Below are 51581 nucleotides of genomic sequence, written 5' to 3' on the forward strand. Positions count from 1 at the left end.
ATAAATAATCAAGAACAGTCGAATCCAAAGTGAAGCCTCAAATGGGCCTGATTTACTATAGAACATAGAAATTTGACTGGACCGAGTCGTATATATTACCCAGTTCGTTTATTTTGTCATTTTCGTTCCGTTCTTTGTAAGTAAACTGGAATATGAAACCGACATAATGTGTGTGCTTTATATGATCAACTCGTGTACCAATTCGTTTGGGTATTATTTGGTTGACGTCATTTACATTCTCGGTTGTTCTTAAATTCCATCAGTTTAGGTATTAAGTCACAGCGACACGTTATGGTCACATGGTGACTTTTCATCTTTCCTAATGGAAAATAACTTCTTGTAGCCATATGTGCATCATAAATCAGAAACGAATATGTCATGCCACCAACACAAATGACCACAAAAGAAATGAGTCCTCTCTCTTTGTGTTACCCTTGGTGCTGGTGTGATGTCATGGCTTATTTATTCTCTAGTATGTTAAATATTTGAACCGTAAATGTTGTTTTAAATGTCCATGTAACTATATGATTTCTATATCGAAATAATTCTAGCCATCTGATACTTTGGTATTTGTTCCACCAACTAAGCATGCAAATGTTTCACAGAGCACGATATTGGTTAAGGCCAATAGAAATAATGTTTCTATAACCTGTCTTAAGATACAGACTCTCAAAAGACTGAAGGATAAGGATTAATTTGTAATATCCAGGTATAACGACGTCATATTTTTATTCAGTGATGATCACTTAACATTTTTATGACCGACGAAGCTACGCGCTAGGTAGGGTTGTTGTGCCCGAAGCACAGGAGTTGTAGGCTTTATAACAATATTGCCTCGTATTACTCAGGCTGAGAAATTTATGACTTTTGTATTCATATTCAGAGAGTTATCTTGCCCGGCCATGTGTCATTAAGTTCGTTGATATAGTGTTAATCAATGTATATATATTCACAAATTATCAATCTTTAATGAGCTACAAGCTGCTCGCTTTAGAAATTTGAAGTGCGCAACGGAAATGGCTGAGTGAAGTGAATACATCAATAAGACATTAACAATAAACACACATATTTTAATACATCGATGGTGCGAGGTATGAACATTGTTAAATAGCGATGATATCATAGATTATTCAAACTTAATAGCGGCAATGGAATAAGTAATATCCTACAAAACATCCCGTTAAAACTATACATGTTTATAGTTTTATTTGAGACTTATAGGGATGGTTCATGTTCAGAAAATGTTTTGAACAACAACAGCAACAATATAAAAACACCACAAAAGCAACATTAAAATTAAAATTATCAATGTTAAAGCTTGGTGATAGTGAGATGGGAAATGGAAATAAAGGAACAATCAAAACCTTTTATTCTGTAGGCATAAATCATGAAAATGTTGGTGACCATTATACATATATGTCGTGCATTATGTACTTTCATTAATGAAAGTCCTGTTTGGACATGTCACTGATAAAGAGATGGGGGAAAACAGCATTTGCTGAGCATTTATATAAATCCATAATGAAGGAAATGGTCTAGACATCGGAAGGGTATTTACTACACAGTAACCTTCAAAGGAATCCAATGAGGTCCAACAGCCTAGAAACATAAAATTTTAATCAGCTGCACACAAAAATCAGACAGACATGCAAGAGATATTTATGAAATATAATCAAAAATACAAATTAAAATTGTTTTTTTTTTTTTACATATTTTGTGCTATTTTCAATCTTATTGTGAATGAAAAGTGTTACAATGTTTTTCAAGTGTGGACCATTTGTCACAATTATAATAATAATTATGGAGCAACGGAGTGAGCGAATTTCGTAAATTTTGCAAAAAGTTGTTGGTCTAGACTTACAGACAATAGCATCGAAAAAAAAATCCAGTCCCTCGTGTCAAATAAACTGAATGTTGCCCCTTTCAGCAATGTCAAATTGATGAAAAAATGTTCAACGTTTTGTGATCATTGTCGTATGTCGTAAGAGACATGTCCATCATGTATACAGGTCATATCCCAGATTCTAAGATTCCGTTACCTCCGACAGATAAAAAGTTCGTTCGCGAAAAGTAAAGCGTAAAGTCTAACAGACCTTTCTATTGCCAAGTGTTTACATTTTCAATTTTGCCGTTTTAGGCATTCTTTAGGGACTCCGTTTTGATCTATTTCATTCACACTTGTATAACATTATCAAATCGATGGTGTTTTGTAACATGTCTAGAGCACATTACCTTTCATTCTTGATTGAAAACGAAATATGTAAAGTAAAACGACACTTGTACTTAGTAAGGGGTCATAGAAGGCACAATTTAGGTAAATATGTATATTTCTTTTATAAAAAGTTCGAACAGGGCAAGAGACCGTTGACTAAAACCATTACTTTATAACGATGGAAAGCTTTGCGTTTTGTTAACTTTTGTGTTTATCAATTAAATTTCATCTCTTATTTGTTTCCTTCATGCTAGGACAGTATGAAAAGAAAAAAGGATATATAATTTATCTAATTTTTAATAATTTAAAATTGTATTATTAATTCAATGTATTAAGCTTTGTAGCATGATATTAGAAATGAACAATTTTAACATGATAGAGATGAAGTTACCTCATACCATCCTTGCGTGTCATAAAATTCCTATTTATGTAGCTTTTTGTTTTACAGAATGCTTTTTTACAGATATTTGTTTTAAAAAATGCCTATTATTATAGATTTTGTTTTACAAAATTCTTTTGTATAGCTATTGTTTAACTTAGGCAATTTTTGTAACAACTTCTTCAAAATCAGTTTTTTATGTGTTTTTTAAATGCATTTTTTCTGCTTAATACGAATTGGGAACATTTGTGTTCTATCGGTTATTCTCAGTATGAGATAAAGTATTGAAATTCGTAAACATTATATGAGAAGTAATAAAATCTTCGAGCAAAACAGTAGTAGGATTTTATGGTTTCGTTATATTATTACCAATCCAATCAATTTACATTCAAAGGACTTTTTCAAGCGATGGAATTAAAGAACAATGTAATTGCTATGCGCTGGCACGTAAATTATAAGCATAATTGCTCGTAACTATATGCGCATATTATGAATTTTATATGCCAAGTAATAGCATAATTTACTGACTGAACTTTGCTATATCTTCAAAGGCAATCATCTAAAAACTGGTATAAAATTGAAAACTATGACTCTGCATTACAAAATTAGCAAGTCTTCTTTACCATATACAGTAGCCTTTTAAATTCCATCTTTCTTGTATTTAAGTTACTAGTCCCTACGTTAATTTGTTAAACTTTAAACATCATATGAGCCGCGTCACGACAGAACCAACATAATGGGTTTGCGACTAGCATGGATCCAGACCAGCCTGTGCATCCGCGCAGTCAGATCAGGATCCATGCTGTCCGCTGTCAGTTTCTCTACTTGTTATAGGGTCTGTAAGCGAACAGCATGGATCCTGATCAAACTGCACGAATGCGCAGGCTGGTCTGGATCCATGCTGGTCGCAAACGCACTATGTTGGTTTAGTCGTGACGCGGCTCATATTTTGATTTTACATTTTAACTAAACGGTGTTTGGCAAATTATAAAAGGAACCGTGTAAAACATTTACCATTTCCAATTAAATAAGTCGTGAGTTGATTTAAATGCATATTTTAATCTACTGCTCATAAAGAAAACTTAAAATTATACTATTCTATCAAATTGTTAATCCGCGAGAAAAGTTATAAGGGTTGTTATAGCGACGGGGATTGACTCCAACACGTTATTTTATATGTACAATTATTATTCATATCAACCTGTTCCTATTTTGTTAAGAAAATTGTTCAATGATATAAAATACAAATTTGAATACAAGTGTAGAAAAAAAGACGTTACAGTGACAGAATTTTTTAAGATTTTGTAATTTGTATGAATATTAGCTTTAATGTATGGGACTCAACTCAATTGAAATTATAGAATTAATTCATAAAGAGTTAGTTCGCTTTTCAATTTTGTCACTTTTCTTATTTCGGTCAGGTTGATGATACCTTTGCGAATTTTTATCACATTATCTGTACTGCTTCTTATTTTGTCGGATATCAGATATATACATGCATCATTGTAAGGCTGAAAGGAGGATGCTCCTCGACCCCTATCATGCCAATGACGGGGAAATTAATGGGGTAACCATTTAACTGGGTTCCACAGAAAAAAAAACAACCATAAAATGTTAAAGGCAACTTGACAAGACTCAAAGTAGCATGGCCGAAATATCATAGGTTGCTTTACAACAACCTTTGAAAATGGGAGACATCTCACACACTGTATTGGAACCAGTGACACATTTGTTTAAATAATAATTTTAAATATGAATTTAAATTTAAGTATGTAAATACTGTTAAAATAAAAAAAGTAAGTCACAGTTCAGGAATTGATGATACATGTGTTCGCTAGACATATTAGTAGATATGTATATCTTTGCTGACAATATTTGTACAACGTATGTATTGTTATAAACTGAAGAAGTATCTGAACTTTCCAGACTTCCCTTGTATAGGAAATGTGTTGTTTATGAAAAAACTACATAACTGAAATGGTATACCTTATACTTTTTTACCCTAATTTGGATTTTTATGACAGTTCGAAATGTATATATACTGGGATATAAAATGTAAAAAAGAGTATCTATGATAAATGGATAATATTGAACAGAACATGACTTCATTATGTTTATTTTCAGTACAATTTAGAACTTCATCCTGATTCACATGCCAGATCAGTTAATTGTCTTTTGATTGTTTTGAGCAGCGCAAAGCTGTTTACTGTTACAACATGGTGGTTTGAGGCGATGTTTGCTAGTTCTGCTCTGTCGACAGCTGGTCCAATCCCTACAGAGATTACTTGTGCCTGCTTGTGCAGAAGATTCGCTTCCAGTTTAGTCTGATTTTGGTTATCTGAACGTCCATCAGTGATTACAATTACGAACTTGGATGAGTTAGTCCTGGCCCCATGCAACGGAAGTAGACTCTGCGTGCGCACAAAGTTCAACGCTCCGGATGTGTTCGTTCCTTGGCCCATGTACTGAATATTACGGATAGCTTGAAGAACAGTGTGTCTGTGATGATGCTTGTTGAAGAAAAAGTCATTACGAATATCAGAGGAGAAAGTGACAACGCTAAACTGGACGTTATTGGCCCCAATGGAAAACTGCGCGGCAAAGTCGTAGACAAAGTCTACTTCGGTTTTGAAATTGTCTGCACCTTCACTATCTGATGAATCGAGCACGAAGACAATGTCAGCTGGCTTTAGTCCACAGGCTGTAATTTTAAAACAAAAGAGAATTTCAATATAAATTATTGTTTATAATTTTAACTGTTTACATTCTACACATGTATTTACATTCAAACAATGCAACTTTGAGTTGAACACATTTAATTTAATTATCTCCCTTTGCTTATATTTAACGTCAATCCATTTGATATATTCTTATCAAGTGTGATTTCTATTATTCATTAAATCCTGACGAGTAAACTAACGAGTGATATGAAGTTCTTACAATTTAAACATTATCTTTCACAAAAAGGTGTAATTCTTTAATATTGAAAATACCTACAGCCGTTGATTATTTTTCGTTAAAATTGGTTATAAAGTTAATATGTTAAAACTTTTATGGAAGTCTAAAGCCTATAGAAGCGTTAGTCGCATTAGCAAAAATGTATTCGTCAGTAATGGAACAGACCAGCTTTCGTTGTGGTAGGTGGTAAGGTGGTCGTTGTAGTTGTAGTCGATGTCGACGTTGTAATTCTTTTAGCAGCTATAATATGAAATATAGATGTCAAAACATTTGGTATAGATGCTAAAACAATACGTTGTACCTGCTTAAAAGATGAAAAACTAAAACTCGGAATTGTTTTTATAGTTAAATATCAATCAAATGCTCTCGAATAATGTCAGATATTAAAATGTGTGAGACAGAAAATGTCGTCTTAGGATATTCTTTATCATCGTTTGAATAATGCAATATTTTGTGGTATATACCTACTAAAACAATCACTAGAATAACATAAGTTAACAGCTATCAGTGCTATCTAAAGTTTTACACGATTCTATTTTCTACAGTTTGGGTTATTTTAAAGTCTAAAACAATGTATAAGGTTTGGTGAATTTGAAAATTAATTTGAAATATAAACAAGAGCATACTTGCACAAATTTTATCCACAATGTCTTGGTGAATCTGGGGAAGTTGATCAAATGTACCGACATTAAACACGTGATCTCTGTCGGACGCTATCACCTAAAACAATACAATTTTATGACGTGCTGAATTAATAATGCAATGGTTAACAGCATTTCTAAAACATTATACATTACAAGCTTATATAGAATAAGAATACGCTTCAATAAAAGTACCAACACTACAGTTACAATTTAAGTGTTTAAAGCTAAAGTTTTGCTGTCGATAAATTGTAATATTACTGTTTACATTGTCTTTAATTTAAGAAATAAAATTTACCCGTATATTTATTTGAAAATGAAAATGAAATGCATGAAAGCATCGCTAAACATACTAAACAGCTCTGGATTATTTTGTTCCGTAACATTTTATTCTGTTTACGTATAATTTTCATATACATTATATTACATGAAAATTCCATGCAACAGATCTATTAGTTTACGAAAACAACATCAGCATTTTACTGCTTTTATAGTTTTATAAAATAATCCATTAGATACTGCACAGTTTTAACGCTAAAAGTTTAAACGATTTATTCCTTCCAAAAACGATGGTACTACATCTGCCATTCGGAACTGCCTCGGCTATTATCTACAATATTAACCTCGGAAACAATACGGATTGAAAGTAGTTCTAACACGTGGTTTCAGATGTAAACAGAAACAGAGATAATGTAAAACGAATGTATATATTTGACATCTAATGCCTGTTCCGGTACTCTTTTGCTTGAAAATTTGTCTGACAACAATTTTTAATTCAAATATGCCCACTGATGTTCAATTTTAAACAAATCCGACGAAATGTCAACAGGTTGGTTTTTTGTACTTTCGGTTTCTACAACCATAATAATAAATATATAAATAATGAATTGTTTGCTTTTGTACCTATGATATCACTTATTTTAGGTGAACGTTTACTACATATATTAGAAATAAACTTGTAAACAACTCCCAGCATTAAATTACTATTTGTTTACATGTTTAGTTTCTTAGCGTAGGTTAGACCGAAATACCGCATCCGTTCTGTGTATTCATACTATTGTGTTCGAGGTCCTTATCCGAAAACTTACGGAAAGGGCCGAGTAGTTGCGATTGCTACATCTGCATTAATTAGTTAACCCCTATGCGAGCTATATTTAGCCGCTTATATAAGAAGCTGCAGACCACGCTCCCGGCCTTTTCAACTTCGCTAGCGTGACATAATTAAACTTTATGTAGTACACAATATTTTAAAATCCTCTCCCTCCTCTCACTAATATGTGATTACCGAATTCTTTTTCTGTCGTACAATGATCTGGTAACAAGACAGAGCTTCTGTACATTGACACAAAGTAAAAACATTATCGGAGCTAATGCGATAGGTGTCTTGTAGCATTGTTACTGTAGTTGCATTATCTATCATAACGAATGTGACCGATATCGGGACATACGTGGAACTTTGTTACAAAATGCCTTATATTCTGGATTAACAGCCTTTGACAAAAATATCGCCAAACCTTAAGAAATAAATACACGTAATAGACAAATCTTTTTCTTTTGTCGATTTTGTGATGGGATAAAGCTTTAAATCGTTTAATAGAAATTATAGACAAGCTAATGTAACCATTACCACTCTACTTTTGTTTAATGAAATCGTTTAATTTGCCTCACTTTTTAATATGAACTGTCAATTGCTAACGTCAGGGATTTTCATAACAAATTTGCTTAAGTTGGGAAGAAAAAAATAAGAAAGCCAATACAAATTACACAGATGTACTTGATGGTCTCTGTAATGATGAAAGAGTCAAACAATAATTTAGTAACCATTAAAAACGGCTCAAATGAGTCTAGATGATTGCACTAGACATAACAAAGTGAATGTGGATATAATAACTTTATTACCCTTCCAGATTTTTTCCTCCTTTTTGATTGAATATTGGCTTTCCGAAAGAAATTGATATTACCGAGCCAGACGTGTAATATACACACTAAATTTCCGAGTTGGGTACACAACGTTGTAAACAAAAAAGTGCGTTCAACAGACTACTCCTTTCCTCTTGTTTACATTCGTTTGGTTCGAAAAAACATACGTCATGAATTTATGTGACGTCATATCGTGGTGAAGGGGTACCCTAAAGGGAATCTTATTTCGACGTTTCATAAGAAGTAGCAATGATTTATATCAAATCGTCTTAACTCGTCAGGGGAAGGGTAATAAAATTATTATTTTGGTTTTGGAGTGATATCTATGGATATATTTCCTGCCAAGATAAAATATCACCCTCGCCTAACGGCTCGGGTGATATAAAATTTTGTCAGGTAATATATCCACATATATCACTCCAAAACCAAAATAACATATAATATCCTTACCCTTAATTCGTTTCTATCAACATTATTACCGATTCCTACGACGAATGTTTCAATACCGGTACTGAAATATAAAAATATGCACACACATGTATGTAGAGTATTTTTTGAATTTGTCTGTTAATAAGCAATACTGTTTAGTTTAAAGGCATATTAAACCTCATATACATGACAACAATATTGTTTTTAATAGCGTTTGTCAGTCAGTCACTATCACAAACTTTAACAATGACAAAATGGAATGTTCGATTAAGAGAGCTGTCAACTATATAAATACATTACAAAATGCACTTCACAAACACTGCCCTACTGTTTCGCTAATTAAGTAACAATTTAAAAGTGACATTATTCTGTAAATTTATTTTGACTGTCACTTATTCACTCAGTATATGCCATTGTATGTGCATAAAGACACTTCAATCTAAGGAGAACTTTTACACTGGTTTCTGACAAATTGCAAATGTTAGTCTCTCAGGTAATTAATTAATTAACTGATTAATATCTTACCGGTGTAAATGTTCAGAGGAGCGCTGTGTCAAATCTGGTTCTGTTGAGCGTCCGTCAGTCAATACAATTACTACTTTACTCCCGATACTGCGGTGAAGTTCATTTCTGGCATTATCAAGCCCCTTGTTTGTCATCGTTTCACCATTGCTTCAATTTAAAATATTTAATAAATATTTTATTTAAAAGTTTAGTAGGTCGTGGAAAATAAATAATTAGGTGTTTATCTTTCTTTTAAAAATGCAATAAGTGTTAGTACCTACACCGACACAATGTTTTGTCAACTGAAAGTTTTCAAAAAAAAAACGATACGGAAAGAGACGACATTGTCCAAATGGATATGGTATAAAACGAAATTAGCCGAGTCTATAAGTTTGGTAGAAGAAATATCATGTTCTAATTATAAAGTACATTTCAGATTCAATAAATACCAGTAAATTTTTGTTTTGCCTTAGAATGATAACACTGACATCATGTGGTTGAAACTTAAAAGTAATATGGCGGGGTATAAGTGAGAATTTTATAATGGCTAGGAATATCTCACCTCCATGGCACTTTTAGAACATTAGACATAATAGTTTCTTTATTAATACTGTTTCTTAGATGCAATTCTGTGTGTGCATTGTTTGCAAACGTGACGAGACAAACACGTGTTTGAGCACCATCTTCGAAGGAGAATTCGTTGACAACAATGTTAACAAATTCCAACTGTTTGTGAAAATTGATCGCGCCTTCACTCCCAGAAGAGTCAAGAACGAAACAAACATCCGAAAAGATGTTGTTACATGCTGCAAGAAAAAATGACTTGGTATATTTTATAAGTGATTTCAACCATAGCAAAATGTTCAATTAAAATGTTTCCAATATGTTTTCTATCGATTTTAATAAGTTATAATTTGTAAATTTATGCTTTATTTCTAATGTTGAAACCGGTAAATTATGTTTTAAAAATTGAGAAACTTGCCGATGTAAAATTATTGAATGTTTAGATAATTAACAACGAATAAAATTGTTAACCAACATCTGTTTTGTTACATTTGATCGAACATTCCAGACTTAAGAAATGTTACTGAACTGACGCAAAATCTGTACTGTTTTTAGAAATGTTTTATAATAAAATATAAGTTAACATAATAAACTATATAAATTAATACACGATAAAAAGATTCATTTGCCTTACTGCCGGAAAAAATGCCTCAAATATTAGTTACCGTTGCATGCCGTGTCTGTCACCTCACCCTGAATAGTGTTCAGAGCATCGAATGAGCTCACTTGAAACGTATGATTTGCATCTTTAGCAATCATGAGTAATTCCTGTGGATCTACTGAACCTCCTATTCCCACAGCTATTGTCGTGACAAGTGGATTTTTCTGTCAATAAACAATGAACAGTTCAAGGGAAAACTTTATTGTAAGTTATACTACTCAACTTTTGCTAAGCACCATATGTTTGAGTGAAAATTTTATTTATTTTTTTTTTTGGATAATTTTATTAACGCCGTGCGAAAGGTTTTAAATATTGATTTACTATTTTATCAATTCAGCTGAAGGACGAATTTAACCATATAAAGGAGTTTTACACTGATTTTGTGCTAAAGAAGAGGATGACTCCTTTTCTGTAGATTTCAGAACATGTAGCGTATTTTTCAAATTTGTTAAATTGTATTTTTTGTTGTTGTTTACAGTTTTAGACTTTATACCGTATGCGTGACCCGTGACTTTCAATGACCGCTTGGCAGCGCCTTATTATTCTCCCTTTTAGGTTTCTGATCGTTTTTACGGGTATGGCTGCCCATTCTCGGACCAAAATGGCTCCAAGTTCCTAGATGGTTCTGGGTTGCAGCTGACGAGTTGAATTTCTTACCTTCAGCTCATTCCACATATATCTATTGGATTCATGTTAGGTGTATGTATCACTGAACTGTCAATGTGCCTCTATTAAGCACAACCACGTCGGTTCGTCTATCCCAGCTGATACCTCCCAATACCATAACTGACCCACCTCCGCAATGGTCATGCCCAGCAAATATTTGCAGCATGAAACCGCTCACCTCGTCTTCTTCAGTCTCTAGTAGTAGGCTTATATGTGAAGTCTAGGCAGAAAATGGACTCATCAGTGAACAGACCGTGCCTCCAGTGTTGCAAGGTCCACCGTATGTGCTCCATGGTCCATTCCAAACGACAAACGGGCCTGGCAATTTCGACGCGTCGAGGGGATACGTATGCCAGGTATTCTCGATCGCAAATTACCTTCACGCAGCCTTCTACGAACCGTCTGCATGGAAACATGGACCCCCGCAGCATTAGTAAGTCATTTCGAAGAGAAGTTGCTGTCGAAAACCTTGCACGACGTGTCTGAACACCAAGTCCCGCACCACTCTGGTAGAAGGTCGCTCCCTGCTGTACCACCCCTGCAATCTTCCATAACTGTGCTTTTCTTAAATGCCGCCTAATGTTAGTATTCGCCATATCGAAGTGACAGATGTTAGAAATGTAAGCCACGAAATGACAATAAGCCGGGCCTGTCGCCGTATAACAAAAGAGATGTGATTGTGCACTCCATCAACACATGAAAATATTTCCTTTCCATGCTACCCAGACGACTTGTCACAGATTGGTTAACACGGATTCATGTCAGGCAACTGCCTCAAAATATTGCTGAATCAGAATTTTAAAAACTGGAAAGAAATCTGTTTTATACTTGTGATAATATAGAATCAACTTATGATACTTAGCAAAAGCTTAGAAGTATATACAATTCAAATGATGTTTATTAGCTTTTTTATTTGTTTCTATCGCATTAAATGGGTCGATAAATGTACAAAAAAATTACATTGTTCAATGTTTGCTTACTTTAACCATTTTACGTCTGTCTCTCATTTTATTAACAACCAACCGGCCTTCTGTTTCATATCTGGATAATTGATTCGCATGGATTTCCCCCATTTTACGGGGAGAATATCATGGTAGGAAACGTAATACAAAGTCTTCAACTTAACTTCTATAGGCTTTAGGGCAACCTCCTATCCTAATCAACCCTAACTCAAAACATATATTAGAAATATTTAAGTAAATTAAAATTGCAAAGTAACAAACCTTTAACTCCTTCACGGAATATTGTAATGCAGAAGGTTCCAGTGACCGTCCATCAGTCAGCACTATCACAAGTTTTGTCACATTTCTTTCCGCACCATGCATGGCGGTAAGCGTGTTAGTACGGACAAAATTGATTGCTATACAATGAAAGTGTTGTTGTAAATATTCAAGTTCAGTTTACATGTAAGCAACATATTTTATTCTCCCGAAAATATTTTGTCATAATTTAAATTTAAGATAAATACAATGTATCAATATTATTTTAAATCAATTTATGTATGTCGGTTGTTTGTTTTCGAAGTTTTTCTCAGTTTGATTTCAGATAAACACAAAGACACAATATAGTGAAATTGTCATTTAATGCTATTTAAATGCCTAAATGTGAACAATGCATAATAGTAAAACATACAAATTTAAAACAACATAACATTTCAAATGAATGCAATTGTTAGAAATACAATTATGCAACAATGCAAAAAATATCAACTATTATGCATGTATGGTAAGAGAAATCAAATGTTGGTTAACCATCAAAACGCCGTTTATGCAACAATTCAAATGCAATTATGCAACAATGCAAAAAAGAAATAAATATGCATGAACAAATGTCATTCAGAAAAATTGTTATCAACTAAAAATTTGCAAATATTGGTTAACCAACAACACACCTCATTTGGGAGAGGAGGGTGGGTTTTAACAATTTCTTTTTCTTAACTTTTTGTTCTTACAAAATGGCTGCTAATTTATGTTAATGTGCTATCTAAAAAACTGTCCACTAAGTTACTATCCGGACAGTGGGCTAAACACCCGTCTGCTATTGCAAAACCGGATTGTAGGCTAACACCACTATATTTCTTAATTACAATAATATGTCGCATCCATAAATGTATTTATTTAAAATAAATGATAATTTATGTATGTCGGTTGTTTGTTTTCGAAGTTTTTCTCAGTTTGATTTCAGATAAACACAAAGACACAATATAGTGAAATTGTCATTTAATGCTATTTAAATGACTAAATGTGAACAATGCATAATAGTAAAACATACAAATTTAAAACAACATAACATTTCAAATGAATGCAATTGTTAGAAATACAATTATGCAACAATGCAAAAAATATCAACTATTATGCATGTATGGTAAGAGAAATCAAATGTTGGTTAACCATCAAAACGCCACATGTTGCAAACCTAGTTTGCAATATCAATATTATTTTAAATCAATATAAGATTTATACAAACATCTAAAGATTATCAAAACACGAACATATTAATTAGTTTAGAAGTTTGAAAGCAAGTGCAGGAGTGCATGTTATAAATAAGTAATACTACTTGTTGGCCTTATCTAAGAGAATGAAATAGTTTATGAACTTCTAATTTTTATCGTGCTTGTTTTGGCAAACCCCACAAAATATGTTATATTATTAGACATTTTTTCCTTTGATATTTGCCCAATTCTGACCTGTGCCCAATTTGGTACCATGAGTGGATTCGTCTCGCCCTTGTTCAGGTTTACTATTTTAAATGATTCCCTTTGGTTACCAACTCGATGTTTTCGGAGATTGCAAGCATCATTCCATTCTGTACCAGTATCAAATATTATTTTGAAATGACATTTGGACATCTTGTTTTCAACTCATTCGACATGGATAAAACACAAAACAGTTGCCTTGCATACCATTTAAATCACTAATTCGCAGTTGGTATACTGACTACCCCGCAATTAGGTTAAGAAATTAAAGAATAACTGGTGGCTATTTACATACTTCGGACAATAGACTATAATTTCATTTAAAGCAAATGAATTGATTAATAGAATTAATTAACTCTTTACCATAATGTGTATTTGTCTCGCCATTAGGATAGTGCGCCTTTGCTATTTGTGACAACAGTTGCGTCTTATTATAATACTGATTCAGGTAAAACTCGTTATGTGACCCGGTACCGAAGGTTACCAATGATACGCGAGTATGATCTTCCCCTATTTCAAATTGTTCTGTAATATTTTCTACAAACATCAACTGTTTGTTGAAGTTAGCTGCACCTTCACTACCAGATCCATCCAGAACGAAAACAATATCCACTGGATTGAAAGGACAGGCTGCAATAATCATGTTATTTTGTTTAGTCAAATGGAAAGTGTATTATCTTAAAGTATGAAAAGTAGATTCAACTACTAACTTGGCGTTCAAATTACAAATGAAACAAAAAGGAACCTAATCAGGTTGCTATATAAATATTAGAAAGGCTATATACCTTTTGTTTTTAAATTTTCACATGCTTAGGTCATAGCGGACAAAATACTACATGTATTACTTTTACTTGGTCTTCATAGATATATTAAATAAATAATGTTTTTTTTCTTCCATATTGTATATATTTATGAATACCTACATTTATCAATAGCAACGGCAACGTTACAGAATAAAGATCCAACTGCTATAAGTATATACAATAGTCCATTCATTTTCCCCGATACGTATGCCTTATCCTCACCTTAACCAGTTTAGAACAAAAGACCTTCTCTTATACAAATGTATACCAAAATATCTAACCTAATGCACATGTCAAAGTGTAATATAAGGTCGAAAGATAAGATAAACCTCCGCTGGCAAAGTGTTTGAATCTATGACTATCAGATTGGCGTGATCACACTCCTGACATTGTGTCGTTATCAAGAGTTAGATATATTTGCTATACATTATGACAAATTGAAATTTTGATTGGCATCTTTTATGCCCTATATATGAAAAAGAGGTCAATAAGCTAAGTAATTTTTGCTGAACGTTTCCTTTTGTTGGGGTTTGAATAAAATAGACACTGTAAAAAAGATACGCTACGATTTTTCAGTTTCATTTGAAATGTAAAACACGGAGGTTCACCTCCATACTAAATTATAGATATGAGCGGATACCCAAGTTGGAATTCTGACCTTCCTGGCAATGTTTGCAATGTTTGTGATTTATGACCATTTAATTGCGTTTAGATGTGCAGAATGAAAGGTAACAGTTATCTTATTTACTGTCTTTTTAAAGCTACCGATCTCCATTTTTATGAACAATGACTTACATTATTGTACTTAAAATGATTTTTGAATAACATTATTATGAAAGGGACTTCATATAAAAAAGACTCGATGCACAAGGAAGCTAAAAGTCGTATGTGCTATCCGAGTACCCTGCTAAAGTGGCTATATGTGTCAGGGCCAACGTTCTGTGAACGTCACATTGCCTTTTGATCTTTGTTCTCACTATTTTTGACACTAGTGAAGACGTAGTGGAAACATGGAATTCTGGATATATCCATCTATCCTTTTACATGCATTTGAATATCAGATAAGGCGATAATTTGAAACAATCTTTGCTACTTGTGACCTTGAACTGTTCTTCCATAAATCATTTAAAAATATAAATGATAAAATGATGGGTTTTATTTCACATTATTTATCAGTGATTAGGATAACGTCTTTCAGGTGTTGAAAGAAATCCTTAACAGAGTCGTAACCAAATACTCAGCATTATAATTAGAAGTGATAGGACAATTTCTTCAGACCTCGAGGTGTTTGGTGTCTAGTCCAGAAAATGTAAGAGCATTTAAGTTTGTCCAGTACGACACACTGGAATATGTGACGGGCGTAGTTTGATTTAATATATTAATGGTTGGCAGTGGTACACGTTCAGGATACTGATGTTTCACGATCCGAATTACCGGCTTTAAGTATAATTCAATATTCGAATCTATAAATCTATATGCAAATGGTTTAATCTAGTTTGTTTGTAACATCCCTGTTCATTCGCAATCGATCATGGAATCATTTTACATGACACTTACTTGTTATTCAATGAAAGTCCCACAAGTAGTACAAAATGTCAGTGTATATGTCTCCTTAAAGATAAGACGATATACAATATACAGGACATTTTAGAACGGGATCATAGATCTTGCTGTGACTAGCTAGTCGACACGAAAAGGTTGTAGGTGGCCCGTGGTAGTAACCCGTGGCCACGACATAGTATCTCGTGCGCACGAGATAAATGTCACCTCTGTGCCACCGTTATGATTGGTGGAAACGTAGGTAATGATAAGAATTGAAAAATATACTAAAATCAAGAAAATGGGAATGTTTTATTTTACACATGTACACTTTTGAAAATTTTCACATGCCGAATACAATTAATATACATGTATTGACTAAAATAAGAATAGAAGTAATTAATAGTAGATAAACATTTATAAAGTAATTTGATAAACCCTTTATAACTAAAACAGTATAACTTTTAACACGTTTACGCAATAAAATATTGATTACGAATTAATAACCAACGTTTTATGTCTTTATGTGTGAATGTGTGTATGTGCGTGCGTTGGTGTGTGGGTCTGTGCGTACGTGCGCGTGTGTGTGAATTTTAAGAGACCATTTATGGCGGATAGTAAGTTTTATATTCGAAACATGTGATATTTAGCAGCAAATTGACACACCATATTACCTTCGCTAGTGATGACAGATTGCTCAATGAGGACAGAAATCTTAAACTAATTAATCAAGAACGTTATAAACTTGGTTGATTTAGTTATTTTACACAAAAGGGTTTATATAGGGATTATATTCTTCTTAACTTTATCCATACCTTCATTCCAGAGAAATTTGAAGAAAAGATTTTGTATTAGATTATTTTTTTCTAAAGGCGGATTAGGTATACTCATAATTAAATGATCTAGTTTGGCCAGTGCCAAAGATTTTATAACTACACTTTTATTTAAAATACTCAAATGTGAAGGATTTAACATGTTTCTAGAAAAGTTGCAGAAACATTCATAAACATGGACTTATTTGATATGCAACACAAATAGTGACTTATCAGAGGGATTATTCAAATTACATGGAAAGATAAACAAATTGTGAAAACACTTGACACAACATATTCTGGCATGGAAAACATATAGGGAATTCAACTTAACTCACATACTAGAATAAAATCTGGCATGATACGTGACATTGATCTGATGTCTTGTGAAAATTTACTGAGACACCAGTCAACTAATGTGCTATTGCCAGTAAAAGCTTCAAAAACGAAAGTAGGATCAATGAATGACAGAAAGTGAAAGTGATCGAATGAAATAAACAGGTAAAATTTTCTAGATCATTACAATATACTTATATAAATTGATTAGGTTAGTGAAAATCCGTTTAGTTTCACTAATGTATATGATAAAACAAAGTAATAATATAGCATGTTTCTGTTTAAAGAAACATGTCAGAGAAGATTAATTGCCTCAAAAATTAAAACATTGCTGATGGGAACATGTATTTGACAATGGGGAAAAAAGGATACTTTGGATTGAGAATGACTTCTCACTTAAAAACCCTGTTCACTTTAATACAATAACTTGAGAACCTTTCGGTTCATAATCGCAATGTTGATTCAGGCTTGTAAATGACCCATTTGTGAGATTAGTAGGTTTTGTCAAGCTCAAAATGACCTAAAAAAACGAATTAATATTTCGAAATTACGAATTAATATTTCTTAAAAACGAATTTATATTTCGTGAAAACGAATAATTATTTCGTGAACTGATTGTAACAATGTTACGTCAGGATTATAAAACTGTTGTATTATCAGAAACAAGAGCTTTCACTGAAACCGAAAGGAAGCTTTGACATAAAATCCGCAATATATGCCAAAACAGAAATATACACCCTACAGCCTTTGATAATATCATTCCTAAAATTTCATTTATTTCATTAGAAGTGTAGGAGAAAAAGTAAACACAATTTACTAAAACAATTTTGTGCAGCGGAGCGGAACGTGCTTACTTCGTAGAAGTTTCACTGACCAGCAGTTTAACCTATGAAAGATTTTTTAAAAATTTTTTTTGATGCGTTTATTTAAGGTCGCCGCCGGAAAGCCCATATGGGCGACCGTACACTCAAGTCGGGTCATCCTAGAGCGTCCCGCCGAGATTTTTCGTCGACTTTTTTCCAGCTTTATTGGTGGATGAAGACCCCAGGTGCCCCTCCCGGCATTATTTCAGGCACGAGCGGGCACCTGGGTAGAACCACTGACCTTCCGTAAGCCAGCTGGATGGCTTCCTCACATGAAAGATTTCGACCCGAGTGAGGATCGAACCTACAGTGGTAAGGGACCTGTGATCTCAAGTCAACGACTTTAACCACTCGGCCACGGAGGCCCCTCCTATGAAAGAAGGACAATGTCTTTCTATTTATATCTCTCACGACCATTTTGTGCATCGGAGCGGAACATGCCGGTGATATGCACAACAAGTGATGTTAGTAATCACTCCTGTAAAGTTTTACTGAAATTCTCCAAGTGGTTTGGGAGATGAAGCTCGGACAAGATTTGTCTGTTGATAGCTCTGGTGGCCATTTTGTGCAGAGGAGCGGAACGTGCCTGCGATATGCACAGATAGGGATAGTACTGATCACTCCTGTGAAGTATCACTGAATTTCCCGCTGATACGCGGACAAGATTACCGGACGGTCGGACGGACGTTCCAACATTTTGGGTTTAGGGGCTGTTTTCTTTGTTATTTTCTTTGTTTTCTTAAGGGCTACTAGCCCATTGATCACTAACCCTTTGATCACGGAATGAACCTATTGTTCTCTTTTGCTCTCTTTACTGTTATCTAGCCCCTAAACCCAAAATGTTTGCTCGGACAGACGGACGGACGGACAGTGCGATTACTATATGACACCCTTCGGGGCATAATAAAAATACCATGGAAAAGTTTTACACTGACAGATCAAACGTAGACCTCTGTGATGGATTCTTGTGCACTGTACTTGAGGTTAAGGAAAAAAGCTTGCATACTAAATTTCAAATTTGGAGTAATGAAGTAATGCTCTGGACAAGCCTATTGAGTAGGAAAATTAACAAAGGACAATAACTCAAAACAATGAAGTGCATTTTCCAACATCCTATGAAGTTTCAAGTCAATGGTTTTTAAAGTGTAGGAAAATTGGCCCGGAGAAAAATAAAATATGAAAATGAAAAAGAGAAACAATTCAAAAATCATGAAGAATAGAGTATCGGTTTTTGTGCACTGTACTTCTTCTCAATGAGATCCATCATCCAATGAAGTTTCAAGTCCATAACTTTTAAAGGGTAGGAAAAAATATATAAAGTATGAGAATAACAAAGGGCAATAACTAATAAAATCATGAAGTACAGGGTACCGGTTTTTATGCACTGCACTTTTTCTCAATGAGGTCTATCATCATGTGAAGTTTCAAGTCCATAGCTTTTAAAGTTAGGGAGAAATAGCCCGGACAAAATAAAGCATGACAATATTCGAAGGGCAATAACTCAAAAAATAAGAAGTATCGATTCTTATGCACTGTCATTAAAGGAAGCATGCATACCACGTTTGGAGTCAATCCGATTTATAGTGACTGAGTTAAACTCCGGACAAGCCTAAGAAAACGCCGCCGACACCGACGCCGTCACCACCGACAAAAGTAACCAAGGCGACACAAAAATCAATTAAACAATACAGAAAATACGAAAAACAGTATTCATTATTTTAATGCTAATGATTTTACTCATATTCTAATAGTATAACTTTATAAACAAATATTTGTTAAGGTTAAAATGTTGTTCCCATATCAAAACAATTTTAAGGAGTGAACTAATTTTAAACTTCTTTTGTTTCCCCTTCTAAAAGGAGTTAAGAATGAAATATTGTTTATGGGTTTCAAAGAAGAGCAATAAAATTAAAAAGATATTTTCTTATGCATATATATTTGATAGATACTTACCATGAGCTTTTATTTCAATAACAGATTATTAAACAACAAACATTGACATAACAAATTTGTTGCGGTGAAATTCCCATTGTATCCACTTATCTTATAATTAGAATAATACAGGTCCTGAATATATGCATTACTCAACAAGAGCGATTACATGTTTCGCCCCACATAGCCAATTTCATGTTGCAGCTACTGTGCAGCAGGAGACATACACAAAAACATTAACAGGGCAAAACGCGTTTTTTCGTTCACGGGTAATTACTCAGTCAAAAATCATTCAACCCCAAATCATTCAACCGGAAAACTCGTGAAATATGCGCAAGTACTTGAGCGACCAATCAATCTTGTAAAGGTTCATTAATATTGTATAGTAGTATAAGTGGAGTAGTCCGGGCAAATTTCAAAAGTAATTTAATAACCGTTTATAAACAGCCATTTAACCTGTCAAAAATCTTTATAATATTTAGTTATGTAAAATGGTTATAATGAAATGTTCAACAACTTTCATTTATCATATAGACCAAAGTATGTTCTTTGAAATAAAATGAAAGGAAGGCATCATGTTTTTTTTTCAGTAAATTGATTAAATAATTATAAGGATTACTACTAGTAACTCGAAGAATTCATACCGCTTTTTGCTTCTTTACTAACAGGCGAATTTTTAAAAGAAGAAGTTTCTTCTCTCCTGATTTGTTGTTGGAAACTACCATTTTATCTTTATTTGGCGAAATACATATTGATCGAGGACAATTCATGTCATCTAGTATATCGACAGTCAAAAGTCATTTAAATAGTGTGCAATTCCTACAGGATTTACAATATTACTGTCTTCCACTTTACAAGTTTTTTGAAGATTATATACATGAATTGTACTTTGTTCATACTCTGTTATAAGCAATTGTCTGTCTCTTTCATTGTATACACTCCTAAACTGTCTACTACCTTCAAAGAATTTGCCTTCAAAATTATAGGGCAGTTCTTCAAATTCTCCATTTAAGGTCAGCAAATGAGCTAATCCAACATCAATACCGTAAGTGCCAACGACACATTTGTTGTCACTTGTAATAGAAATAGAATCGCAGCTGTACTTTACAGAGATTATTTCTTTCTCATTGATAGTATTGTCTGCATTCACTTGACAAATACAAAGTTTCTTTGCTGCACCAGTTGTTATTATTACACAATCATCATCGGTCACAGCAAGGTTCAGTGGTTTAACTGGCAAAAGTTTTTCTGCTAGTTTATTCAATTTGTTGTCCATAAGAATACACTTGTTATTATTATGATCAACAGCAACTATTCTGTCATCATTCAGAAAACCTAGTCCTCGATAAAATGGCTCAGAGTCATCATCATTATCTTTTTCTATATCAGTTTCAGCTAAAACAGACAGTGTTTTTGCAGAACATTTTGGTATGCATTTTACACTTGTTTCCGTTGTCACCGAAACACTTTTTGAAGGTAAGCTCAACAAATCACTAATTGATTTGGGAAGCTCTAATGATAATTTCAGTGATTTCATTTCACCAAACTTTTGTTCTGTTTCGGATTGTCGAACCATGAATTCATCATATATCTTTTTCATTACAACATATTGTTGTTCTTCAGTACCAGTTTCCTCAATAGACTCGAGAACATGCAGTAAACGACGCATTTCCTCTGCCATCTCATTGTATTTGACAGCATTTGCAATGATGTCAGATGATTCTGTGGACTGAATATCTTTTAATTCTTCTTTTAGCCCATCCTCAAATTCGTCTAAACGTTTGTTTACCTTTTCTCTAACCTGATTCCACTCAGTCAATAATTCTTCAGCTTCGGTAGCTAAATGCTTATTTTCGTTGACGAAATGAGTTGAAGACAATTTCATGGTATTTTCCATTTCGGCGATTTGTTTTCTTAATAAAGACCCTTGCAGCTTGACCTGTCTATTCATTGCCATTTCGCTTATTTCAGCCAGACCTTGACATGCTCTATGGGTAACAATAGCACAAGTGCTACAACAAAGTTTATCATCATCTTTACAATAAAACTTTATTTTCTTACCATGATTATCACATTTCTCATATGTCCTTAGTGTTGTTAATAATTCAACATTTTTTTTTACTATCTATGTCAACGGATTCATGACTTTTCGTCAATTGCAAACTATCATGGACCTTTTTGCAACTTTCACACATTCTTTCATTACAAACTGAACAAAACACTGACGCAATCTTTGTTATATTCTGCAGTAAACTGTATTGTAATTAGGAAACAAAAATAGCAGACTGGTATTTGTGGACAGGTGGTATCATTAACAAAGTGATTTAATTGTAATAATCAAATAAATGTTTTTTGTTCAATATAATGAAAATTGAACTGTATGTTGGGCTTTGACGATAAGTTTCTTAATATCTATTTGTGTTTATTTTTAGATAATCTAAAGAGATAATATTATTATAATGTTTTATTATTTAAATGAATGGAGGATATGATTATTTCATGTGATAACTAAAATTTGTTACGGAACTTTATTTTTTTGATGGAAGCTCGACTGATTGTTGTGCTGTCAAGAAGCGACGCAAGAGCAAAATTTGGTCGCAAACCTTTTGCCCATGTTTCAGGTGAAGTTTTTTCTTCTACGGGTGTAACAAAGCGACAGAGTGGGCACTCTATACCATTGCACAGTAGGCCTTTTTCTTTGCTTTTAAGAACATATTCATGGATACAGACCTCACAGAATGTGTGTAAGCAAACGAGAGCTTTCGGCACCCTATAAATCTCGAAACAAATCGGACACTTGGATCCATCGTCTTTTACAATTGACGCCATATCGAACCTATGTAAAAGAGCAAAAAAGAATTATCACGACTGTTTTACTAACATTGGCTAAAATTGCCATTTTATATAGTATTGATTTTTATCACATAAACTGCGGCGCAAGAGTGTAATAAAGCGATATTACACTATTTTTTTATAGTGAAATAACACTTTGACGTCACGTCATTTGTGCCATATATAAACATAGCGTTAAAACGCGCAAATGTTAGCGTTACACTGTAGGCGCATACATTGAAAAATTACTCATTTTAACAGCATCAAAGGGCGTCCAAGCAACAATTGCAGCAAGAGAAGATGAACTAGAAGATATCTGATGACCAGATATTCTTATAAACCTTTCAATGGTTAATTAGTTAATATTACCAAAATTGTATATCATTTATGAATGAACGGCAAAAGACAGTGTTCCTCGTGAACTTTGATAGGCATGCTAGAGATTAAATGTTTTTCCACATGAACTTGAAATTCTTTCAATATTTACGATAATATCCAAAATACATTGTATATAGGTTTATAAAATCCAAAATATATACCCCCTATATGGTAGAGGTTTATTTAAACAATGTAGGGGGTATTTTGGATATCATCATTAATATTGGTTATTTGATAGAATTTCAAGTTCATGTGATATTTTCTCTGGAACAAAATAGAAAGTCTGATCATTGATTTATTGGGAGGTTAATCTACTATTTTAATGAATTATTCGTCTGACCCACAAGTGTTTACATTCATATCAACTCATGTTAAAATTGAAGATTGTTTAAATGTCACAATTCGGCAAATCAACATTCCACTCAAACTACCATAAAACCGATTGCCTTCAAACAAAATATATAGAAAAATCAGGGTCGATTTTAGGTAAAGAGACTTGAACAGCGAATAGGTTTTATAGTATACTACTGCTAGACCTGTTAACTGTCGCATAACGCCAAAATAAAAGCTACATTTAAAGTTATGAACTAGGTCTATTTAAATATTCACTGCAAAAATGTCATAAGTGCCGTAAAAAACCCAGAAAGAACCTACAATTTCAAAATGATAATGCCATGATATAACAAATCGTAAAAATGGCCTACTAAATTTTTTCTATAGATTAATAAAGAGTGCAATTAATTGTTTGAATATGTTTGCATTTCATTTCCTGCAAAATTCTCCAGTTCATTATTTATTACCATAGCGCGACACGAATGACCGTTTCATTAAACAAAACTACTTCTACAAAATAGATTTTCGGACTTTTAAAGTGTTAAGGTCATCAGTATATACATAGAACAGCAATAACATACATGTGTAATACATAATGATTACTTAAAATATCGAAGAGCGCGGTGAATTGACGGATAAGATAATTTCATTTGAATATGTTTTCATTGCCAAATCTTCCAGTTCGCTATTCATTGTACATATTGCGGCATTTCATTTTAGATAATCAAAAACACCCTCATACCAATCGGCATGATCGGCTTTTATGACCGATGTAAAGGCCCGAGAAGTTGCAATTGCCCTTTCACAAAATCTGATTTCATTCCATAAGGGCGTCGAGCTTCGTAAGGACAATAAAGCAATGATTCTGTACATCAAGTAACCAATCAACTACTCCTTTCTTTCTTTTTTTAAATACTTTTTAGAAAGGTATAAACAATTTCAGTTAAGTCCCATTTTCAAAAATAAACTTGATTTATGTTCCATTGATAAGTTTCATTTGGATGTTTATTTCCCAAATACGACATACAAATGATAGGGTGACAATCGGTAAAAGCTAACAATATCGGCAAGTGTATAGCGTTTTGAATTTATTTATTAGATGTCTGAAAAGTGTGTTTTGTATTTATAGATCTCGTTTGTAGTATAAAGATATTTTGTTATTCTAACAGTAAATCATTAAAGGAAAAATGCAATCGGCAGTGCAACTGTAAAAAATAAATATTTGTACATGAACCTAATTATAGAAAGCTATTTATAGGTTTTGGGTTTTTGGGAAACCAACGTGGAAGTTACCTCTTATAAAAATCCAGGTTAAAAATTACACAATTTGCCTTTTTGTAACCTGAGTTATGGTTCCATGAAAAAGAAGCATTTCTAAATTCCTTGGACGAAAATAAGTTGCTTATCGTACATACATTATAAACATGGCACCTGTACATGTACAAATTAAAAAAAAAACTTGATGAAATAAGTTAATAATAACCTATTTTCAAATGTACATACATATAGGTTCAGATAACTTTCACAGTATAATAACCTCATAAACATAAATACAATAAGCTGCTAACCGTTACTTAGAGGATGTGGAAACGAAAGTTAAATTAATTAATACTGTCAATTCGATGTAAATCATGTAAACAATATAAAGTTGGTAGTTTAAAGAACACCAGAAGTTACCTGCATTTTGAATAAATTCAGACTTACAAAGATAATCCCCAAAATAGCAGTTTTTTCAAATATTTTAAATTGCTTCACAATTTTAAAAACGAAAGTGAGTTTCAGAAAATGATATAGATGTAAATACAGCAAATGTGTGTCATATTGCTATTAATTTGTTTAATATAATAACATTATGTAACAGTAACAAAATGGTCTTACCCCTTATATATGAGTCAAAACATAACACTGTTTATGTTTTTAACGCCCGTTTGAATCAGTGTCAATTTACTTGTGCTTTTGGCGCATTCGCATCTTTTCGGCTCTTTCCGTCAAACCTCGAATAAACAGAACGGATACGATATTTCGGAACACTACAAAATTAATAGTGATTTACTGCTAAGAGTTGCTGAATAAATTTATTTCAACATATCGAGAAAAAGTCCACCCAAATTATGTAAAATTATAGGTTTTAAAGAGTACATTACTTTTATATTTATTATTGTGGTTAAGTAAAAAATGTCTACCTGTTGACATTAGTTCGGATTTGGTTACAATTGTAGATCGGTATTGATTACGATTGCCAGACATATGTTTAATCATTGTTACCGAAATAGATAGACGTTATTGTTCTTTGTATCATAGTTTGGAGACCTTTCTGTTGAAAATGTGTCAGGGTTAAATCGTATACATTTACATGCACAGTGCGTTAACTGGAGTGCGGGTATTAGTTATCCGAAGTCCAGAGCATGCCCATTGATTGGCTCATTTTTGCTGGGATTTACATATTGTGACGGCAGAGAAAGGGAAAGCGACAGTAATGTCATATTCAGATGTTCGTTCATTGGTTCATTTTTGCCGGGGTTTCATATTGTGACAACAGGGAACGTGCTTTTATGTTTGACTATGATACAAAAGAAAAAGAAAACAACAAAACACTCGGCAATCTGATTAATAATCGCCCCCTCGTACAAATCAGATAGCCTCGTGTTTCGGTGCTCTTTCTATTACATGGATATCAAATATCATAATTTGCTATACATCATCAAAGATTAACCCTCTGCTTTGTTTATCTAGAACTGTCATAATGAATAATAGATTGCTTTTAGAGATACCGCTAGAAGGCTCTCAAATGGGAATTTTACTGTCTTACTTATGCGCACGTTTAGTACTTTAAAAAAAAATAATTGATAAAAATTCTGATACAATCTTGACGCATATTAAAAACAATTCCTTAGAGAACAAAGTACCTGAATAGTAACAGACAGTAAATATCTGTATGTAAGGCGGATAGACATTATCATTGTATGCATTTAATTGGATGTTGTATTAACAAGATACATGTATTGTATACGTTAATAAAAAAATCTGTTCTGATTACCAATAAATTTGTTACACCTCTAAATATAGTTGTTGTTCTGTTGTTTTTTTTGTGTTTCTTTTATATATTGTTCAGAAGGCTACATTTAAAATGAAGCTACATGTATGTGTGTTTTTTTTGTCTGTGTTTTTTTATATCTTCAATTCATGTCTTACCTTCTTTAAATAAAATTACTATTATAATTATTATTATTATTATTATTAAAAATGCCCCTTTAAAATTCACCTTGCAGCCATATTACAAAGTATATAACAATGCCAGCCGATATAACAAGACAATATTTTACACAGTTCCACAGTAACAAAAATGCGAGGGTTGTCAGATTGAATATAAGTGAATAAAAAAATTAAAATAGCTTTTCAAACGATGTGTCAAATATGTATTAAAATTTTTTTTATTTACCTACTTTTATCCAATACTATTCATTTTAAAATGCTGAAATTCTTTCTCAAAAAGTTTATATTCTATTTTGTTTTGTTTATTTATTTATTTTATTTTATTTTATTATTTATTTTTTGGCCATGCTTTCACTTCAATTCTTTGGAATGCGGTGCGCTTAAAGATGAAATTCATTGGAAAAAAATGGCAGGAAGAGCTAGACAAAGTAAAGAATTTTCATGTTTTTCAACATTTTAAACTTACATATGTTCATGCTTAAGCATATGTAGGCTATGCACGAATAAATGTGGACCGGATCTTTAAATGTCATGCTCATTTAATGCCGGTGAAAAATAAGTCGTTTTCAATGCCGGTGAATAACAAAATTTAATGTCATCACGTAGTTTTCCTTCAAAACATTCGTTAAGAATCTTCACCTTCGTAAAAACGAGTCAAAAACTGTCCTAACGTGCACTTTAAAAGCATTTGACAATTTAGGTATGCAAAAAATAGAGAATGATTGAAGTTTGCACACAATAGGAAAGGATTGCGCAGGTTCCGAGGGTAAAGTACCAACACCACCAAAGACTGCTCAACTGATTTTGTTTTCCAAACACTTTTTTTAGTTTTCCCGTATTTTTGTCTTTTACGCGTGTTTAGAAGTAGCTGTTTTTGGAAAAGGCAAAATAAAGATAAAAAATATGAACTGAAAATCACAATGATTCCGTGTAAAATGACTTAAATTGTTATTTTCAATTACTCTTCTTGAATCAAACTGCTATCTTTTCTATGTTGATTGGCTTTAGATCCTACCATATATGTTTTTTATTGTATTGTTTAAGAGTCAGTATATTAATGTTTGATAATGGTGGGGGAAATACTGGAAACGAATCAAAATAATTTTCATGGGAGAGTAAGGTATTCAAGTTTGTATAGTAAAATGTTCTCCCTTTAATAAGCAGTTTTTTATAGAAGCAATACCTTTAGAATTATCAGTATAACGAAGGCGTGCTACAATTCTAAGATAATGTATAATTGTTTTACATCATGAAAAACATTAACAGTATCTTCAAATTCGAATCTCCGCACGCTGTCGTCTGCTAAACACAAATTGGTCTGATGTCTTTATAAGATAAACGATTTAATTAATAATTGAACTTGGATACATATTTTATCATTTAAGATGCCCTTTAATTTTTTTGCTATACCTATAAACAAGAGGGCCAGGATGGCCCTGAAGTCGCTCACCTGTATATAGGCCCCCGGAGCGGGGCCAGTTTAAACCCCAGGGCTTTTATTTGAACAAACTTGGTAGACACCCATTAGAAGATATTTCATGCTTAACATCTAAGGTCTAGCTTGTCATTTTTTTTTCTTTACACATATAGTTAAAAACAATGACACACCTGGGGCAGGGTCAGTTTTGACCCAAGGGCTTTCATTTGAACAATCTTTGTAGACACTTACTAGCAAATGTTTCATGCTTAATATCTAAACTCTAGCTATTCGGTTTTTTTCAAAGAAGACTTTTAAGTTTTTGCTATACACATACGAGGAAAATCAATGTCAGCCGGGGCGGGCCAATTTTGACCCCAGGGCTTTTATTTGAACAAACTTTGTAGACACTCACTAGAAGATGCTTCGTGCTTAATATCTAAACTCTAGCTATTTGAGTTTTTTCAAAGAAGATTTTTTAAAGTTTTTGTATAACACATATAAGGAAAAGGAATGACCCCCTGGGCGGGGCCTATTTTGACCCCAGGGCTTTTATTTGAACAAACTTGGTAGACACTCACTAGAAGATGTTTCATGCTTAGTATCTAAACTCTAGCTATTTGGTTTTTTTCAAAGAAGATTTTTTAAGTTTTTGCTATACACATATAAGGAAAATCAATGACCCCCGGGGCGGGGCCAATTTTGACCCCAGGGCTCTAATTTGAACAAACTTGGTAGACATCCATTAGAACATGTTTCATGCCAAATATCTTAGCTCTAGCTCTTTGGGTTCTTTAAAAGTAGATTGTTTAAGTTTTCACTATATGCATATAGGGAAAATCAATGACCCCCTGGGGCGGGGCCAATTTTGACCCCAGGGCTTTTATTTGAACACACTTGGTAGACACTCACTAGAAAATGTTTCATGCCAAATATCTAAGCTCTAGCTCTTTGGGTTTTTTAGAAGAAGATGTTTAAAGTTTTTTCTTTTGGTTGCCATGGTAACCAGAGTTCTGCATGGAATGGAATTCTTTGAACAACTTTGTTAAGGCTTCACACAAGGAACATCCCTGTGAAGTTTCATTATGATCTGATTTATGGTTTCAGAGGAGATGTCGTTTGAAAAGTGTGAACGGACGACGTACGACGGACGACAGACGACGGACGAATAGTGAGCTAAAAACAATAGTTAAGTGATATATAATATGAACATCTATAGTATTTGCATGTACTTTATTCTAAAATAATTATAAATGTAGAACATAAACTCGATCCATATACTATGTACTATGCTCATCCTTGAGTAAAATATTTTTTTTAATCAGAATTTTATTGTAATTTATGAAATTCTCATTGAATATGTCTAATTTGAATAAAAGAACGAATAAAGTATGTATGGGAAGTTGCGTTTCATATAACAGGTCAAGAAAAGTTGCCAGTTTTTTTTAATGACACTATACATTCATATTGTTATAACCTATAGTATGTAGAATTTGAGCATAGTATATCTTTATAATATTTATATAGTTACAAATAAAGTTATCATTTATTCTTTGTTACGTCACAACATGATTCTAAAACATATTAGAAAATTTAACACTTTATTGCAAAGATGAGAAATAGGAACACAATGTATTCAACAAACGATTAACTATGAACACAAATTAACTATATTAAACGTTCTTTAAACACATTGAACATACACATTTATATACATTTGTACGTCAAAATGTTTTTTATCCTTATCAAAAACAATTTTAAGTAAATAATACATTTAAAGCTTCTTTCAATTCTTCTCTGGAGTTAAGAATAAAATACTGTTCATCGGTGGAAAGAATAGCAACAAAATCAAAACTAATTATTTCTTAGGAATAAAAATGCAATTGCTCGAAATGATCGGTTTAAAAAAGAATTACCATAAATTACAAGTATCAAATCACACCGATTAAGACGAGCAAGTACATTTGATTCAACATTTGCAATTAACTATCGACACAGTGGCAGAAATAACATTTTCTTTTGTTGAAAGCTGCTGTGTTATCACACGGTTCACTTCTGTACAGATTGACATATTTACAAGTAAAATTAATTCAAAACAATTGTTAAGATAAGTAACATGCATATATATAGTATACATATTCAATAAGGATTTGACAGATAGTATATATGACTATGAGTTTCAGCAGATTCCTTTATAATCCTGCACGTTTGTAACGTCGCTTTTAATTGGATAATCCAGACATTTATATAAACTATATATACATCTTCTGTCAATTTGAGAAGTATCTTTATAATCTTTTTTTTCTACTAAAGAAATGTGTTGTATTATAAATTCATTATTATGCCACTTGATAAGTAATATGGCCGTATATAAACAGTTGCCTGTGAACAACCGTTTATAAACGGTCATATAACCTGTCAAATATCTTCATAGTTATAATGGAAGTTTCAGCAACTATCATTTCCCATGAAGACCAATGTACGTTCTTTGAAATAAAAAAGAATAACATCGTGTTTGTTTCCCTAGTGAATTTTAAAAAGACGAAGTTTTTTCTCTTTTGATAAGTTGTTGAAAACTACCATTTTATCTTTATTGGGTGAAATACATATTGAACGAGGATGCTTCATGCCATTTAATCTATCGACATTCAAAATCCCCCCCCTGTGTTGACAACTGAACAACCGAATTTGTTCCATAAGAACAGATAAAGTACAAGTCATTTAAATAATGTGCAATTCCCACAGGCTGAACAATACTACTATCTTCCACTTTAAAATGTTCGGGTTCCTGCTGATTATATACATGAACTGTACTTTGCCCAAACACTGTTATAAGCAATTGTCTGTCTTTTTCATTGTATACACTCTTAAACTGTTTTCCTCTCTCAAAGGACATGTCTTCAAATTGATAGGACAGTTCTTCAAAATCTCCATTTAAGGTAAGTAAATGAGCAGGTGCAACATCAGTACCAAAAGTGCCAACGACACATTTGTTGTCACTTGTAATTGAAATAGAATCGCAGCTGTACTTTACAGAGATTATTTCTTTCTCATTTATAGTATTATCTTCATTCACTTGATAAATACAAAGTTTCTTTGCTGATCCAGTCGTTATTATTACACAATCATCGTGGGTTACAGCAAGGCTCAGTGGTGTAAATGGCAAACATTTTTCTGTTAGTTTATTCAATTTGTTGTCCATAAGGATACATTTTGTATTTTTATTATCAACCGCAACTATCCTACCATCATTCAGAAAACCTAGTCCTCGATAAAATGGTTCATCGTCGTCATTGTCATCTTTTTCTATATCAGCTTCAGCTAATACAGACAGTGTTTTGGCAGAACATTTTGGTACGTATTTTGTACTAGTTTCTGTTGCCACCGAAACACCCTTTGAAGGTAAACTTAACAAATCACTGATTGTTTTCGGAAGCTCTAATGATAATTTCAGTGATTTCATTCCACCAAACTTTTGTTCTGTTTCGGATTGTCGAACCATGAATTCATCATATATCTTTTTCATTACAACATATTGTTGTTCTTCAATACCAGTTTCTTCACTAGACTCGAGAACATGCAGTAAACGACGCATTTCCTCTGCCATCTTATTGCATTTGACAGCATTTGCAGTGATGTCAGATGATTCTGTGGACTGAATATCTTTTAATTCTTCTTTTAGCCCATCCTCAAATTCGCCTAAACGTTTGTTTACCTTTTCTCTGACCTGATTCCACTCAGCCCAGTAATTCTGCAGCTTGAGTAGCTAAATGCTTATTTTCGTTGACGAAATGAGTTGAAGACAATTTCATGGTATTTTCCATTTCGGCGATTTGTTTCCTAAACTAAAGACCCTTGCAGCTTGACCTGTCTATTCATTGCTATTTCACTTATTTCAGCCAGACCTTGACATGCTCTAATGGGTTACAATAGCACACGTGCTACAAACAAAATTTGGTCATCGTCTTTACAATAAAACTTTTATTTTCTTACCGGTGGTTATCACATTTCTGATACGTTCCGTAGTGTTGTTGATAATTCAACATTTTCTTTACTATGTCAACGGATTCATGATTCTTCGTTAACTGCAAACTATCATGGACCTTTTGCAACTTTCACACATTCTTTCATTACAAACTGAACAAAACACTGACGCAATCTTTGTTATATTCTGCATTAAACAGGGTTGACAATTCATTTCTTCCTCCTTGGTGGACTCTTGGCTGCTTGTTGTGCTGTCAAGAAGCGATGCAAGAGCAAAATTTCGTCGCAAACCTTTGCCCATGTTTCAGGTGAGGTATTTTCTTTCTACGGGTGTAAGATAGCGACAGATTGGGCACTCTATACCGTTGCACAATAGGCATTTTTCTTTGCTTTTAAGAACATATTCATGGATACAGTTCTCACAGAATGTGTGTAAGCAAACGAGAGCTTTCGGCTCATTATAAATCTCGAAACAAATTGGACACTTTGACCCATCGTCTTTTACATTTGAAGCCATATCGAACCTATGTAAAAGAGCAAAATAGAATGATCACGACTGTTTTACTAACGTTGGCTAAAATTGCCATTTTATATAGTATTGATTTATATTATATGAGCCAATAAGAATTACCATCATAAAGAATGAACTTCCTATTTAGTATATTCATCAGTTGTTTAAATTAATCTTGATAATTGTTTTGTTAAATTAACCCAGCAACTGTTACAAATATAAGTAAATGTTCATGTAACCATGCTACACTATCACTATATGTATACAAGCTACACTATCACTAGTATATATGTATACATAAGTCGTTTTAACGTAGATGTAGTGTAACTTTTTTATATAATGTAACACCTTTTGTACTACTAATTTTTCTATTATCCCTAAGAAATCTCGATACATTTGGGTAAAATGTACTGTACATCAAGTAATCATTCTGTACATCAAGTAACCAATCAACAACTACTTTCTTTTATAAAAAGTATATTCTATTATCACTAACAAAAGGGTGAATAAAATATTCTAAATGTTTAACCACAACCGAGAGGTTTGATTTTATGTTCCATATATTAGCTCCATTTGGATTTTTTTCCTAAATACGACTTAGAAACATATAAATGATAGGGTGACAATCAGTTAAAGCTAAAAATATCGTCTGCCTACAGTGCTAGTATAGCGTTTTAAATTTAATTAGATGTATGGCAAGTGTGATTTGTATTTAAAGTTCTCGTTAGTAGTATAAAAATACTTAGTTTTTCTAACAGTAAATCATTAAAGGAAAATTGCAATCAGCAGAAGCAAAATATATAAAAAATTTGAATATTTTGTACATATTATCACCTAATTATATAGATAGAGCACAACTAATAAAGATTTTGGATCGTTTTTTGGCGAAACCAATGTTTGAAGTTTAACCAAACAAGTAGTAAAAATACACAAATTACTTTATGTAACTTGTATATGTTCCAAGAAAAGAAGCATTTTCACGAAAAAAATAAAGAATAAGATATACTATTTAATACTGAGTACATAACATTATTAAAACATGACAACCTTGTACATGTTAAAATTTAAAAACCAAAAAACGTTTGAATGTTAAAATAAGTTAAAAAATAAAAAAACCTATTTTTCAAAACGTAATACATATAATAGGTTGGTTCAGATATTACCTTTCACCAGTATCCTATCATTAAAAACTTCACAAAACATAAATACAATAAGCTGCTAACCGTTACTTAGAGGATGTGGAAAACGAAAGTTAAATTAATTAATACTGTCAATTCGATGTAAATCATGTAAACAATATAAAGTTGGTAGCTTAAGAACACCAGAAGTTACATGCATTTTGAATAAATTCAGATTTACAAAGATAATCCCCAAAATAGCAGTTTTTTCAAATATTTTAAATTGCTTCACAATTTTAAAAACGAAAGTGAGTTTCAGAAAATGATATAGATGTAAATACAGCAAATGTATGTCATATTGCTATTAATTTGTTTAACCTAATAACATTATGTAACAGTAACAAAATGGTATTACCCCTTATATATGAGTCAAAACATAACACTGTTTATAGTTTTTAACGCCCGTTTGATATCTGTCAAATTTACTAGTGCTTTTGGCCCGCTTATTCAGCATCTTTCGGCCTCTTTATACCGTCAAATCGAAAAACAGAACGGTATAAAGATAATTTCGGAAACACTAATCAATTAATTAATTAGTGTGATTATACTGCTAAGAAGTTTGCTGAATAAATTTATTTCACTATATCGAGAAAAAATCCACCCAGTATTATGTTTAAATTTATAGTTTTAAAGAGTATCTATCATTGTGGTTAAGCTAAAACAAAATTCTCTACTCCTGTGGACATTATGTTCGGATTTGGTTACAATGTAAAGACTCGGTCATGGAATGTACGATGGCAGACATTATGTTTAATCATTGTACCGACAGATAGAAGACGTTATTGTCCTTATGATGTCAAATATAATAATTTGTTATACATTTACATCTCAAACCACGTGTTAGAACTACTTTCAATCCGTGGTCATAATAAATAATAGCCTCGCCGCTAGAAGGCTCTCAAAGGGGGATTTTGCTGTCTTACATATAACGTGAGTACTTTATATAATTAATATATTTCTAACACCTCTAAATCTAGTTGTTGTTCGATTTTCCTGTGTCTTTTATATATTGCCAAGAAGGCTGCATGTAAAATTAAGTTATGTGTTTAGTTGTTTTTTTTTTACGATGTTATATCTTCAATTCATGTCTTACCTTCTTTATATAAAGTTATTATTATTATTATAATTATTATTATTATTATTATTATTATAATTTATTATTATTATTATTATTATTATATAATTGACAAACTTTAAATTTCACCTTGCAGCCAATATTACAATGCCAGCCGATTTATAGCAAAAAACAAACAACAAACAAAAAAAATACGTAATGCGATGGCTGGGAAGCTTTAATATAAGTGAATAACAAATATTAAAATCTCTTTTCAAACGCTGTGTCAAATAGGTAGTGAAATGTTTTTCTTTTTATCTATTTTGCATTTTATACTATCTTCAAATTTCTAAAATGATGAAATTCTTTCTCGTAAAAAGTTTATATTATATTTTTGTCATGCTTTCACTTCTCTTCTTTTGAATGCGGGTACGATTTAAAGATGAAATCATTGGAAAAAATGGACAGAAAAGAGCTAGATGAAGTAGAGTAATGTCTTTCATGTTAAACGTTTTTTTAAACTAACATATGTTCATGCTAAAGCAAGATGCATGTTATGCACAAATAAATGTGGGACCGGATCTTTAAATATTATGCTTATTCAATGCCGGTGAATAATAAACCGTTTTCAATGCCGGTTAATAGCAAATGTCATCACGTAGTTTTCCTTCAAAACATTCGTTAAGAATCTTCACAATCATAAAAACGAGTCAAAAACTGTCCTAACGTGCACTTTAAAAAACATTTGATAATCTAAGTATGCAAAATCTAGAGAATGATTGAAGTATGCACACATTAGGAAAAGACTGCACAGGTTCCGAGGATAAAGTATCAACACCACCATAGACTGCACAACTGTTTTTGTTTTTCAAACATTGTTTTTATGCTTTTCCGTACATTTGCCTTTTACATGTGCTCAGAAGAAGCTGTTTTAGAATAGACAAACATGTTAAGAAACATGAACTGAAATTCGGGTTGATCCCGTGTATAAATGACTTAAATTGTTATTTTCAATGACACTTCTTGAAATAAACTGCTATCTTTTCTATGTTGATTCTTTAATCCTTATCAAGATATCTGTTTTTGATATTTTAGATGGTATTGTTAAATCTATATATTTATTTTTTGGTCTAATGGTGGGGAAAAATTCTGGAAACGAAAATTAAATAGATTTTCAGTGGGTGACCGGTAGTCAAGTTTGAAACTTTGTAAAGTAAAATATTCTCATTTTAAATGGACTCCACTGAGGTTTAAAAAGGCCTAAAAACATAAACATTTGAATTTTTTTAACATGAATGAGCTGGGCCACTCTAAATAGAAAATATATGCCAAAAGCTAGTTTTAAAAATATTACTTCGAAATTTAAATTGAAAATTGTATTTTTATGCTTTTCTTAAAACCCGTTTGAGTGAAAAGCATTTAAACATTTGCGGTCAATTTTCTACAATTTGTAATTATTTCTGGATTAAACGAACCCCCGCCCCGCTGCAAAGTGTGCAAATGATCTTATGTTGCACAAAGATTAGTGTTCTAAACCTACATCAAATGGTACATTTATCTGGAAAAAAATGTTTTCAGTTTGTTATTTGCGATGCTCGTTTTTATTTCTTTTATATCTATAAAAACATCTTAGAGATAAATAATATGAAAACACATCTATACGTATGTGCCTGTACTCAATTTTTAAATGAATGAATTAAATTCGATCCATATTGTATGGTCATCCTTCTGTAAAAAAAAATTAATCACAGAAATTATTTGAAATTTATGAAATCTTACTGAATATGTCTAATTTGAATAAAAGAATGAATAAACTATGTATGGGAAGTTGCATTCCATATACATGTAGAGTCTAACAGGTCAAGAAAAGTTGCCTGTTTTTAATGACACTATATATGTATATTGTGGTCATACTATAGTGTGTAGAATTTTAAACATAACATATCTACTTTGTATGGAGTAAGCACATGTTTATTTTATACATGTATTTACAAAGAGACCGTATTTCTTATATCAAAGAACGTAGCATATCTTTACATAGTTACAAATAAAGTTATCATTTATTCTTTGTTACCTTCATAACATTATTTATAAAAAATATAAGAAGGTCTACTCTAACACTTTTTTGCAATGATGAGAAATAGGAACACAATGTATTCAACAAACCTTTTTAACTATTGAACCAATAAATTAATGTTTCTTTAAACAAATTAGATATACACATACACATTATAATCTATTACGGGTTAAAATGACTTGTGTTTTCCTTATTAAAAACAATTTTAAGTAGAAAATACATTTAAAGCTTCTTTTAATTCCTCTCTGAAAGGCGTTAAGAATAAAATACTGTTCATCGGCAACACAATTACAACCAATTATTCTCTTATGAATAAAAATGCAACTGCTCAAAGATGATCGGTTTAAAAAGCAAGATAAACCAAATATTACAATTATTATCAAATCACACCGATTTAGACGAGCAAGTACATTTGATTTCACATTTGCCTATTAACGTTCAGCAGTGGCAGAAATAACATTTTTTTTTTTGTTGAAAGATGCTGTGTTTTCAACACACATATTTGACATATTTACAAGTAAATTAATTCAAAAACAATTGTAAGATAAGTAACATGGCATATAGTATACATATTCAATAAGGATTTTGACAGATAGTATATATGACTAAGAGTTTCAGCCATAAATTCAGACATATTCTTTTATAATCCTGCACTTTGTAACGTAGCTTTTAATTGAATAATCCAGACATTTATATAAACTATATATACATCTTCTGTCAATTTGAAAGTATCTTTATAATCTTTTTTTTCTACTAAAGAATGTGTTGTATTATAAATTCATTATTATGCCACTTGATAAGTAAATGGCCGTATATAACAAGTTGCCTGTGAACAACCGTTTATAAACGTTTCATATAACCTGTCAAATATCTTCAATAGTTATAATGGAAGTTTCAGCAACTATCATTTCCCCTGAAGACCAATGTACGTTCTTTGAAATAAACAAATAACATCGTGTTTGTTTCCCTAGTGAATTTTAAAAAAAGACGTAAAGTTTTTTTCTCTTTGATAAGTTGTTTGAAAACTACCATTTTATCTTTATTGGGTGAAATACATATTGAACGAGGATGCTGTATGCCATTTAATCTATCGACAGTCAAAAGTCCCCCCTGCGTTGACAAACTGAACAACCGAATTTGTTCATAAGAACAGATAAAGTACAAGTCATTTAAATAATGTGCAATTCCCACAGGCTTAACAATACTACTGTCTTCCACTTTAAAATGTTCGGGTTCCCCTGCTGATTTATATACATGAACTGTACTTTGCCCAAACACTGTTATAAGCAATTGTCTGTCCTTTTTCATTGTATAACACTCTTAAACTGTTTTCCTCTCTCAAGGACATGTCTTCAAATTGATAGGACAAGTTCTTCAAAAATCTCCATTTTTAAGGTAAGTAAATGAGCAGGTGCAATATCAGTACCGAAAAGTGCCAACGACACATTTGTTGTAACTTGTAATTGAAATAGTATCACAGCTGTTCTTTACAGAGATTATTTCTTTCTGCATTTATAAGTATTATCTTCATTCACTTATAAATACATAGTTTCTTTGCTGATCCATCGTTATTATTACACAATCATCGGGTTTACAGCAAGGCTCAGTGGTGTAAATGGCAAACAAAATTTTTCTGTTAGTTTATTCAATTTGTTGTCATAAGGATACATTTTGTATTTCTATTATCAAACAGCAAAACTATCCTACATCATTCAGAAAACCTAGTCCTCGATAAAATGGTTTCATCGTCGTCTTCGTCATCTTCTTCTATATCAGCTTTTCACTAATACAGACAGTGTTTTGGCAGAACATTTCGGTACGTATTTTGTACTAGTTTCCATTGCTACCGAAACACTTTTTGTAGGTAAACTTAACAAATCACTGATTGTTTCGAAAGCTCTTAATGATAATTTCAGTGATTTCATTCCACCAAACTTTTGTTCTGTTTCGGATTGTCGAACACCATGATTCATCATATATCTTTTTCATTAAACATAGTGTTGTTCTTCAGTACCAGTTTCTTCACAAGACTCGAGAACATGCAGTAAACGACGCATTTCCTCTGCCATCTCATTGCCATTTGACAGCATTTGCAGTGATGTCAGATGACTTTCTGTGGACTGAATATCTTTTAATTCTTCTTAAGCCCATCCTCAAAATTCGCCTAAACGTTTGTTTACCTTTTCTCTGACCTGATTCCACTCAGCCAGTAATTCTGCAGGCTTGAGTAGCTAAATGCTTATTTTCGTTTACGAAATGAGTTGAAGGACAATTTCATGGTATTTTCCATTTCGGCGATTTGTTTCCTTAATAAAGACCCTTGCAGTTTGACCGTCTATTCATGCTATTTCACTTATTTAAAGCCAGACCTTGACATGCTCTATGGGTAACAAATAGCACACGTGCTACAAACAAAGTTTTGTCATCGTCTTTACAATAAAACTTTATTTTTTCTTACCGTGGTTATCACATTTTGATATGTCCGTAATGTTGTTGATAATTCAACATTTTCTTTACTATCTATGTCAACGGGATTCATGATTCCTCGTTAACTGCAAACTATCATGGACCTTTTTTGCAACTTACACAGATTCTTTCATTACAAACTGACAAAACACTGACGCAAATCTTTTTTATATTCTGCATTAAACAGGGTTGACAATTCATTTCTTCCTCCTTGGTGGACTCCTGGTTGCTTGTTGTGCTGTTAAGAAAGCGATGCAAGAGCAAAAATTTGGTCGCATAACCTTTTTGCCCATGTTTCGGGTGATTTTTTTTTCTACGGCTGTAACATACAAGCGACAGAGTTGGGCACTCTATACCATTTGCACAGTAGGCCTTTTTCTTTGCTTTTTAGAAAATATTCATGGATAACAGGTCTCACAGAATGTGTGTAAGCAAACGAGAGCTTTGGGCTCCTTTATAAATCTCGAAACAAATTGGAACACTTGGACCCATCGTCTTTTACATTTTGAAAAGCCATATCGAACCTATGTAAAAGAGCAAAAAGAATGATCACGACTTTTTACTAACATTGGCTAAAATGCCATTTTATATAGTATTTGATTTTTATCAACATAAATTGCGGCGCAAGAGTTGTAATAAAGGCATTTAATAAAAGTGAAATAACACTTTGACGTGACGTTATTTGTTAGCGTTACACTATAGGCGCATACATTGAAAAATTACTCATTTTAACAACATCAAAGGGCGTCCAAGCAACAAATGCAGCAAGTGAAGATGAACTAGATGATATCTGATGACCAGATATTCTTATAAACATTTCAATGGTTAATTGGTTAATATTACCAGCATTGTTATATCATTTATGAATGAACGGCAAAAGACAGTGTTCATCATGAACTTTGATAGGCATGCTAGAGATAAGAATATTAAATGTTTTTTTTCCACATGAACTTGAAATTTTTTCAATATTTACGATAATATCCCAAAATATATAGTTTTATAAAATCCAAAATATATACCCCTATATGGTAGAGGTTATTTAAACAATGTAGGGGGTATTTGGATATCATCATTAAATATTGGTTATTTGATAGAATTTCAAGTTCATGTGATATTTTCTCTGGAACAAAATAGAAAGTCTGATCATTGATTTATTGGGAGGTTAATCTACTATTTTTAATGAATTATTCGTCTGACCAACTCATTTAAAAAAATTGCAGATTGTTTTAAATGTCACAATATCCGGCAAATCAACATTCCACTCAAACTACCATAAAACCGATTGCCTTCAAACAAAAAATATAGAAAAATCAGGGTCGATTTAACTAAAGAGATTTGAAACAGCGAATAGGTTTTTTAGTATACTACTACTAGACCTGTTAACTGTTGCATAACGCCAATCAAAAGCTACATTTAAAGTTATGAACTAGGTCTTTTTTAAATATTCACTGCAAAATGTCATAGTGTCGTAAAAAGAAACCGGAAAAAACCTACAATTTCAAATGAAATGCCATGATATAACAAATTCGTAAAAAAGGGCCCACTTAATTTTTCTATAGATTTTTTAAAGAGTGCAAATTAGTTGTTTGAATATGTTTTGCATTTCATTTCCTGCAAAATTCTCCAGTTCATTATTTATTACCATAGCGCCGACACGAATGACCGTTTCATTTAAAACAAAAACTACTTCTACAAAATAGATTTTCGGACTTTTAAAGTGTTAAGGTTCATCAGTATATACATTAGAACAGCAATAACATACAATGTGTATACATAATGATTACTTAAAATATCGGAAGAGCGCGGTGAATTGACGGATAAAAGATAATTTCATTTTGAATATTTTTCATTTGCCAAATCTTTCCAGTTCGCTATTCATTTGTACATATTGCGACAATTCATTTTAGATAATAAATAAAAAAAAAACAACAAAAAAAAACACCCTCATACCAATCGGCCATGATCGGCTTTTATGACCGACGTAAAGGCCCGAGAAGTTGCAATTGCCCTTTCACAAAATCTGATTTCATTCCATAAGGGCGTCGACTTCGTAAGGACAATAAAGCAATGATTCTGTACATCAAGTAACCAATCAACTACTCCTTTCTTTCTTTTTTTAAAATACTTTTTAGAAAGGTATAAACAATTTCAGTTAAGTCCCATTTTCAAAAAATAAAATTGATTTATGTTCCATTGATAAGTTTCATTTGGATGTTTATTTCCCAAATACGACATACAAATGATAGGGTGACAATCGGTAAAAAGCTAACAATATCGGCAAGTGTATAGCGTTTTGAATTTATTTATTAGATGTCTGAAAAGTGTGTTTTGTATTTATAGATCTCGTTTGTAGTATAAAGATATTTTTGTTATTCTAACAGTAAAATCATTAAAGGAAAAATGCAATCGGCAGTGCAACTGTAAAAAATAAATATTTGTACATGAACCTAATTATAGAAAGCTATTTATAGGTTTTTGGGTTTTTGGGAAACCAACGTGGAAGTTACCTCTTATAAAAATCCAGGTTAAAAATTACACAATTTGCCTTTTTGTAACCTGAGTTATGGTTCCATTGAAAAGAAGCATTTCTAAATTCCTTGGACGAAAATAAGTTGCTTATCGTACATACATTATATACATGGCATCTGTACATGTACAAATTAAAAAAAAAACTTGATGAAATAAGTTAATAATAACCTATTTTCAAATGTACATACATATAGGTTCAGATAACTTTCACAATATAATAAAATCATAAACATAAATGCAATAAGCTGCCAACCGTTACTTAGAGGATGTGAAAACGAAAGTTAATTTAATTAATACTGTCAATTCGATGTAAATCATGTAAACAATATAAAGTTGCTAGTTTAAAGAGCACCAGAAGTTACCTGCATTTTGAATAAATTCAGACTTACATAGATAATCCCCAAAAAAGCAGTTTTTCAAATATTTTAAAAACGAAAGTGAGTTTCAGAAAATGATATAGATGTAAATACAGCAAATGTGTGTCATATTGCTATTAATTTGTTTAACCTAATAACATTATGTAACAATAACAAAATGGTCTTACCCCTTATATATGAGTCAAAACATAACACTGTTTATGTTCATTTTCCCTATTTAACGCCCGTTTGAATCAGTGTCAATTTACTAGTTTAAACATGTGTGTGCTTTTGGCGCATTCGCATCTTTTCGGCTCTTTCCGTCAAACCTCGAATAAACAGAACGAATACGATATTTCGGAACACTACAAAATTAATAGTGATTTACTGCTAAGAGTTGCTGAATAAATTTATTTCAACATATTTCGAGAAAAAGCCCCCCAAATTATGTAAAATTATAGGGGTTTAAAAGAGTACATTTACTTTTATATTTATTATTTGTGTTTTAAGTAAAAATTATGTCTACCTTTGACTTAGTTCGGGGATTTTTGGTTCAAATTTTTAGATCCCGGTATTTTAAATTACGATTGCCCAGACATATGTTTAATCATTGTTATCGAATAGATTGACGTTTAAATTGGGTTCTTTTAAATTACGATGTCAAAATATTCATAATTTTTTATACATCCTCTCTTTTGTTACATTTCAAATCCCACTTGTTAGAACTTATTTTCAATCCGAAGGGGGGATAATAAATAATATATAGCCTCGCCGCTAGAAGGCTCTCAAAGGGGGATTTTACTGTCTTACTTATAACGTGAGTACTTTATGTAATTGAAAACAATCGTGACGCATATTAAATACATTTCCTTAGAAAACAAAGTACCTGAATGGTTACAGAGGTAAACATCTGTAATAACTTCAATTCATGTCTTACCTTGTTTAAATAAAGTTATTATTATTATCATTATTATTATTATTATTATTATTATTATTATCATTAATATTGTATAATGGAAAAACTTTAAATTTCACCTTGCATCAATAAAACAATGCCAGCCGATATAGTAAACAAACAAACAAACAAACAAAAATGCGATGGCTGGTAGTTTTAATATAAGTGAATAACAAATTTTAAAATCTCTTTTCAAACTCTGTGTCAAATAGGTAGTAAAATGTTTTCTTTTTATCTATTTTACTTTATACTAACCATTTCTAAAATGATGAAATTCTTTCTCGTAAAAGTTTATATTATATATATTGTCATTTTTTGCCATCTCTTCTTTTGAATGCGGTACGATTAAAGATGAAATTCATTGGAAAAAATGACAGAAAGAGCTAGATGAAGTAGATAATTTTCATGTTAAACGTTTTTAAACTAACATATGTTCATGCTAAAGCAGATGCATGTTATGCACAAATAAATGTGGACCGGATCTTTAAATATTATGCTCATTCAATGCCGGTGAAAAATAAGTCGTTTTCAATGCCGGTAAATAACAAATGTCATCACGTAGTTTTCCTTCCAAACATTCGTTAAGAATCTTCACATTCGTAAAAACGAGTCAAAAACTGTCCTAACGTGCACTTTAAAAGCATTTGATAATTTAAGTATGCAAAAACTAGAGAATGATTGAAGTATGCACACAATAGGAAAGGATTGCGCAGGTTCCGAGGGTAAAGTACCAACACCACCAAAGACTGCACAACTGATTTTGTTTTCCAAACACTTTTTTTTACGAAAGCCTAATAGTGTCAAATAAAATTAAAAAACAAAAATGCAAAGGCGTTATAACGCGAATAAAGGCGTTATTACGCGAATCGTAAGGCCTAATTACGCAAATCAAAAGGCGTAATAACGCGAAAAAAGGCGTAGATACGCGAATAAAGGCGTTATAATGCGAATCAAAAGGCGTAATAACGCGAATAAAGGCGTTATAACGCGAATCAAAACGCGTAATAACGCCTTTATTTGCGTTATAACGCGAAACAAAAGGCGTAATAACGCAAATCAAAAGGCGTAGTAACGCGAATAAAGGCGTAGTAACGCGAATCGAAAGGCATAGTAACGCGAATAAAGGCGTAGTAACGCGAAACAAGAGGCGTAATAACGCAAATCAAAAGGCGTGGTAACGCGAATAAAGGCGTAGAAACGCGAACCAAAAGGCGTAATAACGCAAATTAAAACGCATTATAATGCCAATTTTATACCATATTTATACTAATCAAATGGCCTAGTAACGTGAGAAAGGAAGAACAATAATTGAACATATGAGTCTTCATTAGTTTATGACAAATAGTTTGCATTATTACTGGGCAAATGGAATGATAGTTATTGTAAATGTATATTATATTATTCTATACGAGTTTATATCTTAAGCAACACATTCAGATCAATTTGGTCTTCCTTTCTCGCGTTACTAGGCAATTTGATTAGTATAAATATGGTATTAAATTGGCATTATAATGCGGTTTAATTTGCGTTATTACGCCTTTTGGTTCGCGTAACTTCGCCTTTATTCGCGTTACCACGCCTTTTGATTTGCGTTATTACGCCTTTATTCGCGTTATTACTCCTTTTGATTCGCGTTATAACGCCTTTATTCGCGTTATTACGCCTTTTGTTTCGCGTTATTACGCCTTTATTCGCGTTATTACGCCTTTCGATTCGCGTTATAACGCCTTTATTCGCGTTGCTACGCCTTTTTTCGCGTTATAACGCCTTTTGATTCGCGTTATAATGCCTTAATTTTCGTTATTACGCCATTTGATTTGCGTTATTACGCCTTTATTCGCGAAAATCCCAATGATTCCGTGATTGTTATTTTCAATGACTCTTCTTGAATCAAACTGCTATCTTTTCTATGTTGATTGGCTTTAGATCCTACAAGCATATCTGTTTTTTATATTTTGGATGGTACTGCTTAAGAGTCAGTATATTAATGTTTGATAATGGTGGGGGAAAATACTGGAAACGAATCAAAATAGATTTCATGGGAGAGTAAGGTATTCAAGTTTGTATAGTAAAATGTTCTCCCTTAAAAGCTGCACGCCTCCAGATGAGCGAAAATATTTCAATAAAATCAAACCTGAGAAAAATGTACTAAGATTTTAGAAAAAGTGTAAAGATTCAAAGTTCTAGTAATAATTTACATGTTATGTGCGATTAATGACCGATTATTTAGTATTGATAACTATATTTTTAATGCGTTACTAACGCAGTAAGGGCTATTTTTGCATATTTTATCCTCTTTTTAAAGGAATAGGAATGGATGGATTGATGTCTGTCTAATATAAATATTCATCATTTAAAAAGAGGTACCATGACAGTTTTTCTGTTGACATCAACCCTATAAGTGAGAAATTCGTGTTTTAAGACACTATTTTTTACTTGAGAAATAAGTTCATGGGCGCCGCCATTTTGGCGTTCTGTCATTCTCGCGAGACTGACGAGACCGAGATTGTGACGTGTTATACCCACTTCCGGTAAAGGTGTACACGCTGGTACAACTGAAATATATCTTGATGAAGAACTTAATTAATCTTATTGCGTACATTATTTATTTTTATGACCGGTATAGATGGATACCGAAAATAAGCTATTTTCGCGAAAATAAGATCGCGTCTACGAAAATAAGATTTATGTTTGAAACAATGCATTTATCTGTTAAATTAATTATGTTAATTATATACTTATCCACTGTGTGAATGATTTTACACCAAATTAAATTTTCATAACCAAAAAAATATCTAAAAATGTGAAGTTTGAGCCGAAAATAGCTACCTACGAAAATAGCTCAAATCGCCGTGTAAAGCGAAAATAAGATCGGGTCTACGAAAATAAGATTTATTTTTGATAAAAAAAGATCTACAGTATATACAATATACACTAAAATCTATGCAGTACTTTAAGAAAATAACATCTGTAATGAAATAAAAGTTGTATGAATATGATGTACATACATAAATAAGGTATGTACGAAAACATGGTATATACGAAAATAATTTTATTAATTTCATTTAAGATATTTTTTAAGTTCTGAGTAGTAACTGACACAAAACACGGTACTTTAACGTTTAGACGAACGCAGACGCACGCTAAACGTTTCTGGGGATATCAAACGTTTTAATTTGCTGTGAAATCATTCAAAGAATGCATAAATATATAACTTACATTATAATTTTAACAGATAAATGCATTATTTCAAAAATTAATCTGATTTTCGTAGCCGCGATCTTATTTTCGCGAAAATAACTTATTTTCGGTATCCATCTATACCCTTTATGACAACATCATATGGAACTGAATTGCTTTAATTAATTAATTGAAGACGCCGCGGCATTAATTATCATTTGTCCGATTTTCAAGCTTGCTGATGATCCCACCACATGATTTAAGCAATTACTGCTTAGGTTTCAAAGATAAACCATCAATTTAATTTGGGTACTTTGAGAAACTTCTTCAAATTGACGATATATCCTTTTATTTTGTACTTAATTTTCGCTAGACAAGCTGTCCGAATAGGGCACATCGCCGGTCATGTATCTTTTTCTCAGCGTAAAATATCAACTAAATCCAATATGCAGAGATCTGCTGAGGACGCAATTTTCCGACATTGACGCTAAAATAAAATGGCGCAGGAAAATCGGCAGCATGAAAACAAAACTGTCCGTTCGGTTATTTAGGCACCCTGTCAAAACTGGTACCAACAGCAACAGGTTGCCCATTGAGTCATTCCCCTGTAGTTACGCATATTCTCGGGTTTATCCAGTTCCCTATAGCTTTTTTCCACGTTATCTACTTACCCAATCCATTTCCCATACAGACACGCATTTCTACTACCGTAAATTTAATCCAATAAAACAAAAAATCATAAATCTACTTAATATTTAAAATGATTATTGGTAACTGAAAAAAATGTGTTGCTATTTTATGAAATGCTGTAATTTACAGTATAACTTGACAGGTGCGGAACTTAATCCCCCCTAGGGTCATTCAGTTCACTGATGAAGCGTAAAAAAAATAGATGTCTATTTCGTCATTAGAATATTTGACAAGGGTGATTAACCAATCAGGGCAACATTGTGCATGATCAAAAGGTCTGTCGGCACAGAGGCATACAAGGAGCAATAAAAATCGTTAGTACACAGTGTGACATGAACATTTGGTGCAAATTAGGAACAATTAAAATGGATAATGCACAGTATTAGACATAAGTAGTAAGAACCAGCAATTGTGTGAATAAATTATGCAAATGAGATTTTTGAGCAGCCAATGAAAATGTTTTGCCTGCAGTTAATATTAGGCTACGATTACGATGTAAATAAATACCACGCAGCATCATACGTTGACAGACATGTTAACAATTTACTTTTCAAAAGAGTTGCTTATATTTTTGAAATGTGTACATCACTACTAACATATGTTCACACCTTTTAATTTGAAAGTCAGAATCAAACTGCAAAAATTTAATTACATGTACTATTAAGAACGCGTATTTGTAGGATTTTTATAATAATGATAATTATCGCCATTCAATAATTAACAGCCAATTATTCGTTGGTGCGTTTGTTTATTTAATTGCATTATTTGATTGTGAAACTTTGTTAAATAATAACATGTGTATTTATTAACTCTGCGAAATATTGTTTAATTACATTAAGATGAGACTTTAATGAACATAGCATTTTTTGGAGTAACGGGCATCACTGCATGGCCTGAAGTGGTGCGACCGGTAGACGTTGATTTTTTATTTGTTTCTTTATCTTTTATTATTTTTTTTTTTGGATATTGTTACGTATTTTGAACCATAAAAAAATCTCCTCAACACCTCCTGTGAAAATTAAATTGTCTGGTCAATACTTTATTATATAAATATTTCGCTACGATTCAACTAGATTTATCATAAATCTAAAGATGTGGGGAAATGACATCACGCGCACCTGTTTTTATACGGCCAATACACAAACATGGCCGCGCCAACTGATTTGTAGAAATCGGTGATTTAGCGATTTAAATTTCGTTATCATTCATTTAATATCATTATTTTGCGGCAGAAAATTTGCAGATTTATTATTTATAGTATTCTTTTTCTGAAAACAAGTTTCTATTCTAACCTTGTCTTTCCCTTTAATAATTTAAGTGGGTTGTAAGTGCCATTGATATTGTGTAAATTGTAAACTCGATCCATATACTATGCTTATCCTTGAGTAAAATATTTTATTTCAGAATTATATTGTAACTTATGAAATCCTCATTGAATATGTCTAATTCAAATAAAAGAATGAATAAAGTATGTATGGGAAGTTGCGTTTCATATAACAGGCCAAGAAAAGTTGCCAGTTTTTTTAATGACACTATACATTCATATTGTGTTTACCTTTAGTGTGTAGAATTTTAAGGTATGAGCCCCCTAATAGGCTCTATAAGGAACTATAAAATTGACAACATAGGTCAGTTATATACCTTAAAGGACACCTGTATGCGAAATTGAAACAAAGTTTACAGTATGGTTTACGAGTTCTGGAGATTTTCCTTAACTTAAACTTGGCTATCAGAAGGGCTCTTTTTCAGAAATGAGAAACTCTAAATAATCTATAATACATTGTATAATCGTTATAAAAAATATTTTCCTCGTGAACATTGTTAAGAAACAAATAATAGCATTCAGCTAACAAATGGCACAAGCAAAACTATTGTTTCTAAATATGTATGAAAATGTTACCCTACCCAACCCATTTGAAATGGTTGTTTGACCATTTTCCTACTTGGCGGGCCTTATTCAAAATATTCGAAATTAATCAAATAAGGGGCTGTTTTCAAAGTTTACCTATTTTTTTAAGTATATTGGTTGAGCTTGTCAAATATAAAAAAAATTACCGTCTAGTTTTTACTTTATTAGACTTTGTAAAAATATCAGGTACCATATTTGATAATAAATTTGGTATAATTAAGCCAAACAAATACCGAAAATATTTTCTTAATTAAATAAAAGAAAGATGATTAATAGGGACCGTTGTATTCAACAAACGATTAACTATGAACACAAATTAACTCTATAAAATCGTTTTTTAAACACATTGAACATACACATTTATATACATTTGTACGTCAAAATAACTTTTATCCTTATCAAAAACAATTTTAAGTATAGAGAATACATTTAAAGCTTCTTTCAATTCCTCTCTTGAGTTAAGAATAAAATACTGTTCATCGGTTGAAAGAATAGCAACAAAATTAAAACTAATTATTTTCTTAGGAATAAAAATGCAATTGCTCAAAATGATCGGTTTAAAAAAGCAAGATTTACCAATTATTACAATTATCAAATCACACCGATTAAGACGAGCAAGTACATTTGCTTCAACATTTGCTATTAACGATCAAGACAGTGGCAGAAATAACATTTTCTTTACGTTGAAATATGCTGTGTTATCACACGGTTCACTTAGAACTGTACAAATTGACATATTTACAAGTTAAATTAATTCAAAACAATTGTAAGATAAGTAACATGCATATAGTATACATATTCAATAAGGATTTTGACAGATAGTATATATGCCCATAAATTAAGAACATATTCTTTTATAATCCTGCACGTTTGTAACGTCGCTTTTAATTGGATAATCCAGACGTTTATATAAACTATATATACAGCTTCTGTCAATTTACGAAGTATCTTTTACATATCTTTTTTTCTACTAAGGAAGTGTGTTGTATAATAAATTCATATTGGTTATGGTTATGACCGAATATAAACAGTTGTTTAACCTGTCAAATATCTTCATAATTACAATGAAAGTTTCAGCAAACTATTGTGTCCAATGAAGACATTGTACGTTCTTTGAAATAAAATAAAAGAATAACCCTAGGCTAGTGAATTTTAAAAAGAAGAAGTTTTTTCGCTCCGCTTTGGTTGTTGGAAACTATCATTTTATCTTTATTGGGTGAAATACATATTGAACGAGGATGCTGCATGCCATTTAATCTATCGACAGTCAAAAGTCCCCCATGTGTTGACAACTGAACAACCGAATTTGTTCCATAAGAACAGATAAAATACAAGTCATTTAAATAATGTGCAATTCCCATGGGCTGAAAGTTATTACTGTCTTCGACTTTCAAATGTTCAGTTTTCTGAAGGTTGTATACATGAATTGTATTTTGCTCATACTCTGTTATAACCAATTCTCTGTCTTTTTCATTGTATACACTCTTAAACTGTTTTCTTCTTTCAAAGGACGCGCCTTCAAAATGATAGGACAGTTCTTCAAAATCTCCATTTAAGGTAAGTAAATGAGCAGGTGCAACATCAGTACCGAAAGTGCCAACGACACATTTGTTGTCACTTGTAATAGAAATAGAGTCGCAGCTGTGCTTTACTGTGATTATTTCTTTCTCATTTATAGTATTGTCTTCATACACTTGATAAATATAAAGTTTCTTTGCCAATCCAGTCGTTATTATAACACAATCATCGTGGGTTACAGCCAGATTAAGTGGCATATCTAGCAAACGTTTTTCTGCTAGTTTATTTAATTTGTTGTCCATAAGAATACACTTGTTATTATTCTGATCAACAGCAACTATTCGATCACCATTCAGAAAGCCTAGTCCTCTATAAAATGGTTCGGCGTCATCATCATTATCTGTTTCGATATCATTTTCAACTAAAACAGACAGTGTTTTAGCAGAACATTTTGGTACATATTTTATACAAGTTTCCGTTGCTACCGTAACACTTTTTGTAGGTAAACTCAACAAATCACTGATTGTGTTTGGAAGCTCTAACGATATTTTCAGAGATTTTATTTCGCCAAACTTTTGTTCTGTTTCGGATTGTCGAACCGTGAATTTGTCATATATCTTTTTCATGACAACATAGTGTTGTTCTTCGGTACCAGTGTCCTCACTACACTGGAGGACATGCAGTAAACTACGCATTTCCTCTGCCATTTCATTGCATTTGACAGCATTTGCAATGATGTCAGATGATTCTGTGGACTGAATAGCTTTTAATTCTTCTTTTAGCCCATCCTCAAATTCGTCTAAACGTTTGTTTACCTTTTCTCTAACCTGATTCCACTCAGCCAGTAATTCTGCAGCTTGGGTAGCTAAATGCTTATTTCCGTTGACGAAATGGGTTGAAGACAATTCCATGGTATTTTCCATTTCGGCGATTTGTTTTCTAAATAAAGACCCTTGCAGCTTGACCTGTCTATTCCTTGCCATTTCGCTTATTTCAGCCAGACCTTGACATGCTCTATGGGTAACAATAGCACAAGTGCTACAACAAAGTTTGTCATCATCTTTACAATAAAACTTTATTTTCTTAC

At 32.3% G+C, this 51581-nt stretch overlaps 2 protein-coding genes across 2 annotated transcripts; both read right to left on the bottom strand.

Moving 5' to 3' along the window:
- Positions 1–4691: 4691 nt before the first annotated feature.
- Positions 4692–14718, bottom strand: LOC132720993 (collagen alpha-1(XII) chain-like). The gene is made up of 10 exons (XM_060705239.1): positions 14553–14718; positions 13993–14259; positions 12158–12294; positions 10273–10432; positions 9606–9849; positions 9065–9211; positions 8561–8621; positions 6176–6269; positions 5715–5789; positions 4692–5292 (listed from the first exon to the last, which is right to left on the bottom strand). Exons 1-10 carry the CDS (start codon positions 14623–14625, stop codon positions 4730–4732), a joined length of 1821 nt encoding a protein of 606 aa, XP_060561222.1. The 5' UTR covers positions 14626–14718; the 3' UTR covers positions 4692–4729.
- A 5049-nt stretch (positions 14719–19767) lies between these two features.
- LOC132720992 (uncharacterized) lies at positions 19768–22169 on the bottom strand. Its single transcript, XM_060705237.1, has one exon. It carries the CDS (start codon positions 21869–21871, stop codon positions 20705–20707), a length of 1167 nt encoding a protein of 388 aa, XP_060561220.1. The 5' UTR covers positions 21872–22169; the 3' UTR covers positions 19768–20704.
- Positions 22170–51581: the final 29412 nt, after the last annotated feature.

This window comes from Ruditapes philippinarum, unplaced genomic scaffold, assembly GCF_026571515.1.
Source record: "Ruditapes philippinarum isolate M1 unplaced genomic scaffold, ASM2657151v2 ctg10329_1_1_1_1, whole genome shotgun sequence".
Taxonomy (NCBI): domain Eukaryota; kingdom Metazoa; phylum Mollusca; class Bivalvia; order Venerida; family Veneridae; genus Ruditapes; species Ruditapes philippinarum.

Coding starts and splice junctions, on each gene's coding strand:
- LOC132720993 (XM_060705239.1), bottom strand. CDS start 14,625: ATGAATGGACTATTGTATATACTTATAGCAGTTGGATCTTTATTCTGT. Junction 8,622..9,064: donor TCCTCTGAACATTTACACCG/GTAAGATATTAA, acceptor TTTATATTTCAG/TACCGGTATTGAAACATTCG. Junction 5,790..6,175: donor TGTGGATAAAATTTGTGCAA/GTATGCTCTTGT, acceptor TTCATATTATAG/CTGCTAAAAGAATTACAACG.
- LOC132720992 (XM_060705237.1), bottom strand. CDS start 21,871: ATGGCAATGAATAGACAGGTCAAGCTGCAAGGGTCTTTATTAAGAAAA.